Source organism: Henckelia pumila, chromosome 3 (assembly GCF_033568475.1).
Source record: "Henckelia pumila isolate YLH828 chromosome 3, ASM3356847v2, whole genome shotgun sequence".
NCBI lineage: Eukaryota > Viridiplantae > Streptophyta > Magnoliopsida > Lamiales > Gesneriaceae > Henckelia > Henckelia pumila.
Genome location: NC_133122.1, coordinates 202213376 through 202285464, shown reverse-complemented (window position 1 = coordinate 202285464; position 72089 = coordinate 202213376).

Below are 72089 nucleotides of genomic sequence, written 5' to 3'. Positions count from 1 at the left end.
ATTGAATGTCTTCTTAATTTATTGGCCATAAATTGAGTTGTTATATTTACTTAGAATCATTGCTCGGGAGAGGGGATTTTGAGTAGGATCAATAGGAACTACACTGTTAATTGTTTATATAGCTCGGGAGAGTATATAGCTTTAATAGAACCTTTAAGGAACATCATTTTACACATATCACTACATCTAGATTTTTAATAGGGATATTGAAATCGAATTGTAAGTTGATACACTCTATTTGTTGCTCGGGAGAGGAGAATAGAATAATCTAAGTGTTTTTGGTTATTAATCGAAGGAAATTCATAAAATAGATTAATTAGGATTGAATATTGTCGAGACCAAGTGAAATCAAAACCTCTGGACTATTTTTCTCTAATTGATAATTCCTAAAAATTTGCGTGTGTGTGAGCTGAATAATTTCTTTTTATTTATTTTATTTATTCTGCAAAACTCTTGAAGTTTGATTTTCTAGATAAAATTAAGACTATTTTAATTACAAGCATTGAATCTTTTCATTTTACTCCCTGTGGGATCGACACTCTCTCTTTCATTATACTAAAACTTGACACTCGTACGCTTGCGAGGAAATTTCACAACAGAAATGAACGAAAACGTTCGATTAGACGATTTGAGGAAGTATATATGTATGGCCTGGGTGGTTGACTTAGCCTAGCGTCTGATTTAAATATATAGTGGCTTCAAAGTCTAGAGAAGCAAGATAAGTAGCCCCACCTTGATCGGGAGAGTCGGTGGTTAGTTATGATATCTTCTTCTCGGGATCCCAACCGATGAAATGAGAGAATTGTTTGAGATCCTTGTTTTAAAACATGCATTGTAGTTATTTTATATCATGAATTTGATATATGCTTTGTTATGCATGTTTAGTTGCTTTTACTGGGAAATATATTTCTTAACGGAGTTATCCAGCTATTGTTGTGTTGTATGTGTCATGGCAATAGGCGGGAGTGGAACCGGACAGAAGCGAGATTGATGAACAAGGGATGAGAGAATAGAGTGATGATCCGAGTTTAGATGGTTGTGAGCAGTCAATGTTGTATTGAGTTCAAAAACATGATCATGTTGTGGTTACATATGCCAAGACTTATTGGCTATGAGGTTGTTGTCTTAATAATGTACACAAGATGTGAGATGATGTATATTAATTCTTAGGACTTGACTTAATGTTTGTATACAATGTTCCATGTTTGATATATGAGCCTATCTTGAGTTGATTTTAAGGCTTTGATATGATCTATTTCTATCAACTTATATCATGTTAGAATGCATTTAAGCTTATGATTTTGTATAGGTTATGTATGAGTTGATGTTAGATTAGAAATGAATGAAAGAACTTGAGTTGTCAGCAAAATGAACTGTGTTTTTTTTCTGCTGGACAGATGCCCGCTCGATCGGGTGATTCCTACCGATCGAGCGAGGCCTTCATATTTGAGGCAGAGAAATGAAAAAATTTGGCTCGCTCGATCGGTGAAGATTGACCGATCGAGCGAGGCCAAAACTTGTCCAACCCGAGAATTTGAGTTCCAGGGCTCGCTCGATCGGTAGCTTTTAACCGATCGAGCGAGGTGCTACCCTTTTAAAAAAAAATTTATTTTATTTTATTTTATTTAGTCTTTGATTCTTTGACTATTATTTATGATAATTTGTTTAATGAGAGATTAGAACTCGGATCGTCACAGTAACTAAATTTACACTACAATAACACTATTGTATAACTAAAATAACACTAGAATTACACTATAGTATAACTAAAATTACACTAGAATTACACTATAGTATAACTAAATTTACACTACAATAACACTATAGTATAACAAAAATAACACTAGCATTACACTACAGTATAACTAAAATTTCACTAGGTTTACACTATAGTATAACTAAATTTACACTACAATAACACTATAGTATAACTAAAATAATACTAAAATTACACTATAGTATATAACTAAAATTACACTAGGTTTACATTATAGTGTAACTAAATTTACACTACAATAACACTATAATATAGCTAAAATAACACTAGAATTATACTATAGTATAACTAAAATTACACTAGGATTACACTATAGTATAACTAAATTTACACTACAATAACACTATAGTATAACTAAAATAACACTAGCATGACACTATATTATAACTAAAATTACACTAGGTTTACACTATAGTATAACTAAATTTACACTACAATAACACTATAGTATAACTAAAATAACACTAGCATTACACTATAGTATAACTAAAATAACACTAGTATTATACTATAGTATAACTAAAATTACACTAGGATTACACTATAGTATAACTAAATTTACACTACAATAACACTAGAATTACACTATAAAAAAACTAAAATTACACTAGGTTTACACTATAGTATAACAAAATTTACACTACAATAACACTATAGTATAACTAAAATAACACTAACATTACACTATAGTATAACTAAAATTACACTATATTTATACTATAGTATAACTAAATTTACACTACAATAACACTATAATATAACTAAAATAACACTAGCATTACATTATAGTATAACTAAAATTACATTTGGATTAACTATAGTATAACTAAATTTACACTACAATAACATTATAGTATAACTGAAATAACACTAGGATTACACTATAGTATAACTAAAATTACATTAGGTTTACACTATAGTGTAACTAAATTTACACTACAATAACACTATAGTATAACTAAAATAGCACTAGAATTACACTATAGTATAACTAAAATTACACTAAGATTACACTATAGTATAACTAAAATAAAACTAGCATTACACTATAGTATAACTAAATTTACACTACAATAACATTATAGTATAACTAAAATAACATTAGAATTACACTATAATATAACTAAAATTACACTAGGATTACACTATAATATAACTAAATTTACACTACAATAACACTATAGTATAACTAAAATAACACTACCAGTACACTATATTATAACTAAAATTACACTAGGTTTACACTATAGTATAACTAAATTTACACTACAATAACACTATAGTATAACTACAATAACACTTTAGTTTAACTAAAATAACACTAGAATTACACTATAGTATATAACTAAAATTACACTAGGTTTACACTATAGTGTACTAAATTTACACTACAATAATACTATAGTATAACTAAAATAACACTATAGTATAACAAAAATTACACTAGGATTACACTATAGTATAACTAAATTTACACTACAATAACACTATAATATAAAAAAAATAACACTAGCATTACACTATAGTATAACTAAAATTACACTAGGTTTACACTATAGTATAACTAAATTTACACTACAATAACACTATATATAACTAAAATTACACTAGGTTTACACTATAGTATAACTAAATTTACACTACAATAACACTATAGTATAACTAAAATAACACAAGCATTAGCCTATAGTATAACTAAAATAACACTTGCATTAGACTATAGTATAACTAAAATTACACTAGGATTACACTATAGTATAACTTAATTTAAACTACAATAACACTATAATATAACTGAAATAACACTAGAATTACACTATAATAAAACTAAAATTACACTAGGATTACACTATAATATAACTAAAATAACACTAGCATTACATTATAGTATAACTAAAATTACACTTGGATTAACTATAGTATAACTAAATTTACAATACAATAACATTATAGTATAACTGAATTAACACTAGCATTACATTATAGTATAACTAAAATTACACTTGGATTAACTATAGTATAACTAAATTTACAATACAATACACTATATTATAACTTAAATAACACTAGCATTACACTATAGTATAACTAAAATTACACTAGGATTACACTATAGTATAACTAAATTTACACTACAATAACACTATAGTATAACTAAAATAACACTAGTATTACACAATAATATAACTAAAATTACACTAGGTTTACGCTATAGTATAACTAAATTTACACTAGGATTAACTATAGTATAACTAAATTTACACTACAATAACACTATATTATAACGGAAATAACACTAGCATTACACTATAGCATAACTAAAATTACACTAGGATTACACTATAGTATAACTAAATTTACACTACAATAACACTATAGTATAACTAAAATAACACTAGAATTGCACTATAGTATAACTAAAATTACACTAGATTTACACTATAGTATAACTAAATTTACACTACAATAACAATATAGTATAACTAAAATAACACTAAAATTACACTATAGTATAACTAAAATTACACTAGGATTACAATATAGTATAACTAAATTTACACTCTAAAATAACACTAGCATTACACTATAGTATAACAAAAATTACACTAGGATTAACTGTAGTATAAATAAATTTACACTACAATAACACTATAGTATAAATAAAATAACACTAGCTTTACACTATATTATAACTAAAAATACACTAAGATTACACTATAGTATAACTAAATTTACACTACAATAACACTATAGTATAACTAAAATAAGACTAGCATTACACTATAGTATAACTAAAATTACACTTGGATTGCAATATAGTATAACTAAATTTACACTACAATAACACTATAGTATAACTTAAACAACACTAGCATTACACTATAGTATAACTAAAATTACACTAGGTTTAAACTCTAGTATAATTAAATTTACACTACAATAACACTATAGTATAACTAAAACAACACTAAAATTACAATATAGTATAACTAAAATTACACTAGGTTTACACTATAGTGTAACTAAATTTACACTACAATAACACTATAGTATAACTAAAATAACACTAGAATTACACTATAGTATAACTAAAATAACACTAGCATTACACTATAGTATAACTAAATTTACAGTACAATAACACTATAGTATAACTAAAATAACACTAGCATTACACTATAGTATAACTAAAATTACACTAGGTTTACACTATAGTATAAATAAATTTACACTACAATAACACTATAGTATAACTAAAATAACACTAGAATTACACTATAATATAACTAAAATTACACTAGGATTACACTATATTATAACTAAATTTACACTACAATAACACTATTGTATAACTAAAATAACACTAGAATTACACTATAGTATAACTAAAATTACACTAGGATTACACTGTAGTATAACTAAATTTACACTACAATAACACTATAGTATAACTAAAATAACACTAGCATTACACTATAGTATAACTAAAATTACACTAGGATTACACTATAGTGTAACTAAATTTACACTACAATAACACTATAGTATAACTAAAACAACACTAGCATTACACTATAGTATAACTAAAATTACACTAGGTTTAAAGTATAGTATAACTAAATTTACACTACAATAACACTATAGTATAACTAAAACAACACTAGAATTACAATATAGTATAACAAAAATTACACTAGGTCGCATATCTGTTTCAAATATTAATCCAAAAATACAACAATCTTCCACCAATTGAGATATTCCTATCGTAGACAAGGATAAAAAACATACTTTTCTACTTAAGGCGTCTGCAGCTGCATTAGATTTTCCTGGATAATATTTAATCTCGCAATCGAAATCTTTCAATAAATCAAGCCATCTACGCTGTGTCATATTCAATTCATATTGCAAAAAATGATATTTCAAACTTTTGTGATCCGAAAAGATGTAAAACTTCTCACCATAAAGATAATGTCGCCATATCTTCAATGCAAAGACAATAGCGGCAAGTTCCAAATCATGGATAGGATATCGAGTCTCGTGTGGCTTTAACTGTCTCGAAGCATAAGCAATAACATGACCTCTCTGCATAAGCACACAACCCAGACCCTTGTGAGAAGCATCACAATATACAACAAAATCACCCGTACCTGATGAAATTGTCAAGACAGGTGCACTTGTAAGCCTCTTCTTTAACTCCAAGAAACTAGTTTCACACGCTTCAGTCCAGACATACGGCTTATTTTTCTGTGTCAATTGCGTAATAGGCTTTGCAATGCTGGAGAAATCTCTGATAAAGCGTCGATAATAACCTGCCAAGCCCATAAAACTCCATATTTCTGGCACTGAGGTAGGTCTAGGCCAATTCATTATACTAAAACTTGACACTCGTACGCTTGCGAGGAAATTTCACAACAGAAATGAACGAAAACGTTCGATTAGACGATTTGAGGAAGTATATATGTATGGCCTGGGTGGTTGACTTAGCCTAGCGTCTGATTTACATATATAGTGGCTTCAAAGTCTAGAGAAGCAAGATAAGTAGCCCCACCTTGATCGGGAGAGTCGGTGGTTAGTTATGATATCTTCTTCTCGGGATCCCAACCGATGAAATGAGAGAATTGTTTGAGAAACTTGTTTTAAAACATGCATTGTAGTTATTTTATATCATGAATTTGATATATGCTTTGTTATGAATGTTTAGTTGCTTTTACTGGGAAATATATTTCTTAACGGAGTTATCCAGCTATTGTTGTGTTGTATGTGTCATGGCAATAGGCGGGAGTGGAACCGGACAGAAGCGAGCTTGATGAACAAGGGATGAGAGAATAAAGTGATGATCCGAGTTTAGATGGTTGTGAGCAGTCAATGTTGTATTGAGTTCAAAAACATGATCATGTTGTGGTTACATATGCCAAGACTTATTGGCTATGAGGTTGTTGTCTTAAGAATGTACACAAGATGTGAGATGATGTATATTAATTCTTAGGACTTGACTTAATGTTTGTATACAATGTTCCATGTTTGATATATGAGCCTATCTTGAGTTGATTTTAAGGCTTTGATATGATCTATTTCTATCAACTTATATCATGTTAGAATGCATTTAAGCTTATGATTTTGTATAGGTTATGTATGAGTTGATGTTAGATTAGAAATGAATGAAAGAACTTGAGTTGTCAGCAAAATGATCTGTGTTTTTTTTTTGCTGGACAGATGCCCGCTCGATCGGGTGATTCCTACCGATCGAGCGAGGCCTTCATATTTGAGGCAGAGAAATGAAAAAATTTGGCTCGCTCGATCGGTGAAGATTGACCGATCGAGCGAGGCCAAAACTTGTCCAACCCGAGAATTTGAGTTCCAGGGCTCGCTCGATCGGTAGCTTTTAACCGATCGAGCGAGGTGCTACCCTTTTAAAAAAAAAATTATTTTATTTTATTTTATTTAGTCTTTGATTCTTTGACTATTATTTATGATAATTTGTTTAATGAGAGATTATAACTCGGATCGTCACAGTAACTAAATTTACACTACAATAACACTATTGTATAACTAAAATAACACTAGAATTACACTATAGTATAACTAAAATTACACTAGAATTACACTATAGTATAACTAAATTTACACTACAATAACACTATAGTATAACTAAAATAACACTAGCATTACACTACAGTATAACTAAAATTTCACTAGGTTTACACTATAGTATAACTAAATTTACACTACAATAACACTATAGTATAACTAAAATAACACTAGAATTACACTATAGTATATAACTAAAATTACACTAGGTTTACACTATAGTGTAACTAAATTTACACTACAATAACACTATAATATAGCTAAAATAACACTAGAATTATATTATAGTATAACTAAAATTACACTAGGATTACACTATAGTATAACTAAATTTACACTACAATAACACTATAGTATAACTAAAATAACACTAGCATTACACTATATTATAACTAAAATTATACTAGGTTTACACTATAGTATAACTAAATTTACACTACAATAACACTATAGTATAACTAAAATAACACTAGCATTACACTATAGTATAACTAAAATAACACTAGCATTATACTATAGTATAACTAAAATTACACTAGGATTACACTATAGTATAACTAAATTTACACTACAATAACACTAGAATTATACTATAATAAAACTAAAATTACACTAGGTTTACACTATAGTGTAACAAAATTTACACTACAATAACACTATAGTATAACTAAAATAACACTAACATTACACTATAGTATAACTAAAATTACACTATATTTATACTATAGTATAACTAAATTTACACTACAATAACACTATAATATAACTAAAATAACACTAGCATTACATTATAGTATAACTAAAATTACATTTGGATTAACTATAGTATAACTAAATTTACACTACAATAACATTATAGTATAACTGAAATAACACTAGGATTACACTATAGTATAACTAAAATTACATTAGGTTTACACTATAGTGTAACTAAATTTACACTACAATAACACTATAGTATAACTAAAATAGCACTAGAATTACACTATAGTATAACTAAAATTACACTAAGATTACACTATAGTATAACTAAAATAAAAACTAGCATTACACTATAGTATAACTAAATTTACACTACAATAACATTATAGTATAACTAAAATAACATTAGAATTACACTATAATATAACTAAAATTAGACTAGGATTACACTATAATATAACTAAATTTACACTACAATAACACTATAGTATAACTATAATAACACTACCATTACACTATATTATAACTAAAATTACACTAGGTTTACACTATAGTATAACTAAATTTACACTACAATAACACTATAGTATAACTACAATAACACTTTAGTATAACTAAAATAACACTAGAATTACACTATAGTATATAACTAAAATTACACTAGGTTTACACTATAGTGTACTAAATTTACACTACAATAATACTATAGTATAACTAAAATAACACTATAGTATAACAAAAATTACACTAGGATTACACTATAGTATAACTAAATTTACACTACAATAACACTATAATATAAAAAAAATAACACTAGCATTACACTATAGTATAACTAAAATTACACTAGGTTTACACTATAGTATAACTAAATTTACACTACAATAACACTATAGTATAACTAAAATAACACTAGCATTAGACTATAGTATAACTAAAATTACACTAGGATTACACTATAGTATAACTTAATTTAAACTACAATAACACTATAATATAACTGAAATAACACTAGAATTACACTATAATAAAACTAAAATTACACTAGGATTACACTATAATATAACTAAAATAACACTAGCATTACATTATAGTATAACTAAAATTACACTTGGATTAACTATAGTATAACTAAATTTACAATACAATAACATTATAGTATAACTGAATTAACACTAGCATTACATTATAGTATAACTAAAATTACACTTGGATTAACTATAGTATAACTAAATTTACAATACAATACACTATAGTATAACTTAAATAACACTAGCATTACACTATAGTATAACTAAAATTACACTAGGATTACACTATAGTATAACTAAATTTACACTACAATAACACTATAGTATAACTAAAATAACACTAGTATTACACAATAATATAACTAAAATTACACTAGGTTTACGCTATAGTATAACTAAATTTACACTAGGATTAACTATAGTATAACTAAATTTACACTACAATAACACTATATTATAACGAAAATAACACTAGCATTACACTATAGCATAACTAAAATTACACTAGGATTACACTATAGTATAACTAAATTTACACTACAATAACACTATAGTATAACTAAAATAACACTAGAATTGCACTATAGTATAACAAAAATTACACTAGATTTACACTATAGTATAACTAAATTTACACTACAATAACAATATAGTATAACTAAAATAACACTAAAATTACACTATAGTATAACAAAAATTACACTAGAATTACAATATAGTATAACTAAATTTACATTCTAAAATAACACTAGCATTACACTATAGTATAACAAAAATTACACTAGGATTAACTATAGTATAAATAAATTTACACTACAATAACACTATAGTATAAATAAAATAACACTAGCTTTACACTATATTATAACTAAAAATACACTAAGATTACACTATAGTATAACTAAATTTACACTACAATAAGACTATAGTATAACTAAAATAACACTAGCATTACACTATAGTATAACTAAAATTACACTTGGATTGCAATATAGTATAACTAAATTTACACTACAATAACACTATAGTATAACTAAAACAACACTAGCATTACACTATAGTATAACTAAAATTACACTAGGTTTAAACTCTAGTATAATTAAATTTACACTACAATAACACTATAGTATAACTAAAACAACACTAAAATTACAATATAGTATTACTAAAATTACACTAGGTTTACACTATAGTGTAACTAAATTTACACTACAATAACACTATAGTATAACTAAAATAACACTAGCATTACACTATAGTATAACTAAATTTACAGTACAATAACACTATAGTATAACTAAAATAACACTAGCATTACACTATAGTATAACTAAAATTACACTAGGTTTACACTATAGTATAACTAAATTTACACTACAATAACACTATAGTATAACTAAAATAACACTAGAATTACACTATAATATAACTAAAATTACACTAGGATTACACTATATTATAACTAAATTTACACTACAATAACAGTATTGTATAACTAAAATAACACTAGAATTACACTATAGTATAACTAAAATTACACTAGGACTGTAGTATAACTAAATTTACACTACAATAACACTATAGTATAACTAAAATAACACTAGCATTACACTATAGTATAACTAAAATTACACTAGGATTACACTATAGTGTAACTAAATTTACACTACAATAACACTATAGTATAACTAAAACAACACTAGCATTACACTATAGTATAACTAAAATTACACTAGGTTTAAAGTATAGTATAACTAAATTTACACTACAATAACACTATAGTATAACTAAAACAACACTAGAATTACAATATAGTATAACTAAAATTACACTAGGTCGCATATCTGTTTCAAATATTAATCTAGAAATACAACAATCTTCCACCAATTGAGATATTCCTATCGTAGACAAGGATAAAAAACATACCTTTCTACTTAAGGCGTCTGCAGCTGCATTAGATTTTCCTGGATAATATTTAATCTCGCAATCGAAATCTTTCAATAAATCAAGCCATCTACGCTGTGTCATATTCAATTCATATTGCAAAAATAGATATTTCAAACTTTTGTGATCCGAAAAGATGTAAAACTTCTCACCATAAAGATAATGTCGCCATATCTTCAATGCAAAGACAATAGCGGCAAGTTCCAAATCATGGATAGGATATCGAGTCTCGTGTGGCTTTAACTGTCTCGAAGCATAAGCAATAACATGACCTCTCTGCATAAGCACACAACCCAGACCCTTGTGAGAAGCATCACAATATACAACAAAATCACCCGTACCTGATGAAATTGTCAAGACAGGTGCACTTGTAAGCCTCTTCTTTAACTCCAAGAAACTAGTTTCACACGCTTCAGTCCAGACATACGGCTTATTTTTTTGTGTCAATTGCGTAATAGGCTTTGCAATGCTGGAGAAATCTCTGATAAAGCGTCGATAATAACCTGCCAAGCCCATAAAACTCCTATTTCTGGCACTGAGGTAGGTCTAGGCCAATTCAATACAGCCTCGACCTTGCTTGGATCTACTGAAATTCCATCACCTGAAATAATATGCCCAAGAAACACAACTTTCTGCAGCCAAAATTCACATTTCGATAACTTGGCATATAATTTCTCATTTCTCAATGTATGTAAAATGATTCTGAGATGTTCAGCATGCTTATGTACATTCTTGGAATAGATCAAGATATCATCGATAAAAATAATGACAAAGTCATCCAAGTATTTCTGAAATACCCTATTCATCAATCCCATAAATACTGCAGGAGCATTGGTTAAACCAAAAGGCATGACGATGAATTCATAATGTCCATACCTTGTTCTGAAAGAAGTTTTAGAAATATCTTCATCTCATACTCTCAGCTGATGATATCCAGATCGCAAATCAATCTTGGAATAGATAGCTGAACCCTGTAGCTGGTCAAACAAATCATCTATTCTAGGAAGTGGATATTTATTCTTGATTGTTACCTTGTTCAATTGATGATAATCGATGCATAATCGCATTGAACCATCTTTATTTCGTACAAATAGTACCCGAGCGCCCCAAGGTGAAACGCTCAGTCTAATGTACCCTTTGGCCAATAAATCTTCCAATTGATCCTTTAACCCCCTCAATTCAATAGGCGCCATTCTGTAAGGAGCTTTGGATATTGGTTGCGTACCTAGCATTAAATCAATGCTGAAATCTATCTCTCGGACTGGAGGTAAACCAGGAATTTCATCAGGAAATACATCAGCAAATTCATGTACAACTGGAATATCTGTTACTACTGGACTGGATTTCAATACATCGACTGCATAAATCAGAAATCCTTCCGCCCCTTTCTGCAATAAACGGGTCATAGATAACATAGATATCAAAGGGATCTTGGCTCGAGAACCCTTACCGTAGAATTTCCATTCAGATGCCATTTTTGGTCTAAATCGAACCACTTTTTGGAAACAATCTACAGTTGCCCTGTACTTGGTTAACATGTCTATACCAACAATACAATCAAAATTTGATAATCCAAGTATTATACAATCTATATCAATCACATTCCCGTCATATTGCAACGCACAATTTCGAATCATTCGAACAGAGATAATACCTTCACCCAAAGGTGAAGAAATAAAAACAACAGTAGGCAATGGCTCAGACGATAAAGATTGCATCATAACAAATTGTTCAGGGATGAAGGTATGTGATGCACCTATATCTATCAAAACATAGGCAGGATAACCATAAATAAAGCAGTTACCTGCTATGACATCGTCAGGTGCTGCCTGAGCCTGTTCCTTATTAAGTGCAAAGACTCGAGCCTGTTGTCTAGGAGGTTGAGTCACAGTCTGGCTTCCTCCTGCTCTGGGTTGTTGCTGAGGTTGCTGAAGCTGGAATGAATGCACTGATTTCCTTTCTGCCTGCGGTGTTGGTCGAGAAGAACTTTCAACCATAGCTCGTTGGGGACATACTTTGGCATAGTGACCTTGTTGGCGACAAATATTGCAATTACCTGACACACATTTGCACTGATTGATAGCATGTCGTACACCACACTTACCACAAAACATTCCTGATTCACCAGTCCTCTGACCTGTAGCAAACTGTCTCTGTCCACTAGAACTGGAAGAACTACTACCTGCCCGCTTAAACTGTTTCCCTTTAGGCTTGAAACGAGAATCCTTTCTGCTACTGCTTCCTCCCTCAAATCTGAGAGATGGTTGCTGAAACTGTGGCGGATTATGTGGAAGTGATGCTGATACAGGCTGTGGAAATGGCTGGGGAATGACGGTGCTCCTCTTTGTCGCAATAACCCCGCTTCTGCTCCCTTAGCTTTATTCAAGGCGTCAGCAAAAGTATTAGGTCATCCACTATTCACCAAAGTAAATACATCGGGATTAAGACCATTTTTAAACTGATCTGCCATTGCTTCATCAGTAGCTGCTATATGTGGAGCAAACTTCAAAAGACTTTAAAATTTGGCCACATATTCTTCGATATTCAAATTGCCTTGCCTCAAATTGGAAAATTCAGCACCCTTATCCTTCATGTAGGAGACTGGAAAGAAACATTGATAGAACTCAGTTTTAAATACAGTCCAGGTGATAATCGTACCTCGTTGTTCCAATGCCCGTTTTGTAGTAATCCACCAACTTTTGGCAACTTCATGAAGTTGATGTATTACCAGTCGGATACGACGATCATCGGTATAGTCGAGTGATTCAAACAGCTGTTCTATATCTTCCAGCCAATTTTCACAATCCACTGAGTTTTCTGTTCCTTTCAATTTTGGCGGTTTGAATGACTAAATCGCTTTAACAAAGTCTCCATTGGAGTAGCAGTAGGATCCATAGGGTCAGCAGATGTACTACCCTGTGCATTCTGGGGTTCAACAGCTGGCGGTGGTACTGGTGATGGTTCAGCTGGAGGAACCACTAATGGCTGTCTAATGGCCGGTGCTTTACGAGGAGGCATATCTGATTGTCAAACAGATTAGTGCATAAACAATATCATATGCAGCAATTTATTCCATCCTTCTCTGATAAGCATTCTCATGCATTCTCATGAGAATTCAGGTTCTGACTGAGGATAATCTGGAATACAATTACATATATAGCATGCAGTAGAAATAAAAGCACATAATCATGCAATCACATAATTATTGCTATATATAAGCATGCTAGCATATAATGCACATAATCAGATACAACATGTAATCTCATGCAATATCAAACAATCATACAGACTCAATCTACCACGCTCATCAACTTCTATCTAAATCCAGAAACTTAGGCTTTGATACCACCTGTGGGGACCCGGGTTGCTAATCTTATCTTAGGTCAATTTATTATCATTAACAATTAATCAAGTACTTAAAAGAATTAAAGGACCAAGAGCTAATTTTTTTTTTTAAATTACACTGTCTCGCTCGATCGGCGAAAGTTGCTCGATCGAGCGAGCTCAAACTAAAAATCTCGGGTCCAGGGATTCTTGGCCTCGCTCGATCGGTGAATTTCTACCGATCGAGCGGGCACAAGAATTGATTTCTCCGCCTTGCACAAAAAGGGCCTTGCTCGATCGATGACTTTCTACCGATCGAGCGGGCTACAATTTCCAGAAAATGCAGGGAAGTTTTTTGCTGTCCAAACCTGAAACATACATTCACATACTTTGATACAAGCTCCAAAATAATAAACATGCAATCTAATAACATCTGATAAGCTTTCCTACACAAGTTACACATGTAGTTAACAACTTATACAACATTCTTGTATTCTTTTCTAACATGTTTATCAACTCAAAGTACATGTCTTGCTGCTACAACCCGTATCCTCACATGCTAAGACTCTATCTCGAGCTACCCTTGTCTTTTCTGACCAGCTCCTGCCCCACCTATTGCCATGCATACATACAAAACAAAGCAATAGCCGGATACCTCTGGTGAGAATAAAATCCTAGTATAAATAACAAAACATGCAATAACAATAGCATCTCATCTAATGCTATATAATAAATGCAATGCATGTTTGAAGAATAGGCTATCAAAGCTGGTATCAATAAATCTTGGTTCTTTGGGATCCCGAGGAATAAAATAACTATCAAACCGCCGACACTCCCAATCGAGGCGGCATCAAGTATTTTAATCCTCTGACTTTGGTGCAATTCTAGAGAGTATTCTGGCTCTGAAAGTGAAAGCTGCAATCCATGCCACTCAACTATAATTCTCCAAACGTCATTTCGCACTCTAGGCTAATCTGCCCTTAGGCTTTACAGGCTGGAGTTCAAGATGAATGCAACATAAGCTGTATGCATTAAAGACTGTAAAACATCTTGAACATATAATCACATAATCAAACAAAGCATCAAAACTCATATATATCACATAGAAGCACATAACAAAACAATAGCAAGAACGTATGTGATTTACTCGAGAATAATAGCTATCTCGAGGGTTATATCCCATCTGGATAGCTGTCATTTATACCTTTCTATGTCGAGTCTGAAAGTACTTCAAATTTGTAAATACAATCAACAACAACATGTCAAAATCTGCTCAGCTTCTCAACTTCATTTCAAATACAATTCTAGCAAACCTTGCTTTAACTCCTTCTCGGTATGAATCGGGATTCTCGATTTTTCAATCTTCGAATGAAAGCTGAGAAATAACATATAACTCAAACCATGCTCCTTTTAATCAATAATATCAAAGTCTTGACATTTTGCGAATCGACGGCGTAACGGCTACAAACCGGCAATCCAAACAATATCCAAACCAATCCAACAATCAAGCTCACTTATAATCTCATATCAATATCATCAAAAACATCATAATCAGATAGGGTAGGGTTCGAATTTTTGCTTCATAAAATCATATAAAATCCGAACGATAGTCTTTTTCCGAACCGTCTGCGAATACGTAATCGGTACAGCTCATAAATGCTTATATCTTAACATCATAAATTTCCATCTTCAACATAAAAATAAAGTCTGATAAAGATGAATGAAACTTGTACCAAAACGAAGGTCTCGGAGCGGTGATCGCAGATATATATTTATCTGTAATTTCTGACAACCGGAGCGCGAGTTATCGAAGCTTTTTCGGATCAAAAATGGAGTTTGGAGGTTTCAGCCGATTTTCTGCCTTCTTGTCTGATGATTCACGTAAGAATGGATGAATATAAGTGTAAGTTTAGATAAATATTAGCCAAATTGTAGTTTAGTCCCTGAACTTTTGGCTATTTGCAATTCAGTCCCCGGAAAAGCGATTTAATTCAATTTCAATCCTTATTCATTTAAGAATATTATAATTTAATTCTAAACTCTAAATATTCCCAAATTAAATATTCTCGGATTAAAATTAAATAATCCCGGGCCTTACATTTCTCCCTCACTAAGACATGAGTTCGTCCTCGAAATCATAAGCAAACTGTATAGACCATCTGTATACACAATAGATAAAGAAATAATATAAAGCAGAATAAGAACTCACATCAATGAAACAACTCTGGAAATCTCTTTCTCATGTCTGACTCGGTCTCCCAAGTCGCTTCTTCAATGCCATGTCGACTCCACTGAACTTTGACTAGCTGAATTGTCTTATTTCTGAGCTATTTGTCTTTGCGATCAAGAATCTGAATCGGCTGATCAAAATAACTGAGAGTCTCATCAAGTTCAGCTTCATCAGGCTGAAGAATATAGGAAGGATCAGGTTAATACTTCCGCAGCATAGAGACATGGAATACATCATGAATACCAGACAAAGATGGAGGAAGAGCGAGTCGATAAGAAAGATCGCCTATCTTCTCGATAATCTCATACGGACCAATAAAACGCGGAGATAAATTTCCTCTCTTGCCAAATCTGACTGTACCTCTAAACGGAGAAATCTTCAAGAAAACTCTGTCTCCCTGATCAAAAGATAGAGGTCGTCATCTGATATTTGCATACTTTGCTTGTCTGTCTTGAGCTGTTTTCATTCTTTTCTGTATAAGCTTTACTTTTTCTGTCATTTCTCGGATCATATCTGGCCCAACATCTGGTAAGTCTGAGATATCATCCCAATACAATGGTGATATGCATTTCTTTCCGTACAATGCTTCAAAAGGAGCCATCTCAATGCTCGTCTGATAGCTATTATTATAAGATAATTCTGCAAGTGGTAATGAATCTTGCCAACTAGTACCAAAATCTAGTACTACAGCTCTCAACATATCCTCAAGTGTCTGGATAGTCCGCTTTGACTGTCCGTCTGTTTGAGGATGATAAGTTGTACTCAGATGCAATTGAGTACCAAGAGCTTGTTGCAAGCTATGCCAAAAGTGTGATGTAAATCTAGGGTCTCGGTCTAAAACAATAGATTTAGGCACACCATGTAATCTTACCATTTCTTTGACGTAGATTTCTGCCATCTGATCATGTCTGTACGTCATTCTGTACGGAATAAAACATGCTGATTTCGTCAAACGATCAATAATCATCCAAATGGCATCGCACCCTCTGGATGAACGTGGTAGCTGTGTAACGAAATCCATGGAAATGTGATCCCATTTTCATTCTGGAACTGATAGACTCTGCAATATACCACCTATTTTCTTTCTTTCTGCTTTTACCTGTTGGCAATCCAAGCATTTAGACACAAAATCTGTGACATTTGCTTTCATCTGTTTCCACCAATACTGTGTCATCAGATCATTATACATTTTCCTGCCACTAGGATGAATACTGAATCGACTGCTATGAGCCTCTTTCAATATCTGCTGTTTCAAGTCTGAAACATCTGGAACAACAAGTCTGTTATTCACATATAATACATTATTAGCACTGACTTGATATTCAGATTGATGACCAGATCTGACCATAGCAATAGAATTCTGAATATTCTGATCCTCTTTCTGTGCTTCTTTGATTCTCATTAACAGTTCTGGCTCAGCTCTTATAGCACAAACACGAATAGGTCGCATATCTGTTTCAAATATTAATCCAGAAATACAACAATCTTCCACCAATTGAGATACACCTATCGTAGACAAGGATAAAGAACATACCTTTCTACTTAAGGCGTCTGCAGCTGCATTAGATTTTCCTGGATAATATTTAATCTCGCAATCGAAATCTTTCAATAAATCAAGACATCTACGATGTCTCATATTCAATTTTGATTGCGAAAACAGATATTTCAAACTTTTGTGATCCGAAAAGATGTCAAACTTCTCACCATAAAGATAATGTCGCCATATCTTCAATGCAAAGACAATAGCGGCAAGTTCCAAATCATGGATAGGATATCGAGTCTCGTGTGGCTTTAACTGTCTCGAAGCATAAGCAATAACATGACCTCTCTGCATAATCACACAACCCAGACCCTTGTGAGAAGCATCACAATATACAACAAAATCACCCATACCTGATGGAATTGTCAAGATAGGTGCACTTGTAAGCCTCTTCTTTAACTCCAAGAAACTAGTTTCACACACTTCAGTCCAGACATACGGCTTATTTTTCTGTGTCAATTGCGTAATAGGCTTTGCAATGCTGGAGAAATCTCTGATAAAGCATCGATAATAACCTGCCAAGCCCATAAAACTCTGTATTTCTGGCACTGAGGTAGGTCTAGGCCAATTCAATACAGCCTCGACCTTGCTTGGATCCACTGAAATTCCATCACCTGAAATAATATGCCCAAGAAACACAACTTTCTGCAGCCAAAATTCACATTTCGATAACTTGGCATATAATTTCTCATTTCTCAATGTCTGTAAAATGATTCTGAGATGTTCAGCATGCTCATGTACATTCTTGGAATAGATCAAGATATCATCGATAAAAATAATGACAAAGTCATCCAAGTATTTCTGAAATACCCTATTCATCAATCCCATAAATACTGCAGGAGCATTGGTTAAACCAAAAGGCATGACGATGAATTCATAATGTCCATACCTTGTTCTGAAAGCAGTTTTAGAAATATCTTCATATCGTACTCTCAGCTGATGATATCCAGATCGCAAATCAATCTTAGAATAGATAGCTGAACCCTGTAGCTGGTCAAACAAATCATCTATTCTAGGCAGTGGATATTTATTATTGATTGTTACCTTGTTCAATTGACGATAATCGATGCATAATCGCATTGAACCATCTTTCTTTCGTACATATAGTACCGGAGCGCCCCAAGGTGAAACGCTCGGTCTAATGTACCCTTTGGCCAATAAATCTTCAAGTTGATCCTTTAACTCCCTCAATTCAATAGGCGCCATTCTGTAAGGAGCTTTGGATATTGGTTGCGTACCTGGCATTAAATCAATGCTGAAATCTATCTCTCGGACTGGAGGTAAACCAGGAATTTCATCAGGAAATACATCAGCAAATTCATGTACAACTGGAATATCTGTTACTACTGGACTGGATTTCAATACATGACTGCATAAATCAGAAATCCTTCCACCCCTTTCTGCAATAAACGGGTCATAGATAACATAGATATCAAAGGGATCTTGGCTCGAGAACCATTACCGTAGAATTTCCATTCAGATGCCATTTCTGGTCTAAATCGAACCACTTTCTGGAAACAATCTACAGTTGCCCTGTACTTGGTTAACATGTCTATACCAACAATACAATCAAAATCTGATAATCCAAGTATTATACAATCTATATTAATCACATTCCCGTCATATTGCAACGCACAATTTCGAATCATTCGAACAGAGATAATACCTTCACCCAAAGGTGAAGAAATAGAAACAACAGTAGGCAATGGCTCAGACGATAAAGAATGCATCATAACAAATTGTTCAGAGATGAAGGTATGTGATGCACCTGTATCTATCTGTTGTGAAAATTCCTCGCAAGTGTACAAGTGTCATGTTTTAATATAGTGATTAATTCAGATATCGATCCCACAGGGAGTAAAATGAAAATATTTAGTACTTGTAATTAAAATAGTCTAAACTTTATCTGGAAAATCAAACTTTGAGAATTTTGCAATAAAATAAATAATCAGATGATTTAAAAGCACGCACACAACTTTCAGATTAAAAATCAATCAGAGAAAAATGGTCTAGAGGTATAGATTTCACCTGGTTTCAACAACAATCAATACTAATTAATTAATCTTCATGAATTCCAATCAATTAATAACCAAGAACACTTACGTTTATTATTTCCCTCTCCCGAGCAACAAATAATGTTTATCAACTACAACTAAATTCCAATATCCCTATTAAGAATTTATCGTAGTGATCTATCACAAACCAATGTTCTTTTTAAAAGCTCTGTTAAAATCATACACTCTCCCGAGCTGTATAAATAATTAACAGTGTAGTTTCTAATGTCCTATTCAAAATCACCTCTCCCGAGCAATGATTTCAATTAAATATAACAAATCAATTATTGATCAAATAATTGAAAAGACAATCAATTCTAGAAAAAACAATTAATCTAGAAGAAATTCAATTCAATAAAATCAAAAATTCATGAAAGCGTCTACACCAGGTTCCATCCGACCTCTAGACTATAAAAATTAGTTCATAATAAAATTCTGAAAACAATAAATAATAAATCCAAACATGTTCAGAATTAAATAAAAGATAAGAAACAAATCCGTTGTCGACGCCGTGTCCGGACTATCAAACTCCGTCTTCGTTATTCAGTTAAGCTCCAGATAAATCCTCAGGAAAATCTCTCGATCAAACCTTCTGATATTCTAATGTGTGTGTGGCGGCCCTTCCAAGTTGTCTAACAAAGAATCTCTTTTATATCGCTCAGCAAAAGCCCACAAAAAGCCCAAGAATTCATTGCCCGAAATAATAAAACTTTCCAAACAGCTACAGGGCGGGCGCTCAATAGACGGCGCGGGCGCGCCTTCAACTCTAAATCTCAATTCTCTCAGAAACATAGCATTGCGCGTTAGCTCTTCTCACTTCTCTGTTTAGCGCTCAATCAAGCGCTAACTTTTAAAGCCCAATAAAAAACCCAACACTGTTCATTCTTTCTCTTCTTCTCCTCTTCTGTACGTTTCTTCTCTTTTCTTCAATTTTCTCTTCTTTTCTTTTTTCCTTTCTTTTATTCTTCTTTTCTCCTTTTTCCTCTCATTTCCACATAAAATCAATAATTTCCTACACTCACAAAAACAACAAAACACCCACATAAATCTGCTCGAAACAAACAATTAATAATTAAAATCATATATAAATTAAGTGTATAAAATAAACTTATCAAATACCCCCAAACTTAGACTTTTGCTAGTCCCGAGCAAAACTATTAAATTCCAAAAACTCCTTCTCTCAAAAACCAACAAGAATAGTCAAGAAATATTATGGAGCAATGGCATCATCAATGATTTCAAAAATATCAAATCCAATCTCATCCAACCTACTAACACTTGAAAGTTTTAGTCATAACAAAATAACCGCATAACTCACAATCTCCGCAACTCACATTTCAAAACACCTTCATCCGAATTTAATTCAAACATTCATAGATCATGAGGACTTTTCAAGGATAGCATAGGATCAAATATAGGATATAAATCAAAAACACTCACAAATAGGTAAATGCAACGAATAATAGTGTGTGTGTGTTTCGATCACAATTCATAATCATTAAAAGTATCAATCAACAGTCCATAGGCTAAATTCTCGCAACTCTTCTCCACTAGTATATTAGGCAACTGAGACTCGGTCAATAGGACTTATTCAGCTTATAATGTAAGGCCTGGCTCATGGCTACAAATGAAGGATAAGAATTCAAAAATAAGGAATAATTCATATTTTTATGCTCAATTACGACTCCTTTTTCATTCACAATTCCACTTCTATTTCTTTTCATTTCATTTCTCAACTTTTTCACAAATTTTTTTCTTTCTTTCACAACTTTTTCAACCACATTTTTCAACTCTTTTTTCTACTACCTCTTTTCATCTTTTCAATTCATCCACCACACCAATCCTTTTTCTCACAAATAAAACTAGGAGCATAAAACATTTTAGCATTCAAATTACTCCCTTAAAGGTAGGAAATAGTGTATAAGCTATTCAGGTAGTAAATGTAGGACCTTGAAATAATGACGAATGGGGGTTTAATCACACGTTTACACGCATGCCATTCAATTTTTAATAGAGTTCAACAAGGTACTAGGGATAACATATTAATAGGTAGTTTGAAAGGCTCAAACGAATTCAGAAAAATTGCCTAAATCATTCCTAATCTCAGTTTTGCCCGTATTTCACCTCGAAGAGTATTCGAACTAGTTCTAGACAAGTCTCAATCCACAATTAAATCATACAAATCTCAATCAGTGCAGAAAAAATAATCATCAGCAGTTAAAGATGATTTTCACAAAAATATTCAGATTTTCTCGTACCTCAATGTACTAATATACAAGTGTAGCTCAAATGGGCAACTAAGGATAAATTCAATGAAAATTAGGCCCAAAAATTTCAAACAATGCCTCAATCATATCTATGTCTGTATGTCTCAAAAATCAGATTCAAGTATTAATCACAGAGTATATAGGAAATTGTTCATCTAATTGGTTCCATTTTTTCAAAAATATTTGTCACATAGGTAGACAATTATGGATTTCAGTTATAGCACAAAAATATTTTTCATCAGCCATGCATCCAATATTTCTCAACTTCTTTTAAATTCAACTCAACTCAACCAAAAACAATTAAACTCAACAAAAATTTTATCTATGAAATTCAAAACTCAACTTTCAACCAAACAACTAAATCAAACATTGATTCACCCCCCCAAACTTAATGTAATCATTGTCCCTAATGATTAAAAACAATAAAAAGAACAAGGGCCTCATACCTTCGACACCGAGCATCAGGACTCGACGTCATTATCATCATCTCCATGGAAAGAAGGTGCAGCAGCAGCAGCAGTATCATCAGAAGACCACTGTGGAGGAGCTGGATAAGGCACAACAGTGGGCGGATAATTCTGGGCGAGAGCGGCAGTGAAGTCATGCATATATGTCATATGTGCTCACATCATCTTCCACTGCTTCTTCATCTGAGTAAGCACGGCCGTAGAATCTGTTGGAAAACGCGGCTCTCAGATCAATCACGATTGATACCCGGTGCAGCGGAAGTTTAAAAATTTTATTATGGAACAATTCCATAGTGTAGGTATCAACCGTTTAACGATTAAATTATTTGTGTGTGTAAAATTAAATAACTATTATTAAATTTTACCTTCAATCTCGAAGCGAGATTATTGGACACCACACAGATTTCTCTGCGCTTCTTGTATCTCCCTGGAACTGATGAACAAGCTTTCCTTCAATCAGGTCCACGAATAGAGGTTTAATCCCTCTGATAGATTGCACTAGAAAATCTATCAGAAGTTTTCTACGAAGAGAATAAACGAATTTGATTCGCTATTCCAGACTGCAATTCAAAATCACAGACCGGAATTTCTCACGCAGAGAAGGGAGGGGCCGGCCGAATTTGAGAGAGAGGAGGCTAGGGTTTTCGAAAAATTGCTCTCAAAATTATGACCAGTTGTGTCTAATTTCTGTACTGCAATAACTTATTTATAATGCAGGCCACTAACACCTTAGGGCCCATTAGTCATAAGTTGAGGCCCGACAAGCAAAGCCCGCATGTTCAGAAATTAATATAAAATTCATCGTGACTCCGATTGATAAACCGATTTTACCAATGTGCACAGAAACCATTTCTGCACATTTTAAATTCAAGATAAATTTTCCTGAATCCGAATTCAGTGGTTTCCAAAAATGTACATCCCTATGTCATTTTAGGAAATCCTACTCCCTTACTCTTATTTAAGAAGTCCAACTTCTTTATTCATTAAATTTAACTCTTTAAATTTAACTATCTCAACGGGGATTAAAACTCCATTACACTGTGTGACCCTCAATGGTTCAGGGATACAGCTAGCCGTGGGCTCACAACTCCTTGTGACTCGGAACAACGATTTCCGACTTGCCCAACGAATCATGGTAAAGCGCCTAGCAACATCGCCCCATGATTCCCTAGGTATCACTGATAGTGCCTACAAGAACCAGTAGATTTTGGTTCGCGTACAGTACGGTCCCTTCATCCATATATCCCGATCGAATCAACAACCATTGGTATATCGAGAGTCGCTCAAGATTCGATAACTATGCAATACATCTTGAAGATCAAATTAGTGACATCGCATGTGCTACTAAGAAACCATTTCTTAAATCACATCAAGTACTCTGGCCAGAGATTCGTCACACTAATATCTCCTCAGATCGCATAGGATATCCACACTCGCAAGTATGTGGTGAATCCTTGACAACAATGCATCGACTCCTATATGTGTTGTAACTGTACCCAATCCCGACACCTGATGACCCCCATAGAGTCGGTAAACGAGTCAAAGTACAGTACTAGCATATAGAGTCTCCATGATGTTTCAAGTAGTAAGGACTAATGGTGTACAACCAAAACCGCGGACTTTATCCACTCGATAAGTGATAACCACTTGGAAAGTCCGGATAGGGTAGTTCGATTATTCATCCTATGAATATCCATTTGCATGCTTCGAACATCTCCATGTTCCCTACCAATGAAACGTGGTACTCCGCATCGCAAATGCTAGTCTCACACTCGAGCGATCCTTATCCTTATTCTCGGACGGCTCAATCGACTAGGAACAGTTTAGAATATACAGTGACTATAAGATGTATTTCATGATAGACATCCCCATGTTCTACCACATCTTACATACACTATAGTATATTCAAGGTCTTTATCAAAACAACAATAGTATATCACAATATAACAATATGAAGAAAGATAAAGTCATTGCCATTAATAAAAGTGTAAATTACATTAAACAAAAGATCGTTTGTACAAAGAGTCATCAAAGCCCATAGCCACAAGTTGGCTCACTGGGCACCCACTCTTTCAATCTCCCACTTGCCCTATAGCCAACTAGTCATACTACGTAGACCCATTGCTTCGCGATGTTTGTCAAACAATGGTCCTGGCAAGGGCTTAGTAAGCGGATCAGCGATATTGTCTGCAGAGGCCACTCGTTCGACAGTGATATCTCCTCTTTCCACAATCTCCCGGATGATGTGGTATTTCCTCAGTACGTGTTTGGATCTTTGATGAGACCTTGGTTCCTTTGCTTGAGCAATGGCACCCGTGTTGTCACAGTACACCGGGACTGGACCAACAAATTCAGGAATGACGCCCAACTCTTGGACGAACTTCCTCATCCAAACGGCCTCTTTAGCAGCAGCTGATGCTGCAATATATTCAGCCTCAGTGGTGGAATCCGCTGTGGTGTCCTGCTTGGAACTCTTCCAAGAGACAGCACCGCCATTGAGCATGAACACAAATCCAGAGGTTGACTTCGAGTCATCCACGTCATTTTGGAAGCTAGAGTCGGTATAGCCTTCCAATTTCAGATCTCGTCCTCCATATACCATGAACATATTCTTAGTCCTTCGTAAGTACTTAAGAATGTCCTTCACGGCTTTCCAATGCATTTGACCAGGATTAGCCTGATATCTGCTCGTGACACTCAGAGCAAATGCTACATCCGGTCTGGTAGATATCATCCCATACATGATACTACCTATAGCTGACGCATATGGTACATGTGTCATATTCTCTATCTCTTCATCAGTCTTGGGACACATAGACTTGGATAGAGAAACTCCATGACACATGGGTAGATGTCCTCTCTTGGACCCATCCATTGAAAACCGTTTCAATATGGTGTCGATGTAGGTTGATTGAGTGAGTCCTATCATTCTCTTAGATCTATCTCTATAGATCTGTATCCCAAGAATGTAGGATGCCTCACCCAAATCCTTCATCGAGAATCTACCTGATAACCATATCTTTGTTGACTGCAACATCCCTACATCATTCCCAATGAGTAGGATGTCATCAACATAAAGTACTAAGAATGTCACAGCATCCTTAACTACTTTCTTGTACACGCACGGTTCCTCCGGGTTCTTGATGAAACCAAAATCTTTTATTGTTTCATCAAATTTCTGGTTCCAACTTCTTGATGCTTGTTTTAGACCATAAATTGATCTCTGAAGCTTGCATACCTTATGCTCGCTTCCCATGGATGTGAACCCCTCTGGCTGCTTCATATAGATTTCTTCCTTAATGTCTCCATTAAGAAAAGCAGTCTTCACATCCATTTGCCATATCTCATAGTCATACCATGCAGCTATGGCAATAAGGATTCTTATGGACTTGAACATTGCAACTGGTGAAAAGGTTTCATCATAGTCAACTCCTTGTCTTTGAGTGTAACCTTTCGCCACCAATCGCGCCTTGTAGGTCAATACCTTACCATCAGGCCCAAGCTTTCTCTTGTAGATCCATTTACACCCTATTGGAACAATTCCATCAGGAGGATCTACTAAAGACCAAACTTGGTTTGTATGCATTGAATCCAATTCAGACTGCATAGCTTCAAGCCATAAATTTGAATCCGCATCAGAAATTGCTTCCTTGAAGTTTCTTGGATCACATCCAATGTCGGGTTCATCTTGATCCCCTTCAAGAAGAAGACCATATCGAACAGGAGGTCTAGAAGTCCTCTCGGATCTTCTAGGTTCAGGCGTGTCCAGTAATGGTTCCTGAGGCGTAGGATCGTTATTTTGTATTTCGGGTTCTTCTCGAACTTCTTCGAGTTCCATCATCTCGCCTTTCTTATCCAATAAGAACTCCTTCTCCAAGAAGGTGGCATTCCTAGAAACAAACACATTTGTTTCAGCAAGATAATAGAAATAATATCCGATTGAATTCTTCGGATACCCTACAAAATAACATAAGCTGGATCGACTATCCAACTTATCTCCCACTGTCTGCTTCACGTAAGCAGGACATCCCCAAATCCTTAAGTACGAATACTTAGGAGCTTTGCCATTCCATAACTCGTATGGTGTTTTGTCCACTGCTTTAGTGTGGACGTTGTTCAACAAAAATACCGCCGTTTCAAGCGCATAGCCCCAAAACGAAGGTGGAAGCTCAGTGAAGCTCATCATGGATCGAACCATGTCCAACAAAGTTCGATTACGACGCTCCGATACACCATTAAGCTGTGGTGTCATAGGAGGAGTCCACTGAGAGAGAATCCCATTCTCTTTTAGATAGTCCAAAAAATCGGTACTTAAGTATTCTCCACCTCGATCCGATCGAAGTGCTTTAATACTTTTACCTAGCTTATTTTCTACTTCAGCCTTGAATTCTTTGAACTTTTCAAATGCTTCATATTTATATTTCATTAAATATAAATACCCATACCTTGAATAATCATCAGTAAAGGTAATGAAGTAGGTGTGGCCATGTTGAGTCCCAACTCTAAATGGACCACAAACATCTGTATGGATCAAATCCAACAGATTTTGACTACGCTCAGGTTTCCCCTTAAAAGGAGATTTAGTCATTTTCCCTTTTAGGCAGGATTCACAAGTAGGTAGAGAGTTAATATCAGACATATCAAACATGCCCTCTCCCACTAGCTTGTTCATCCTCCTTGAGGAAATATGACCTAGTCTAGCGTGCCAAAGGTTTGCCGGGTTTTTGCTATCGATTTTCCTTTTGTTTGTTGTTGCCGGTTTATCAGCATAATTTATTGGAACGTCTTTTAGTTTTAATTTGTATAGATCGTTTTCAAGTTGTCCATTTCCAATCAAACATTCATTCTTGTAAATATTGCAAATCCCATTCACAAAATTGCAAGAATAACTATCTCTATCAAGCATAGAAACAGAAATAATGTTTTTAATCAAATTTGGAACAAATAAAACATCTCTAAAAAAAAAAAAAAAAAACTTAACATTGTTCTGCAAAAATGTCTCCTATAGCTTTGGATTTATCTCTGGAACCATTCCCGAGCCTTGACTGGGTCTCACCCATCCTTAGCCTATTACTTCTTGTCATCATTTGCAACTCATTGCAAATATGAGATCTACATCTGGTATCCAATACCCAAGAAGTAGTATTAAGAAAAACATTTTAATGTAAAACATACCCTTTGTAGTTCGCAACTGCTTGAGGTATTCCTTGCAGTTACGTTTCCAATGACCGGGTTTCTTGCAGTGATGGCAAACTTGTTTAGACTTGTCCAATTTTGCATGTAACATTTGGCCTTGAGATCATGGTCCAACCATTTCTCTAGTTCGGCCAACCTTTCGGCAGTTACATCAGCCGGGGCTGTTTTCGGAGAAGCCTTTTCTAACACTTTAGAAAATCTTTTCTGAACTTAGGACAATCTTAACTTATGGAATCATTCTGTATTGTTTGCGCCAATAAGTTTGTTTTGTTGGAGAATAGAAACATGTGGATTACTGAGATGAAACAGACAATTATCGATGATTGTTTAAGCAATTTACTAAGACATAAAATAGGCGAATTTAATTTTATGAATCTCACTCCCACTATTTTAACGATTTCACTACCCTCTAGTTAAAACGGGAAACTTTTTCCTTAGTGAGAACATGGAGTCCAATTGACAAACTTATGGTCCCGAATAATATCAGCCAACCATAATTCTCAAAATGTAGAGCCCAATTGCTTCCAAAGCAACCCCCATGTATTTACCTCATGTCCAATAAGGGCCCAATAATATGACGCCGTTTAAAGTGACATGTCAAGATGACCCATCAATATTAAGTTGTGATGGACGGTCGCCATGTGGATCCCCCAATAATATGAGCCGATCCCATGGGAGTTCCACCCAACTTACAACATGTGTCGATCCAATGTACAGCTTTCCGACGGACGGGCCCCCCCAATAATATGAGCCGGACCGTATCCGCGGGTAGCATCACATACATTGACCGTTGATGGAAGGTAGGAATATTTAAACAAATTTAAATTTCCTTTATTTATCTTGATATCAATTTTAAATCATATTTAAAATGAGGGATTTTTAATTATAAAAATTTGTCTCATCAATTTCAAATTATTGCATGCTTGCCGGATTCACGCAATTATGTCTAAAACAAGCATACAATCATAATATATATTATATAGGATGATCGATTCCATTTCTAATTGACCCGTGGTTGCCAATCACGAGTCTTAGTCCAATCCTAGGTAATATGCAGTATGCAATGCAATCCTATTACATGTGCTTCCAATTTACATTTCTTCTGTCTTTATTGTCTGCTGGGCCCACCATCTTCAAATCTTGATCTCCCACTAAATCTAATGTATTTACAATAAATAACAATGACAAGTAGGGGATACATTTTTAGGGGTGGGAACGGGCCATAAACCAAGCCCACTTTTATTACATATGACATTCATACTGGGCCATAAACCAGGCCCATTAATAAAACCAACAACAATAAAAACAAATGTAAATTCCTAACATACACCTACAAAATTGGTCATGGCAATCGATCATCCTTATCCAATAACATTTAATTAAAAATTAATTTATTAGATAACATGCAGTGGCAATTCAAATTTAAACAGGATAAAATCATATTTTATATATAAAATCTCATTTTACATATAAAATCATATTTTATCTCTTTATCAAATAAAATCATATTTTATCTACAAAATCCAATTTTATGGATAAAATCATATTTTACTCAATATATTCATAAGATCAAATCTTATCATCAATTGTACCAAAAATAATTGATTTCAAAATTCAATTTAAGGATAAAATATTAAAATTTTCCAAAAATTCAAATTTATCCAAAAATCAATTTTAAAGTTTACGGACTCGAACAATTCGATCCGAAATCTCGTGAACCAATCAAAAACAATTTTTGACCGGACCAAAAATAAAATTTTAACACATTAAAATTAATTTTAAATAAAAATTTAATTTTTCCCGCGGGCCGCCCGGGACACTCCCGGGCCGGCCCGCACCCGTGGGCGCGGGCCGGGGCAGCCCGGCTGCCCCTTTAGGGCAGCAACAGTTGCTGCCCTGGCGGCGCCTGGCGCCGCCCTGGGCAGCGCCCAGCGCCGCCCTGCGCAGCGCCCAGCGCTGCGCTGGGCAGCGCTCGGGGCGACGCCGTGCGCCCCCTTTGGGCGGAGCCGTGCGCCGCCCGGGGCAGCAACAATTGCTGCCCCACCGGGCAGCGATCCAATCGCTGCCTGGGTTTTGCCCCGAAATTTTTTTTTTATTTTTATTTAAAAATATTTATTTTGTTTCAAAAACCGAGACTCAAAAATTTTTGTACAATCGATTAATTTAATCGTTTGATCTGAGCAACCTGGCTCTGATACCACTGTTGGAAAACGCGGCTCTCAGATCAATCACGATTGATACCCGGTGCAGCGGAAGTTTAAAAATTTTATTATGGAACAATTCCATAGTGTAGGTATCAACCGTTTAACGATTAAATTATTTGTGTGTGTAAAATTAAATAACTATTATTAAATTTTACCTTCAATCTCGAAGCGAGATTATTGGACACCACACAGATTTCTCTGCGCTTCTTGTATCTCCCTGGAACTGATGAACAAGATTTCCTTCAATCAGGTCCACGAATAGAGGTTTAATCCCTCTGATAGATTGCACTAGAAAATCTATCAGAAGTTTTCTACGAAGAGAATAAACGAATTTGATTCGCTATTCCAGACTGCAATTCAAAATCACAGACCGGAATTTCTCACGCAGAGAAGGGAGGGGCCGGCCGAATTTGAGAGAGAGGAGGCTAGGGTTTTCGAAAAATTGCTCTCAAAATTATGACCAGTTGTGTCTAATTTCTGTACTGCAATAACTTATTTATAATGCAGGCCACTAACACCTTAGGGCCCATTAGTCATAAGTTGAGGCCCGACAAGCAAAGCCCGCATGTTCAGAAATTAATATAAAATTCATCGTGACTCCGATTGATAAACCGATTTTACCAATGTGCACAGAAACCATTTCTGCACATTTTAAAGTCAAGATAAATTTTCCTGAATCCGAATTCAGTGGTTTCCAAAAATGTACATCCCTATGTCATTTTAGGAAATCCTACTCCCTTACTCTTATTTAAGAAGTCCAACTTCTTTATTCATTAAATTTAACTCTTTAAATTTAACTATCTCAACGGGGATTAAAACTCCATTACACTGTGTGACCCTCAATGGTTCAGGGATACAGCTAGCTGTGGGCTCACAACTCCTTGTGACTCGGAACAACGATTTCCGACTTGCCCAACGAATCATGGTAAAGCGCCTAGCAACATCGCCCCATGATTCCCTAGGTATCACTGATAGTGCCTACAAGAACCAGTAGATTTTGGTTCGCGTACAGTACGGTCCCTTCATCCATATATCCCGATCGAATCAACAACCATTGGTATATCGAGAGTCGCTCAAGATTCGATAACTATGCAATACATCTTGAAGATCAAATTAGTGACATCGCATGTGCTACTAAGAAACCATTTCTTAAATCACATCAAGTACTCTGGCCAGAGATTCGTCACACTAATATCTCCTCAGATCGCATAGGATATCCACACTCGCAAGTATGTGGTGAATCCTTGACAAAAATGCATCGACTCCTATATGTGTTGTAACTGTACCCAATCCCGACACCTGATGACCCCCATAGAGTCGGTAAACGAGTCAAAGCACAGTACTAGCATATAGAGTCTCCATGATGTTTCAAGTAGTAAGGACTAATGGTGTACAACCAAAACCGCGGACTTTATCCACTCGATAAGTGATAACCACTTGGAAAGTCCGGATAGGGTAGTTCGATTATTCATCCTATGAATATCCATTTGCATGCTTCGAACATCTCCATGTTCCCTACCAATGAAACATGGTACTCCGCATCGCAAATGCTAGTCTCACACTCGAGCGATCCTTATCCTTATTCTCGGACGGCTCAATCGACTAGGAACAGTTTAGAATATACAGTGACTATAAGATGTATTTCATGATAGACATCCCCATGTTCTACCACATCTTACATACACTATAGTATATTCAAGGTCTTTATCAAAACAACAATAGTATATCACAATATAACAATATGAAGAAAGATAAAGTCATTGCCATTAATAAAAGTGTAAATTACATTAAACAAAAGATCGTTTGTACAAAGAGTCATCAAAGCCCATAGCCACACGTTGGCTCACTGGGCACCCACTCTTTCAGAATCATCACGAGTAGAATACTCAGTGGCCGGATACGTCGGTAGTGACATAGGTCCTTCCAAATGGGAAGGTGCTGGCTCAAAGTGTGGTAGTGGCTCAGAGGGCTGCGGTGGTTCAGCTGCCTGTTCAGAAGTACTGGTTGCTTTCTTCTTCTTGTCCCATCTCAGTGTACCAGTAATTCTTATAGGACCTCGAATTGGAAGAATCTGCTCCGTATCATCCCACACAACACCAGCTAACCGGCAAAGTTGAGTAATCAAAGACGAGTGGGGTAAACTGATAGTCGAGGAACCCCTAACTGCAGCAATAATAGACTCCTGAATCACCCTCCCAGCATCAACAGATTTTCCAGTGACAATGCAGTACAGAAGACCAGCTCTAACCTTAGTCACATCAGATGTATGCCCAGATGGAAAAATTCTGGCAGCCACAAACTCATGCCAATTATTCGCTTCTCTTCTAAGAAAGATGGATGGAAATGTAACAGCTTCATCCTTTGCATTCCTCTTCCATTCCGCCCCATCATGACACAAAGTCTGAATTACAATATTCTCTGGATATGACTCATTCTTAAATACCTCATACTCATCATCTGAAATGTCCAAATCCGGCATTTCATAGAGACTGTTAATTGTACTCTTATCAAAAGGCACATATTTCCCTCGAACTCGAACTTTCAGATTCACGTCTTTGACCATCAAATTTGCATAAAACTCATGAATCAATGATATAACAGCATCTGGTGGACTCCTAACAAATGTCTCCCAACCTCTTCTCTTAGTTTCAATTAACGCCGGCGCACTATGCTCTCTCAAACTCATTCCTCTTTCTTTGTGCATCCCTTGCTCCATTACATCAAAACAATACTCCTCTGCTGTGGCATTCCAAAATCTGTGTCTATCATATGAAGCAGCAGAGGACGAAGAAATTGCTCCTTTCCATTTGGTTTTCGGTGGCATTGTAACTCAATAATTCAACTCAAATCAAATCAAATGCCTCAAACAATGCACTAAACTCCAAACAATTCCAGCAACCAACGTTCAAATACAACCCAAGCAATTCAACAAACACTTTGTAGGCACGAATAAAATGATATAGAATTTCACTGCATCAAATGTACTCAACACCACAGCTCAGACAACCCAATAGCCTCAAATCACAACATTTATCACGAATCAAATGTAATAGATAAAATTTCAGCTTTTGTACCGTTCAAGAATAACATTTTCCAAATTCTCCAAATTCCCCTTTCTCGACAAGCGTAGATGAAGCAAGACCAATTCTGAGAATCTCTGCCTTGTAATCAAGATCAAAATCCTTGAGATGATGATATTTTGTTGAGTGGAAGATTTACGATGATCGTGCCAGTGTGTGAGATTTAAAGATGGACTCGAACGAGGGATCGTGATTTCTAAAGTCTGGAAGGAGTAGACTCTGGAGTGGGCTTTTAAATTTCTGAAGTAATGCTTGCGCGATAGTGCCTAATCATGCGCTGTTCAGAAGCGCGATAGCACCTAATGTTGCGCTAGTAAGGAGCGCGATAGCGCTTGATGGAGAGCGCTATTGAAGAGCGCGATAGCGCTGATAAGGATGCGCGTTAGCGCTGTCTTAGGCGCAATTGAGAGAGCGTGTTAGCGCTAGGATGCAGCGCTGATGAAACCTGTAAGGGCGCGATTGCGCTGGTGGAAGAGCTATCGCACTTGGTGATCTTGTTGGCGCAAGTTAGGCAGGTGTCATGCGCTGTTCGTGTATCAGTGCAGCGAAGGGGAGGCACGGGCGCTCGAATAGAGTGGCGCGGGCGCGCCTTTAAGTCGCAAAACAACTCCAATTTCGTTCAGGTAAGGCACGGGCGCTTCGATAAATGGAGCGGGCGCGCCGCTTGCTCGAATTTGAGATTTCTGGAGCCTACAAATTTTTGAAAATTAAGAAAAATTAAGCTCAAAAATTGAAAATAAAATTAAAAAATAAAATACTTAAAACAATTAAATAACAAAAATTAAATAAACTAAAAATAAAAACAAATAAATTAAAATAAAAGAAAATGCTTGGGTTGCCTCCCAAGTAGCATTTGGTTTAAAGTCGTCAGCCCGACTTTCACGGGATTAATTCTTCCCCTTCTCTTTCACTCGCCAAATAAATTTCACGAACCGCCTTTTAAATTTTGCTTTTTTTGTGGCCTTCTTTGGTGGTTTTGGCGCTCTCTCGTTCGATGATTCAACCGCAATGTCGGCTTTTGAACGACCCTCCAACTTCATAACCGGCTCTATCAAGCATAATTTTTCAATAGGGGTATTAGATGACTTCATGAATATATTAAAAATTACACTCTCACCGTCCACACCCATTGACAATGCACCTCTCTTCACCTCTATCTTGGCATCGGCAGTGGCCAAGAAAGGTCTCCCCAATATCAGGGTCATGTTTGCATCCTCCTCCATATCTAACACAACAAAATCCGCTGGAAAAATAAATTTATCTACTTTTACCAAAACATCTTCAATGATTCCAAGCGGATATGTGATAGATCGATCAGCCAACTGCAACGCGATCATGGTGGTCTTCACCTCAACAAGTCCTAAGCTCCTGAAAACAGACAAAGGCATGAGATTAATGCTAGCTCCTAAATCGCAAAGTGTATTATTAAAATAAGAAGAGCCAATAGTGCAAGGAATAGTAAAACTCCCTGGATCCTTAAGCTTTTGTGGCATCTTCTTTTGGAGCACTGCACTGCACTCTTCCGTTAAATTCACTACCTCGTTCTCTTGAAGTCTCCTTTTCTTGGACATCGCCTCTTTGATGAATTTTGCGTAGTTCGGCATTTGCTCCAAAGCTTCAGCAAAGGGGATGTTGATTTCTTGAAAATCTCCAAGAACTTGGAGAACTGCTCGTCCAATGCTTTCTTCTTGAACCTTTGCGGGTATGGAAGTGAAGGCTTGTACATCGGTTGTGGCTCAGATTCAAGCTCCTTCTTTTTCTCCTCAACTTTTTCCTCAAGTTTCTTATCCGCAACAGTAGGAATTTGGACTCCAACGTCTTTGGCACTCTGCACTTCGATGGCATTGCACTGCTCCTTGGGATTCACCTCAGTATTGATAGGGAACTGGCCGCGATTGTTGTCCTCCAGTGCGTTCGCCAACTGCCCAATACTAGTCTCCATGGATTGCAACACTGCGCCCATGTTGGCCATGTGCGTCTCCAAACTGTCAAGTCGAGACTCAGTTCTCGCCATCCTCTTACCTGATTCCTGCACAAAAGTACTAACCACATCCTCCAAAGATGGCTTACCATCACCCTTATTAGTATTGTTAGTATATGAAAAATTTTCATTATTTCGCAAATTAGGGTGAAAAGTATTGGGAATAGGATTACCTCTGTACGCTCCATAACCTCGGTAGCCATTAGGATGAATATAATTAACTTCCTCTGGGTTATGTGATCCTTCAACTCCAATGGAATCTGCAACATTAATTTTATTCAAAGAAGCTACCTGTGTAGTCAGTGCAGATAATTGAGCAGTGATGGACGTGAGAGGATCCACTGCATACACTCCAGCTGGCTTCTTGACTCCCACACGCTCAGATGGCCATTGAAAGCTGTTGACCGTCATCTGCTCTAACATATCATAAGCCTGAACATGATCCTTCGCAAATATAGTACCTCCAGCAGCAGAATCAACATTCATCCTTGTAGGCGCATTCAGTCCGTTGTAAAACCACTCGATCTGTTCCCAATCTGCAAAATTGTGGTTAGGACAACGTCTTAATAATTCTTTATACCTTTCCCATGCCTCGTATAACTGTTCAGTGTCCATCTGCCGGAAGGTGCTGATCTCGATCTTCAGTTGGGTGGTTTTGGCAGAAGGAAAATATTTTGCAAGAAATTTTTCTACCATCACCTCCCAAGTAGTGATTCTTCCAAGCGGCAGTGATTGCAACCAACTTCTGGCTTGATCCCTGAGAGAAAACGGAAACAAGCGTAAACGTATAATATCCTCAGATACACCATTAATTTTTACCGTATCGGTTATCTCCAAAAAGGTGCGTAGGTGTAGATAAGGATCGGCAGTGGCGCTCCCATTAAATTGGTTCTGTTGAACCATGTTGATCAATGCAGGCTTCAGCTCAAAATTGTTTGCATTGATAGTTCCTCGAGCGATTCCAGAATAGTGAGCCTGGATCGTCGGTCTGAAGTGATCTCTAATAGGCACTAGGGGAGCTTGATTTGCTTCTTGTTCAGCCATTCTTTCAATTTCTTCTCTCCTAGCTCGTCTTAAAGCACGTGCAGTGCGCTCGATCTCTGGATCAAACAGTAGAGAATTAGCACTTTGAGATCGTCGCATAGACTGCAATTAAAAGATAAGAAAAAATTAATTAGTAACTTTAAAAAAAATAAAATAAAAACTCTAAATTAAAATCTAGACTAATTGGTAACAAGACTAAAAAATAATCAAAATTTACTCCCCGGCAACGGCGCCAAAAACTTGTTGTGAAATTTCCTCGCAAGCGTACGAGTGTGAAGTTTTAATATAGTGATTAATTTAGATATCGATCCCACAAGGAGTAAAATGAAAATATTTAATACTTGTAATTAAAATAGTCTAAACTTTATCTAGAAAATCAAACTTTGAGAATTTTTCATTAAAATAAATAATCAGATGATTTAAAAGCACGCACACAACTTTCAGATTAAAAATCAATCAGAGAAAAATGGTCTAGAGGTATAGATTTTACCTGGTTTCAACAACAATCAATCCTAATTAATTAATCTTCATGAATTCCAATCAATTAATAACCAAGAACACTTACGTTTATTATTTCCCTCTCCCGAGCAACAAATAATGTTTATCAACTACAACTAAATTCCAATATCCCTATTAAGAATTTATCGTAGTGATCTATCACAAACCAATGTTCTTTTTAAAAGCTCTGTTAAAATCATACACTCTCCCGAGCTGTATAAATAATTAACAGTGTAGTTTCTAATGTCCTATTCAAAATCCCCTCTCCCGAGCAATGTTTTCAATTAAATATAACAAATCAATTATTGATCAGATAATTGAAAAGACAATCAATTCTAGAAAAAACAATTAATCTAGAAGAAATTCAATTCAATAAAATCAAAAATTCATGAAAGCGTCTACACCAGGTTCCATCCGACCTCTAGACTATAAAAATTAGTTCATAATAAAATTATGAAAACAATAAATAATAAATCCAAACATGTTCAGAATTAAATAAAAGATAAGAAACAAATCCGTCGTCGACGCCGTGTCCGGACTATCAAACTCCGTCTTCGTTCTTCAGTTAAGCTCCAGATAAATCCTCATGAAAATCTCTCGATCAAACCTTCTGATATTCTAATGTGTTTGTGGCGGCCCTTCCAAGTTTTCTGACAAAGAATCTCTTTTATATCGCTCAGCAAAAGCCCACAAAAAGCCCAAGAATTTATTGCCCGAAATAATAAAACTTTCCAAACAGCTACAGGGCGGGCGCTCAATAGACGGCGCGGGCGCGCTTTCAACTCGAAATCTCAATTCTCTCAGAAACATAGCATTGCGCGTTAGCTCTTCTCACTTCTCTGTTTAGCGCTCAATCAAGCGCTAACTTTTAAAGCCCAATAAAAAAACCCAACACTGTTCATTCTTTCTCTTCTTCTCCTCTTCTGTACGTTTCTTCTCTTTTCTTCAATTTTCTCTTCTTTTCTTTTTTCCTTTCTTTTATTCTTCTTTTCTCCTTTTTCCTCTCATTTCCACATAAAATCAATAATTTCCTACACTCACAAAAACAACAAAACACCCACATAAATCTGCTCGAAACAAACAATTAATAATTAAAATCATATATAAATTAAGTGTATAAAATACACTTATCACTATCAAAACATAGGCAGGATAACCATAAATAGAGCAGTTACCTGCTATAACATCGTCAGGTGCTGCCTGAGCCTGTTCCTCAATAAGTGCAAAGACTCGAGCCTGTTTTCTAGGAGGTTGAGTCACAGTCTGGCTTCCTCCTTCTCTGGGCTGTTGCTGAGGATGCTGAGGCTGGAATGAATGCACTGATTGCCTTTCTGCCTGCGGTGTTGGTCGAGAAGAACTTTCACCCATAGCTCCTTGGGGACATACTTTGGCATAGTGACCTGGTTGGCGACAAATATTGCAATTACCTGACACACCTTTGCACTGATCGATAGCATGTCGTCTACCACACTTACCACAAAACATTCCTGATTCACCAGTTCTCTGACCTGTAGCAAACTGTCTCTGTCCACTAGAACTGGAAGAACAACTACCTGCCCGCTTAAACTGTTTCCCTTTAGGCTTGAAACGAGAATCCTTTCTGCCACTGCTTCCTACCTCAAATCTGAGAGATGGTTGCTGAAACTGTGGCGGATTATGTGGAAGTGATGCTGATACAGGCTGTGGAAATGGCTGGGGAATGAACAGTGCTCCTCTTTGTCGCAATAACCCCGCTTCTGCTCCCTTAGCTTTATTCAAGGCGTCAGCAAAAGTATTAGGTCGTCCACTATTCACCAAAGTAAATACATCGGGATTAAGACCATTGATAAACTGATCTGCCATTGCTTCATCAGTAGCTGCTATATGTGGAGCAAACTTCAAAAGACTTGAAAATTTGGCCACATATTCTTCGATATTCAAATTGCCTTGCCTCAAATTGGCAAATTCAGCACCCTTATCCTTCCTGTAGGAGACTGGAAAGAAACGTTGATAGAACTCAGTTTTAAATACAGTCCAGGTGATAATCACTTCAAATCAAGAGTTCGACGGCATATCGGTACAAACTCGGCGATTCCCAATTGCAACTAAACAAGTCTATAATCATATACATCTTTTCATCAGCTGAATATGACTCAAAACCAGCATAACATAAGGTATAGATTTCGACATAAGTGCTGGAGATTCATAAGAACATGATATACAACTCAATCCTCAACCCAACTTTAATAAAACAAGTTATAAAAGCTCTTCAACACCAATTCAACCATAATTCTGATATCTGTCATTTTTGAAATCCCAACCCTGAAGAACAAAAAGGAAACTTACATCAAATCGAAGGTCTCATTTCAAGGATTCCAAAACATCTTTTGGAATCGAAATCGGATACTCGAGTCAAAAGATATGGCAATCGCAAGATGAAGAAATAAATTGGAGAGATCTTTGTTCTTGCCTCTCGGTTCCTTCCTCTGATTTTCTGAACAATCTGATGAATTGAAAGAGAATCACACGTGCACAAGTTTAAGAATCACAAGTGTCCCACTAAAATTCAAGATTTTGCACTTTGGCCCCTCAAGACTTCCAAAATTGCAATTCAGTCCTCCATTTCTCTTTTCATTCAATTTCAATCCTAATCAATTTAAGAATATTAGAATTTAAATCAAAACTCCAAATATTTCCAAATTAAAGATTCTCGGATCAAAATTAAATAATTCTGGGCGTTACAATTCTCCCCCACTAAGACACGATTTCGTCCTCGAAATCGGAAGTAATATCAACAGATCATATATCAAATATCAGATAACAGAAAATTAAAGAAGACTCACATCAATGAAACATCTCAGGAAGTCTTTGCTTCATATCAGATTCAGTCTCCCAAGTTGCTTCTTCAATACCATGACGACTCCACTGGACTTTCACAAGTGGAATAGTCTTCGTTCGTAGTTGCTTCTCTTTTCGATCAAGAATCTGAATTGGCTTTTCGAAATAACTCAAGGTCTCGTCGAGTTCAGCCTCATCAGATTGAAGCACATGAGATTCATCAGCAAGATATTTTCGAAGCATCGATACATGAAAGACATCATGTATTCCAGATAACGATGGAGGAAGAGCTAATCGATAGGCAAGATTGCCTATTTTCTCCAAAATTTCATAAGGACCGATGTAGCATGGAGACAACTTTCCTCGTTTGCCAAATCTGACAGTGCCTCTGAATGGAAAAATCTTCAAAAATACACGATCCCCCTGTTCAAAAGACAAAGGTCGACGTCGAATGTTGGCATATTTCGTCTGTCTATCTTGAGCTGTCTTTATTCGATTCTGAATAAGCTTCACCTGGTCATTCATATCACGTATCATATCAGGACCAATATCAGGTACTTCAGAAATATCATCCCAGTACAAAGGAGATCGACATTTTCTTCCGTATAAAGCTTCAAAAGGAGCCATTCCTATACTCGATTGATAGCTGTTGTTGTACGAGAATTCACAAAGAGGTAGTGATTCTTGCCAACTAATGCCAAAATCAAGCACTACAACTCTCAACATGTCCTCCAATGTCTGAATAGTATGCTCTGACTGTCCGTCAGTCTGTGGATGATAAGCTGTGCTCAAGTGTAACTGAGTACCCAAAGCACTCTGTAAGCTATGCCAAAAATGTGATGTGAATCGAGGATCACAATTTGATACAATAGATTTCGGCACTCCATGCAATCTGACAACTTCACGGACATAAATCTCTGCCATCTGGTCATGTCTATATGTCATACGATAAGGAATAAAACACGCTGATTTCGTCAATCTGTCAATAATCACCCAGATAGCATCATAACATCTAGAAGATCGAGGTAATCTAGTCACAAAATCCATGGAAATATGATCTCATTTCCATTCAGGTATAGACAAACTCTTTAACAAACCAGGCGGTCTCTTCCTCTCAGCCTTCACCTGTTGGCAACTCAAATACCGAGCTACAAAATCAGTGATATCAGTCTTCATTTGCTTCCACCAATAATGAGCTTTCAGATCATTATACATCTTCCTACCACCAGGATGAATACTGTAACGACTACAATGCGCCTCTTTCAGTAGTTGTTGACGTACATCAGAAATATCAGGCACTACTAGGCGATTGTGAACGTAAAGAAGATCATCTCGAACCCGGTATTCCGATACATGCCCTGATCTAACTTTCTCAATCGAGTTCCGCACATTCTGATCAAGTTTCTGAGCATCTCGAATTCTTACCAATAAAGCTGGTTCAACTTGAATTTGATAGAGTCGTAATGGCTGATAGTTTGTATCAAATACTAATCCAGATAAACAACAGTTTTCAATCAAATTCGATACACCAATCGTCGATAAGGATAAAGAACATACCTTTCGACTCAATGCATCTGCTGCTGCATTCGATTTTCCTGGATAATATTTAATCTCGCAGTCAAAGTCTTTCAGCAAATCCAGCCATCTCCGCTCTCATATTCAGTTCTGACTGAGAAAACAGATATTTCAGACTCTTGTGATCAGAATAGATTTCAAACTGTTCCCCGTACAGATAATGTCGCCAAATCTTCAAAGCAAATACAATGGCGGCCAATTCAAGATCATGAATCGGATATCTGGTCTCATGAGGCTTCAATTGTCTCGAGGCATAAGCAATCACATGACCTCATTGCATTAAAACACAACCTAAACCTCGGTGAGATGCATCACAGTAAACAGTGAAACCAACAGTACCTGAAGGAATCGTCAAGACTGGTGCACTGGTCAATCGTTTCTTCAACTCCAGAAAACTGGATTCACAAGCATCAGACCAGACAAATTGAGTATTCTTCTGTGTCAACTGAGTAATCGGCTTCGCAATACTGGAAAAATATTTAATGAATCGACGATAATACCCAGCCAAACCCATAAAACTACGAATCTCAGGAACAGATGTCGGTCTCGACCAACTGATCACTGCTTCAACTTTACTTGGATCCACAGAAATACCATTTCCAGATATAATATGTCCAAGAAAGACAACCTGTTTCAGCCAAAACTCACATTTCGATAGTTTAGCATACAGTTTCTCGGCTCTTAAAGTCTTCAATACTGTTCTCAGATGTTCAGAATGATCAATCAAATTCTTTGAATATATCAAAATATCATCAATAAAGATAATCACAAAATCATCGAGATACTTCTGAAATACACGGTTCATCAAAGCCATAAACACAGCTGGAGCATTCGTCAAACCAAACGGCATAACTATGAACTCATAATGGCCATAACTGGTTCTGAACGCAGTCTTAGGAATATCAGAATCCCTAACTCTCAGCTGATGGTATCCAGATCTCATATCGATCTTGGAATACACAGAAGAACCCTGCAACTGATCAAATAAATCATCAATACGAGGCAAAGGGTATTTGTTCTTTACCGTAGCCTTGTTCAGTTGCCGGTAGTTGATACATAATCTCATTGAACCGTCTTTCTTTCTAACAAACAGTACTGGAGCTCCCCAAGGAGAAACACTGGGTCGAATGTATCCCTTGGCCAATAAATCTTCTAACTGTTCCTTCAATTCTTTCAGTTCAACTGGTGCCATTCGATAAGGTGCTTTCGAAATCGGTGCAGTTCTTGGCATCAAATCTATGCTAAAATCAATCTCTCGATACGGAGGTAATCCTGGAATGTCATCAGGGAAAACGTCCGCAAACTCACTAACCACTGGCAAATCAGCCAGGTTCGGGCTAGTTTTCAACACATCAACTGCATAAACAAGAAATCCCTCTGCTCCTTTCTGCAAAAGTCGGGTCATAGATAATACAGAAATAAGAGGAATCTTGGAACGTGAACCCTTACCATAGAACTTCCATTCTCCAGCCACTTCAGGTCTGAATCTCACTATCTTCTGGAAACAGTCTACGGTAGCTCTGTACTTATTCAGCATATCAATCCCCATAATACAATCGAAATCAGACATACCAAGTACGAAGCAATCTATCTCAATTTCATTACCCTCATACTGTAGTAAACAATTCTTAATTATCTGAATCGAGATAAGACCCCTCCCCAAAGGAGAAGAAACAGATACTACAATAGGTAAGGTTTCAACAGGCAAAGCATGCAATGCAACAAATTTGGCAGATATAAACGTATGGGATGCACCTGTATCAATCAAGACATATGCGGAATAACCATAAAGAGAACAGTTACCTGCAATCACGTCATCTGGTGCTCCCTGTGCCTGTTCCTCTGTCAGTGCATAGACATGAGCCTGCTGTCTCTGTGGCTGACTGCCTGCCTGACTTCCTCCTGGCCTCGACTGTTGCTGAGGTGGTGATGGTTGAAAGGAATGGACAGAGGAGGCTTGCCTCACGGGTTGAGCCACTGATCGTGATGACTCTGCACCTCGTGCCTGTCCAGCACCTCTCTGAGGACATACTCTCGCAAAATGGCCAGTCTGATGGCATATATGGCATCTCCCAGATACACCTTGACATTGATCAGTTGGATGTACTCCACCACAAGTGTTACAAAATACCCCAGACTTCTGTTTCGTACCACTGGAACTTGAAGAACTGCTTCCAGATTTCTTAAATTGTTTTCCTCTAGCTTGCAAATATCCCTTCTTGCCACTGCTACTGCCACCACTGTCAAATCGAGACGACTGTTGCTGAGTTGAATCTGAAGGTTGTGACTGTCTCGGAGGCTGTGCAATATACGAAGCTCCTCGCTGCTGTATCAAGCCAGCTTCTGCACCTTTGGCACTGTTCAAGGCATCAGCAAAATTATTCGGTCGCCTTGTATTCACCAGTGTAAAAACATCAGGATTCAGTCCATTAATGAGCTGATCAGCCATAGCCTCGTCACTATCTGCAACATGTGGAGCAAAACGTAGCAATGTAGTGAATTTTGCAACATAGTCTTCAATATTCAAGTTTCCCTGCCTCATGTTAGCAAATTCGGCACCCTTGTCTTTACGATAAGATACCGAAAAGAAACGTTGATAAAACTCTGTCTTGAAGACATTCTAGGTAAAAACAGTTCCTCTACGCTCCAAAGATTTCTTTGTTGTGAACCACCAGCTTTTAGCAACCTCATGCAACTGATGACCAACAAGTCTGACTCTTCGTTCATCACCGTACTCTAGTGAATCGAATAACATCTCCATATCATCAAGCCATCCTTCACATTCAACTGCATTCTCAGTACCTTTCAGAGTTGGCGGCTTGTAGGATTGAAAACGCTTCAACAATGTTTCCATTGGAGTTGCAGTCATATCTGTCATATCACATGATGTACTGCCCTGTTCATTACTCGGGACTGCAGTTGCAGGCACTATCGGTGTGACAACTGTCGGTGGAGTATGAACTGTCTGTTCTGGTAGAGAAATAGGAACATGGGGTCTCAGAGGAGGTCGTCCTGGTCTTCGAGACATATCTGATTATCAAAATGGTTAGGATACCAAATCATCAAATTATCTCAGTCCTCCTCTGATCATCTTACCTTTGATCAAGACTCGGTTCTGATTCAATCTTAAATAAATAATCACAATCTTCAAATAAAACATGCTTCCAATCAATTCAGATATTCAGGTAGCATGTCATAATGCCTCAGGATACATGCCTCTATCAGTTCAGATATTCCAATAAGCATGCATCTTTAATCATCGTAATCATACTTTCAAATAAAATAAATACAACATCTTGTAATAAAATACTTGAAAGTAAATCATGCTAGCATTTAAAACATGTAATTCAATCACGTAATTAAATCATAGCATGATAAAAAAAAAACATAAATACGTAAGGCAGAAGACTCAATCTACCCCACTCACTGTCTATCTAAATCCAGAATTGTCTTGGCTCTGATACCACCTGTTGTGACGACCCGAGTTCTAATCTCTCAATAAACATTAATCAACAATAATAGACAAAAATCAATGTCTAACAAAAGAATAAAATTTTTTTTTTTTTAAAAATGGATTTCCCTGCGCACGCGCGGGCATCACCCCTCGCGCGCGCGCAAGCCAATAGGACCGAGGCCCCCTGGCTTGGCCCGCGCGCGCGCGAGCAGTAGCTCGCCCGTGCGCAGGTCAATCGGCCAGAAACTTGGCTGCACTCTGCTGCTGTTCAAAAATTGTTCTTCATGCATTTTCATCCAAGCATCAACTCCTAATGTTTTCATACATGATCTAAATCATATCAACATCTATCATGCTATACAATGGATACAAATAGATCAATACAAGGCCTTAAAACATAAACAAGGTTATCACAACAAGCAAGAAGCATTGTTATACCATTCAAGATCATGATACCCAAGTTGATTCAAAGGATTTTACATAGCATTTCAAATCCTATAAAAATCAACCAAACCACAACTAGATCATCTATAAGTTGTGAATTAAGTAGCTATAACAAGATCATGTTTAAGGCTCAATTCTACAACATGACAGCTCATTCAACTTCTAACTCGGATCATCACGCTATATTCTCTCCTCCCTTGTTCTTCAATTCCGCTTTTGTCCGGCTCCACTCCCTCCTATTGCAATGACACATACAACAAAATAATAGCCGGATAACTCCGGTGAGAAATAGATTTCCCAGTAAAAGCGAATAAACATGCATAACAAACATATATCAAGATCATGATATAAAGGTAAATACAATGCATGTTTTAAAAACAAGGTTCATCTCTTCATTCGTCGGTTGGGATCCCGAGAAGTAGATATCATAACTAATCCACCGACTCTCCCGCTCGAGGTGGGGTTACTTATCTTTCTTCTCTAGACTTTGAAGCAATCATATATGGAAATCAGACGCTAGGCTAAAACAACCACCCAGGCCATACATATACGATTCCTCAAATCGTCTATTCGAACGTTTCCGTTCATTTCAAAATCAAGGAATAAGTCTTCAAGATGAATGCAACATATATCATCATCAAGGCATTCATAACATCAAAAACTTATTCAACAACTCAAATGAAAGCACATAAGAGCAATTAAGCAAACAAGTATGTGATTTAGGGGAACTCGATACAAACCATCTCGAGTTGTATTCCCAATCAAGTAGTAGTCCACTTTTACCTTTCAAATATGGTGTTTAGGATGTCTTCGAACTTGTCAAAGTCTGTACAAGATCAATCACCAAAAACTCATCTCAAATTCTGCTCACTATCAACCCAAACTTCAACAAGAACTTCAAGGCAAACTGTACCAACCTTGTTCTATCTTCTATCGGTTCCGGAGTCGACTTCTTGAGTTTATATACTCTGTTTATGCACTGAAACAATAGCATAACAATCAAGGAATCATCAGCAAATATTTCAGCAACTTCTAAGTTCAAGAATAATAACAAATCACTTCAAATCAAGAGTTCGACGGCATATCGGTACAAACTCGGCGATTCCCAATTGCAACTAAACAAGTCTATAATCATATACATCTTTTCATCAGCTGAATATGACTCAAAACCAGCATAACATAAGGTATAGATTTCGACATAAGTGCTGGAGATTCATAAGAACATGATATACAACTCAATCCTCAACCCAACTTTGATAAAACAAGTTATAAAAGCTCTTCAACACCAATTCAACCATAATTCTGATATCTGTAATTTTCGAAATCTCAAACCCTGAAGAACAAAAAGGAAACTTACATCAAATCGAAGGTCTCATTTCAAGGATTCCAAAACATCTTTTGGAATCGAAATCGGATACTCGAGTCAAAAGATATGGCAATCGCAAGATGAAGAAATAAATTGGAGAGATCTTTGTTCTTGCCTCTCGGTTCCTTCCTCTGATTTTCTGAATAATCTGATGAATTGAAAGAGAATCACACGTGCACAAGTTTAAGAATCACAAGTGTCCCACTAAAATTCAAGATTTTGCACTTTGGCCCCTCAAGACTTCCAAAATTGCAATTCAGTCCTTCATTTCTCTTTTCATTCAATTTCAATCCTAATCAATTTAAGAATATTAGAATTTAAATCAAAACTCCAAATATTCCCAAATTAAAGATTCTCGGATCAAAATTAAATAATTATGGGCGTTACATAAAATAACATTAACATTACACTATATTATAACTAAAATTACACTAAGTTTACACTATAGTGTAACTAAATTTACACTACAATAACACTATAGTATAACTAAAATAACACTAGAATTACACTATAGAATAACTAAAATTACACTAGGATTACACTATAGTATAACTAAAATAACACTAGCATTACACTATAGTAAAACTAAATTTACACTTCAATAACACTATAGTATAACTAAAATAACACTAGCATTATACTATAGTATAACTAAAATTACACTAGGTTTACACTATAGTGTAACTAAATTTACACTACAATAACACTATAGTATAACTAAAATAACACTAGAATTACACTATATTATAACTAAAATTACACTAGGTTTACACTATAGTGTAATTAAATTTACACTACAATAACACTATAGTATAACTAAAATAACACTAGAATTACACTATAGTATAACTAAATTACACTAGGATTACACTAGTTTAAATTTAGTTATACTATAGTATAACTAAAATTAAACTAGGATTACACTATAGTATAACTAAATTTACACTACAATAATACTATAGTATAACTAAAATAACACTAGCATTACAATATAGTATAACTAAAATTACAATAGGTTTACACTATAGTATAACTAAATTTACACTACAATAACACTATAGTATAACTAAAATAACACTAGCATTACACTATAGTATAACTAAAATTACAATAGGTTTACACTATTGTATAACTAAATTTACACTACAATAACACTATAGTATAACTAAAATAACACTAGCATTCGACTATAGTATAAAGTATAACTAAAATTACACTAGGATTACACTACAGTATAACTAAATTTACACTACAATAACACTATAGTATAACTAAAATAACACTAGAATTACACTATAATAAAATTAAAATTACACTAAGATTACACTATAGTATATAACTAAAATAACACTATCATTACATTATAGTATAACTAAAATTACACTAGGTTTACACTATAGTATAACTAAATTTATACTACAATAACACTATAGTATAACTAAAATAAGACTAGCATTTCACTATAGTATAACTAAAATTACACTAGGTTTACACTATAGTATAACTAAATTTTCACTACAATAACACTATAATATAAGTAAAATAACACTGGCATTACATTATAGTATAACTAAAATTACACTTGGATTAACTATAGTATATCTGAAATAATACTAGCATTACACTATAGTATACCTAAAATTACACTAGGATTACACTATAGTTTTACTAAATTTACACTACAATAACACTATAGTATAACTAAAATAACACTAGCATTAAACTATAGTATAACTAAAATTATACTAGGTTTACACTATAGTATAACTAAATTTACACTACAATAACACTATAGTATAACTAAAATAACACTATCATTACATTATAGTATAACTAAAATTACACTTGGATTAACTATAATATAACTAAATTTACACTACAATAACACTATAGTATAATTGAAATAACACTAGCATTACACTATAGTTGTAATGCCCGGAATTATTTAATTTTAATCCGAGAATATTTAATTTGGGAATATTTTGAGTTTTGATTTAAATTCTAATATTCTTAAATTATTTAGGATTGAAATTGAATTAAATGAGAAATTGAGGACTGAATTGAAGAGAAGCAAGAATTGGAGGACCAAAGTGCAAAATCCTTATTTTGAATGGGACACTTGTTAATTGGTTTAGCATTCACGTGTAATATTAAATTTTATCAGAATTTTTGAGACAAGAACAGAGCAAACCGATTCCTTTGCTTTTCTTTGCCATCTTCATCTTCAAATTGAGATATCTTGAGATCCGGATATCCGATTTTGATTCCGAAAAATGTTCTGGAATCCTTGAAATGAGACCTTCGATTTGATTTAAGTTTTATTTCAGTTCATCAGGGTTTGAGAATTCTAAAATGGTAGTTATCATTATTGTGTTGTGAATTGAGGTTGATGAGCTTCTATACTTTGTTATATTGATGTTGGGTTGAGGAATGATTGTTGTATCATGTTCTTATGATTTCTCAGCCACTATTAGATGTATATGTTGCTGATATGTTGAGGATTATGCTGGTTTTTTAATCCTATACAGCTGATATGAATGTTAGAATGGTTACGGTTGAGTTTTGATTGCCGAGTTTATACCGATATGCCGTCGAACTTTTGATTTGAAGTGTTTTGCTATCTTGTGCTTGAATTGTTATTGAGCTGAGTCTTAGCTGATGATTCCTTGGTTGTATGCTATGATTTCAGTGTATAAACAGGACACATCGAGCTTGATAACATCGACTTCAAACCGGTAGAGAATTGAAGCAAGGTTTGAAGATATTCTACAATAGAGTTGTATGGTTTTGATCAGATTTTGGGTCAAGGCTTATAATAGTTTATTGTACAGCTTTGGACAGTTTGAAGACATCATACACATAACATTTGAAAGGTAAAAGTGGACTACTACTTGAATGGGACTATAACTCGAGATGGTTTGTATCGAGTTCCCTAAATCACATACTTATTTGCTTAATTGCTTTTCTATGCTCTTTTATGATTTACTGAATGAGTATTAGATGTTAATGAATGCTCTTGTGATGATATATATTGCATTCATCTTGAAAGACTTATTCTCTGATTTTGAAATAAACGGAAACGTTTGAATAGACGATTTGAGGGATTATATATGTATGGTCTAGGTGGTTGACGTAGCCTAGCGTCTGAAATGCATATGTAGTGGCTTCAAATTCTAGAGAAGTAAGATAAGTAGCCCCACCTCGATTGGGAGAGTCGGTGGTTAGCTATGATATCTTCTTCTCGGGATCCCAACCGACGAGATAAGAGATGAACCTTGTTTTAAAACATGCATTGTCTTTATTTATATCATGAGTTTGATATATGTTTTATATGCATGTTTAGTTGCTTTTACTGGGAAATCTATTTCTCACCGGAGTTATACGGCTATTGTTGTGTTGTATGTGTCATGGTAATAGGCGGGAGTGGAACCGGGCAAAAGCGAACTTGAAGAACAAGGGATAAGAAGAATAGCGTGATGATCCAAGTTTAGATGGTTTGAGTGAGCTGTCAAAGAAAGTGTTGAATGTCATAAACATGATTATGTTATAGCTACTTGTACCAAGATTTGCTGATAATAAGTTGTTGTCTTGTTTATGTATATAGGATTTGGAAAGATGTGTAAATCCTTGAGACAACATGTTGTTGTAGCTTAATGTTTTTACTATCATAATGAATCTTCTATGGTTCATGTGTTTATATTGAGATGATTTTAAGGCATTGTGATGATTCAATTCTATCAACTTTATCATGTGAGAATGCATGTTGGCTTATGATATTTGAATAGGTTTTGTATGAGTTGATATTGGATGAAAAATGCATGAAGGTACTCGTTTTTGACAGAAAAAGCTATTCTGTTCTTTTTCTGGAAAATGCTCTTGCTCGATCGGTGAATTATCACGGATCGAGCGAGGCCATTATTGCAGGGACAGAAAACTTGAAGATTGTGGCTCGCTCGATCGCTGAATTGTTGCAGATCGAGCGAGGCCACCATTTTGTTGCACTCGAGGTGCTCTGTTTTTTTTAAAAAAAAAAAAAAAATTTTCTTTGTTTAGTCTTTGATTCCTTGACTATTAATTATGATGATTTGATTAAATGAGAGATTAGAACTCGGGTCGTCATAACAGGTAGTATCAGAGCAAAAAAGTTCTGGACTAAGATAGATAGCGAGTGGGGTAGATCGATTCTTCTTCCTTACTTGTTTATTATGCTATGATTTATTACATGCTTGACTTACATGGTATAAATGCTAGCATGTTTTACTTTCAAGTATTTTATTACATGATGTTTTATTTATTTTATTTGAAAGTATGATTGATAATGATTAAAGATGCATGCTTATTGCACTATCTGACATGATACAAGCATGTGATCTGTTGTTTACGACATGCTACCTGATTATCTGAGTCGATTGGAAGCATGTGCTATCTGAATACCTCGATTATTTATTTACGATTGAATCAGAACCGAGTCTTGATCAGAGGTAAGATGATCAGAGGAGGACTGAAATAAATTTGATGATTCTGGTATCCTAACCCTTTTGATAATCAGATATGTCTCGACGACCAGGCCGACCTCCTCTCAGACCACAAGTTTCTACTCCTTGGCCAGAGCAGACAGTGCATCCTCTGCCTAAACAAACAGTAGTACCTCCGACAGTGCCTCAAGCTACTGCAATTCCGAGTAATGAACAGGGAAGTACTTCTCGAGATATGACTGATATGTCAGCTACTCCGATGGAAACACTGCTCAAACGTTTTCAATCATACCATCCGCCTACACTGAAGGGTACTGAGAATGCAGTCGAATGTGAAGGATGGCTTGATGATATGGAGATGTTGTTTGATTCACACGACTATGGTGATGAGCGGAGAGTCAGACTGATTGGGCACCAATTGCATGAGGTTGCGAAGAGCTGGTGGTTCACGACTAAGAAGGCACTGGAGCGTAGAGGAACAGTACTCACCTGGACAGTCTTCAAAATTGAATTCTATCAACGATTCTTTTCGGTGTCTTACCGCAAATATAAGGGTGCAGAGTTTGCTAATTTGAAGCAGGGAAATTTGAATATTGAAGACTATGTTGCAAAATTCTCTACATTGCTACGTTTTGCTCCACACGTTGCTGACAGTGATGAGGCTATGGCTGATCAGTTCATTAATGGACTGAATCCAGAGGTATTTACTTTGGTGAACACAAGGCGACCAAATACATTTGCTGATGCCTTGAACAGTGCCAAAGGAGCAGAAGCTGGTTTGATACAACAGCGAGGAGCTTTGTATTCTGTTCAACCTCCGAGACAGCCACAATATTCAGCTTCAATCTCACAACAACCTCCTCGGTTTGAAAGTGGTGGCAGTAGCAGTAGCAAGAAGAAATTTTGGCAAGCTCGAGGAAAGCAGTTTAAGAGATCTGGGAGCAGTTCTTCGAGTTCGAGTGGGTCAAAACCGAAGTCTGGCATGGTTTGTAACAGTTGTGGTGGAAGTCATCCGACTAATCAGTGCCGAGGCTTATTTGGGAGTTGCCATATATGCCATCAGCCAGGACATTTTGCGAGAGTGTGTCCTCAGAGAGGTTCCGGACAGTCACGAGGTACAGAGTCATCATGATCAGTGGCTCAACCTGGGAGGCAAGCCTCATCTGTCCATTCCTTCCAACCACCACACCCACAGCAACAACCAAGGCCAGGAGGAAGTCAGACAGGTAGCCAGCCTTCGAGACAACAGACTCATGTCTTTGCATTGACAGAGGAATAGGCACAGGGAGCATCGGATGATGTTATTGCAGGTAACTGTTCTCTTTATGGTTATCCTGCCTATGTATTGATAGATACAGGTGCATCCCATACATTTATCTCTGAACGATTTGTGTCATTACATGCTTTGCCTGCTGAATCTTTACCTGTTGTTGTATCTGTCTCTTCTCCTTTGGGGAGAGGTCTTATATCAATTCAGGCAGTTAAGGATTGTTTATTACAGTACAATGGTAATGAAATAGAGATAGATTGTATTGTGCTTGGTTTGTCTGATTTTGACTGCATTATCGGAATTGATATGCTAACCAAGTACAGAGCTACCGTGGACTGTTTTCAGAAAGTGGTGAGGTTCAGACCTGAGATGGCTGGAGAATGGAAGTTTTATGGTAAGGGTTCTCGTGCTAAGATTCCTCTGATTTCTTTATTATCCATGACCCGACTTTTGCAGAAAGGAGCGGAGGGATTTATTGTTTATGCAGTTGATGTTTTGAAAGCTAGCCCAAACCTGGCTGACTTTCCAGTGGTTAGTGAATTTGCGGATGTTTTTCCTGATGAGATTCCAGGACTACCTCCGTACCGTGAGATTGATTTAAACATAGAACTGATGCCAGGTACAGCACCGATTTCGGAAGCACATTATCGAATGTCACCAGTTGAATTGAAAGAGTTGAAAGAGCAGTTGGAAGATTTACTGGCCAAGGGATACATTCGACCCAGTGTTTCTCCTTGGGGTACTCCAGTGTTGTTTGTCAGAAAGAAAGAAGGTTCAATGAGATTGTGCATTGACTACCGGCAACTGAACAAGGCAACGGTAAAGAACAAATACCCTTTGCCTCGTATTGATGATTTATTTGACAAGTTGCAGGGTTCTTCTATGTATTCCAAGATCGATCTGAGATCTGGATACAATCAGCTGAGAGTTGGGGATTCTGATATTCCAAAAACCGCTTTCAGAACCAGGTATGGCCATTATGAGTTTATAGTTATGCCGTTTGGTCTGACGAATGCTCCATCTGTGTTTATGGCTTTAATGAACCGTGTGTTTCAGAAATATCTTGATGACTTCGTGATTATTTTTATTGATGATATTATGATATATTCGAAGAATTTGATTGATCATTCTGAGCATTTGAGAACTGTGTTGAAGACTCTGAGATCTGAGAAACTGTATGCTAAATGTCAAAATGTGAGTTTTGGCTGAAACAGGTTGTTTTTCTTGGACATATTATATCCGGAAATGGTATAGCTGTTGATCCAAGTAAAGTCGAGGCAGTGATCAGTTGATCGAGACCAACATTTGTTCCTGAGATACGTAGTTTTATGAGTTTGGCTGGGTATTATCGTCGATTCATTAAAGATTTTTCCAGTATTGCGAAGGAAATTACTCAGTTGACTCAGAAGAATGCTCCTTTTTTCTGGTCTGAAGCTTGTGAATCCAGTTTTCTTGAGTTGAAGAAACGACTGACCAGTGCACCAGTCTTGACGATTCCTTCTGCTACTGGTGGTTTCACTGTTTATTATGATGCATCTCATCGAGGTTTGGGATGTGTATTGATGCAGCGAGGGCATGTGATTGCTTATGCCTCACGATAGTTGAAGCCTCACGAGACCAGATATCTGATTCATGATCTTGAATTGGCCGCCATTGTATTTGCTTTGAAGATTTGGCGACATTATCTGTACGGGGAACAGTTTGAAATCTATTCTGATCACAAGAGTCTGAAATATTTGTTTTCACAGTCAAAATTGAATATGAGACAACGGAGATGGCTTGATTTGCTGAAAGATTTTGATTGTCAGATTAGATACTATCTGGGGAAATCGAATGCAGTAGCTGATGCATTGAGTCGAAAGGTATATTCTTTATCTCTATCGACGATTGGTGTATCTCATTTGATTGAAGACTGTTGTTGTTCTGGATTAGTATTTAATACGAATTATCAGCCTCTGCGACTTTATCAAATTCAAGTTGAACCAGAGTTACTTTTGAGAATTAGAGAAGCTCAGAAACTTGATCAGAGTGTGCAGAATTCAATTGAGAAAGTCCGGTCAGGGCATGTGTCTGAATATCAGGTTCAAGATGATCTTCTTTATGTTCATAATCGCCTTATAGTGCCTGATATATCTGATGTGAGACAACAACTACTGAAAGAGGCGCATTGTAGTCGATATAGCATTCATCCTGGAGGTAGGAAGATGTATAAAGATTTGAAGACTCGATATTGGTGGAAATCAATGAAGTCTGATATTACTGATTTTGTGTCTCGATGCCTTAATTGCCAACTAGTGAAGGCTGAAAGGAAGAAATCGCCTGGTTTGTTACAGAGTTTATCAGTGCCAGAATGGAAATGGGATCATATTTCCATGAACTTCGTGACGAAGTTACCTCGATCTTCTAGAGGTTGCGATGCTATCTGGGTGATTATCGACAGATTAACGAAGTCAGCGTGTTTTATTCCTTATCATATGACATATCGACACGATCAGATGACAGAACTTTATGTCCGAGAAGTTGTCAGATTACATGGAGTGCCGAAGTCTATGGTATCAGATCGTGATCCTCGATTTACATCTCATTTTTGGTACAGCTTACAGAATTCTTTGGGTACTCAGCTACACTTGAGCACAGCGTATCATCCACAAACAGACGGACAGTCTGAGCATACCATTCAGACATTGGAGGACATGTTGAGAGCTGTAGTGCTTGATTTTGGCACTAGTTGGCAAGAATCACTACCACTTTGTGAATTCTCGTACAACAACAGCTATCAATTGAGTATTGAGATGGCTCCATTTGAAGCTCTGTATGGTAGAAAATGTCGATCTGCTCTTTATTGGGATGATATCTCTGAAGTACCTGACATTGGGCCTGATATGATTCGAGATATGACAGAACAGGTAAAGCTTATTCAGAAAAGAATGAAGACAGCTCAGGACAGACAAGCGAAGTATGCCAATATTTGACGTCGACCTTTGTCTTTTGAACAGGGGGATCGTGTATTTCTGAAGATTTCTCCGTTCAGAGGCACCGTACGATTTGGCAAGCAAGGGAAGTTGTCTCCATGCTACATTGGTCCGTATGAAATTCTGGAGAAAATAAGCAATCTTGCCTATCGATTAGCTCTTCCTCCGGCTTTATCTGGAATACATGATGTCTTTCATGTATCGATGCTTCAAAATATCTTGCTGATGAATCTCATGTGCTTCAATCTGATGAGGCTGAACACGACGAGACTTTGAGTTATTTCGAAAAACCAATTCAGATTCTTGATCGAAAAGAGAAGCAACTACGAACAAAGATTATTCCACTTGTGAAAGTTCAGTGGAATCGTCATGGTATTGAAGAAGCAACTTGGGAGACAGAATCAGATATGAGGAAACGTTTTCCAGAGATATTTCAATAATGTGAGTCTCCTTTAGTTTTCTGTTATCTGATATATCTTATGTGTTGTTCGTACTTGAGATTTCGAGGACGAAATCGTGTCTTAGTGGGAGAGAATTGTAATGCCCGAAATTATTTAATTTTAATTCGAGAATATTTAATTTGTAAATATTTGGAGTTTTTATTTAAATTCTAATATTCTTAAATTATTTAGGATTGAAATTGAATGAAATGAGAAATTGAGGACTGAATTGAAGAGAAGCAAGAATTGGAGGACCAAAGTGCAAAATCCTTATTTTGAATGGGACACTTGTTAATTGGTTTAGCATTCACGTGTAATATTAAATTTTATCAGAGTTGTTGAGACAAGAACAGAGCAAACCGATTCCTTTGCTTTTCTTTGCCATCTTCATCTTCAAATTGAGATATCTTGAGATCCGGATATCCGATTTTGATTCCGAAAAATGTTCTGGAATCCTTGCAACGAGATCTTCGATTTGTTGTAAGTTTTATTTCAGTTCATCAGGGTTTGAGAATTCGAAAATGGTAGTTATCAAAATTGTGTTGTGAATTGAGGTTGATGAGCTTCTATACTTTGTTATATTGAAGTTGGGTTGAGGAATGATTGTTGTATCATGTTCTTATGATTTCTCAGCCACTATTTGATGTATATGTTGCTGATATATTGAGGATTATGCTGGTTTTTGAATCCTATACAGCTGATATGAATGTTAGAATGGTTACGGTTGAGTTTTGATTGCCGAGTTTATACCGATATGCCGTCGAACTTTTGATTTGAAGTGTTTTGCTATCTTGTTCTTGAACTGTTATTGAGCTGAGTCTTAGCTGATGATTCCTTGGTTGTATGCTATGATTTCAGTGTATAAACAGGACACATCGAGCTTGAGAACGTTGACTTCAAACCGGTAGAGAATTGAAGCAAGGTTTGAAGCTATTCTACAATAGAGTTGTATGGTTTTGAGCAGATTTTGGGTCAAGGCTTATAATAGTTTATTGTACAGCTTTGGACAGTTTGAAGACATCATACACATCACATTTGAAAGGTAAAAGTGGACTACTACTTGAATGAGACTATAACTCGAGATGGTTTGTATCGAGTTACCTAAATCACATACTTATTTACTTAATTGCTTTTCTATGCTCTTCTATGATTTATTGAATGAGTATTAGATGTTAATGAATGATCTTGTGATGATATATATTGCATTCATCTTTAAATACTTATTCTTTGATTTTGAAATAAACGGAAACGTTCAAATAGACGATTTGAGGGATTATATATGTATGGCCTGGGTGGTTGACATAGCCTAGCGTCTGAAATGCATATGTAGTGGCTTCAAAGTCTAGAGAAGTAAGATAAGTAGCCCCACCTCGATTGGGAGAGTCGGTGGTTAGCTATGATATATTCTTCTCGGGATCCCAACCGACGAGATAAGAGATGAACCTTGTTTTAAAACATGCATTGTCTTTATTTATATCATGAGTTTGATATATGTTTTATATGCATGTTTAGTTTCTTTTACTGGGAAATCTATTTCTCACCGGAGTTATCCGGCTATTGTTGTGTTGTATGTTTCATGGCAATAGGCGGGAGTGGAACCGGGCAAAAGTGAACTTGAAGAACAAGGGATAAGAAGAATAGCGTGATGATCCGAGTTTAGATGGTTTGAGTGAGCTGTCAATGAAAGTGTTGAATGTCATAAAATGATTATGTTATAGCTACTTGTACCAAGATTTGCTGATAATAAGTTGTTGTCTTGTTTATGTATATAGGATTTGGAAAGATGTGTAAATCCTTGAGACAACATGTTGTTGTAGCTTAATGTTTTTACTATCATAATGAATCTTCTATGGTTCATGTGTTTATATTGAGATGATTTTAAGACATTGTGATGATTCAATTCTATCAACTTTATCATGTGAGAATGCATGTTGGCTTATGATATTTGAATAGGTTTTGTATGAGTAGATATTGGATGAAAAATGCATGAAGGAACTCGTTTTTGACAGCAAAAGTTCTTCTGTTCTTTTTCTGGAAAATGCTCTCGCTCGATCGGTGAATTATCACGGATCGAGCGAGGCCATTAGTGCAGGGACAGAAAACTTGAAGATTGTGGCTCGCTCGATCGGTGAATTGTTGCAGATCGAGCGAGGCCACCATTTTGTTGCACCCGAGAGTTGGGCCTTTGTGCTCGCTCAATCGGTAGTTTTTTACCGATCGGGCGAGGTGCTCTGTTTTTAAAAAAAAATAAAAAATTATTTTTACTTTGTTTAGTCTTTGATTCCTTGACTATTAATTATGATTATTTGATTAAATGAGAGATTAGAACTCGGGTCGTCACAATAGTATAACTAAAATTACACTAGGATTACACTATAGTATAACTAAATTTACACTACAATAACACTATAGTATAACTAAAATAACACTAGCATTACACTATAGTATGACTAAAATTACACTAAGTTTACACTATAGTGTAACTAAATTTACACTACAATAACATTATATGATAACTAAAATAACACTGTAATTACGCTATAGTATAACTAAAATTACACTAGGATTACACTATAGTATTACTAAATTTACAATACAATAACACTATAGTATAACTAAAATAACAATAGCATTACACTATAGTATAACTAAAATTCCACTAGTTTTGCACTATAGTATAACTAAATTTACACTACAATAACACTATAGTATAACTAAAATAACACTAGCATTAGACTATATTATAAGTAAAATAACACTAGGATTACACTATAGTATAACTAAATTTACACTACAATAACACTATAGTATAACTAAAATAACACTAGAATTACACTATAATAAAACTAAAATTACACTAGGATTACACTTTAGTATATAACTAAAATAACACTAGCATTACACTATAGTATAACTAAAATTACACTAGGTTTATACTATAGTATAACTAAATTTACACTACAATAACCCTATAGTATAACAAAAATAACACTAGCATTACACTATAGTATAACTAAAATTACACTAGGTTTACACTATAGTATAACTAAATTTACACTACAATAATACTATAACTGAAATAATACTAGCATTACACTATAGTATAACTAAAATTACACTAGGATTACATTATAGTATAACTAAATTTACACTACAATAACTGTGATGACCCAATTATTAATCTCTCAATCTCAAAGTTAATCCATAATACATGAATTAAGTCTATCATTAAGCTATAAAGAAAAGGGAAAGAAAATAAAAAAAAATATTTAAAAATTGAGCTGCGCTCGCGTGGCTAAAAAGTGCCGCGCGAGCGCACCTTGTTTTACTCAAAACACAGGTGCAGCTCGGGGCTGCGCGCGAGCTGCTCTTTTCTGTAGCTCGGGCGCGGTCCTGGGCAGAAAAATTTGCAGCAAATCTCTCCCTTTTCTGAGCCTAGAAAACATTCTCAATCATCTATACCAAGTCTAAAAAAATCTCATACAACATCCAACATGTAATAGACAAGGTAGATGAAGTCATTAACAAGAGCATAAACATATCTCAAATTGGAGTTTACACTATTACTTCAAGCTATAATACAAAGTCAAAGAGTAGAAACTCTAGACAATAACTCAACTCCAAAAGTTCAAACATCCACTCTTGTTCTGATCATAAAGTTGACAACAAACTTGACTTCTAATCCGGATCATCACTCTATTCTCCTCATCCCTTGTTCTTCAAGTTCGCTTTTGCCCGGTTCCTCTCCCGCCTATTGCCATGACACATACAACACAACAATAGCCGGATAACTCCGGTGAGAAATACATTTCCCAGTAAAAGCAACTAAACATGCATATACAACATATATCAAGCTCATGATATAAATAAAAACAATGCATGTTTTAAAAACAAGGTTTATTCAAGAACTCTCTCATTTCGTCAATTGGGATCCCGAGAAGAAGATATCATAGCTAACCACCAACTCTCCCGATCGAGGTAGGACTACTTATCTTACTTCTCTAGACTTTGAAGCCACTATATATGCACTTCAGACGCTAGGCTACGTCAACCACCCAGGCCATACATATATAATCCCTCAAATCGTCTATTCGAACATTTCCGTTCATTTCAAAATCAAGGAATAAGTCTTGCAAAATGAATGCAACATATATCATCATAGAAGCATTCGTTAACATCAAAGACTCATTCACCAAATCATAGAAAAGCATATAAAAGCAATTAAGCAAATAAGTATATGATTTAGAAAACTCGATACAAACCATCTCGAGTTGTAATCCCATTCAAGTAGTAGTCCACGTTTACCTTTCAAATGTGAGGTTTAAGGTGTCTTCTAGCTTGTCAAAATCTAGACAAGTATCAACCATAAACCTATCTCAAAATCTGCTCAATTTTCAACCCAAACTTCAAGGCAAAATGCTACCAACCTTGTGTTTTCTTCTATCGGTTCATAGTCGACGTTCTCAAGCTCGATGGCCCTTGTTTATAAGCTGAAACCAAAACACAATTTCCAAAGAACATCAGCTTAAGCTCATCTCAATAGCAGCTCAAGCATAAGATAGTAAAACACTTCAAATCATAAGTTCGACGGCATATCGGTATAAACTCGGCAATCCCGAACGCAACTATAACATTCTAACATTCATATCAATTGTATATCAGTCCAAACTCAGCATATCAGCAGATATACAGATCGAATCATAAGAACATGATACAACAATCATTCCTCAACCCAACTTCAATAAAACAAGGTATAGAAACTCATCAACACCATTTCATATGATCTCTGTCAATTTCAAATTCCCAAATCATGATGAACTAAGAGAAAACTTACATCAAATCGAAGGTTATGTTGCAAGGATTCCAGAACATCTTTCGGAATCGAAATCGGATAACCGGGTCAAAGGATACGACAATTTGAAAATCAAATTCACAAAGGAAGAAGAAGGAAATCGGTTGCTCTGTTCTCACGGTTCTTATCTCTGAAATTTCTGAGGGAATGACATAACTCACACGTGCATCCTTCTAAAAATAACAAGTATCCAATTAAAATTCAAGATTTTGCACTTTAGCCCCTTAAGACTTCCATAATTGCAATTCAGCCCTCAATTTCTCAATTCATTCAATTTTAATCCTAAATAATTTAAGAATATTAGAATTTAAATCAAAACTCCAAATATTCCCAAATTAAATATTCTCGGATCAAAATTAAATAATTCCGGGCGTTACAATTCTCCCCCACTAAGACACAATTTCGTCCTCGAAATCTCAAATTGTATCAACAGATCATATAACATATATATCAGATAACAGAAAACTAAAGGAGACTCACATCATTGAAATATCTCTGGATATCGTTGCATCATATCTGATTCAGTCTCTCAAGTTGCTTCTTCAATACCATGACGACTCCACTAAACTTTCACAAGTGGAATAATCTTCGTTCGTAGTTGCTTCTCTTTTCGATCAAGAATCTGAATTGGTTTTTCGAAATAACTCAAAGTCTCGTCGAGTTCAGCCTCATCAGATTGAAGCACATGAGATTCATCAGCAAGATATTTCCGAAGCATCGATACATGAAAGGCATCATGTATCCCAGATAAAGCCGGAGGAAGAGCTAATCGATAGGCAAGATTGCCTATTTTCTCCAAAATTTCATACGGACCAATGTAGCGTGGAGACAACTTCCCTTGCTTGCCAAATCGTACGGTGCCTCTGAACGGAGAAATCTTCAGAAATACACGATCCCCCTGTTCAAAAGACAAAGGTCGACGTCGAACATTGGCATACTTCGCTTGTCTGTCTTGAGCTGTCTTCATTCTTTTCTGAATAAGCTTTACTTGTTCGGTTATATCTCGAATCATATCAGGTCCAGTATCAGGTACCTCAGAAATATCATCCCATTAAAGAGGAGATAGACACTTTCTTCCATATAAAGCTTCAAACAGAGCCATTCCAATACTCGATTGATAGCTGTTGTTGTACGAGAATTCACAAAGTGGTAGTGAATCTTGCCAACTAGTGCCAAAATCAAGCACTATAGCTCTCAACATATCCTCCAATGTCTGAATGGTACGCTCAGACTGTCCGTCTATCTGTGGATGACAGGCTGTGCTCAAATGTAACTGAGTACCCAAAGCACTCTTTAAGTTGTGCCAAAAGTGAGATGTAAATCAAGGATCACGATCTGATACGATAGATTTTGGCACTCCGTGCAATCTGACAACTTCTCGGACATAAATCTCTGCCATCTGGTTGTGTCTATACGTCATGCGATATGGAATAAAACACGCTGATTTCGTCAATCTATCAATAATCACCCAGATAGCATCACAACCTCTAGAAGATCGAGGTAATCTCGTCACGAAGTCCATGGAGATATGATCTCATTTCCATTCAGGCACGGACAAACTCTGTAACAAACCAGGTGGTTTCTTTCTTTCAGCTTTCACCTGCTAGCAATTAAGACATCGAGCTACAAAATCAGTGATATCTGTCTTCATTTTTTTCCACCAATAATGAGCTTTCAGATCATTGTACATCTTCCTACCACCAGGATGAATGCAATAACGGCTACAATGCGCCTCTTTCAGTAGTTGTTGACGCACATCAGAAATATCAGGCACTACAAGGCGATTGTGAACATAAAGAAGATCATCTCAAACTTGATATTCAGATACATGCCCTGATCGGACTTTCTCAATCGAATTCTGCACATTCTGATCAAGTTTATGAGAATCTTTAATTCTCAAAAGTAACTCTGGTTCAACTCGAATTTGATAAAGTCGCAGAGGCTGATAATTCGTATCAAATACTAATCCAGAACAACAACAGTCTTCAATCAAATGAGATACACCAATCGTCGATAGAGATAAAGAACATACCTTTCGACTCAATGCATCAGCTGCTGCATTCGATTTCCCCGGATAGTATCTAGTCTCACAATCAAAATCTTTCAGCAAATCAAGCCATCTCCGCTGTCTCATATTCAGTTCTGAATGTGAAAACAAATATTTCAGACTCTTGAGATCAGAATAGATTTCAAACTGTTCTCCATACAGATAATGTCGCCAAATCTTCAAAGCAAATATGATGGCGGCTAATTCAAGATCATGAATCGGATATCTAGTCTCGTGAGGCTTCAACTGTCTCGAGGCATAAGCAATCACATGCCCTCGCTGCATAAAAACACACCCCAATCCTCGATGAGATGCATCACAATAAACAGTGAAACCACCAGTACCTGAAGGAATCGTCAAGACTGGTGCACTGGTCAGTCGTTTCTTCAACTCAAGAAAACTGGATTCACAGGCTTCAGACCAGATAAATGGAGCATTCTTCTGAGTTAACTGAGTAATCGGCTTAACAATACTGGAAAAGTCTTTGATGAAACAACGATAATACCCAGCCAAACCCATAAAACTACGTATCTCAGGAACAGATGTTGGTCTCGACCAATTGATCACTGCCTCGACTTTACTTGGATCAACAGCTATACCATTTCTGTATATTATATGTCCAAGAAATACAACTTGTTTAAGCCAAAACTCTCATTTCGATAGTTTAGCATACAGTTTCTCAGATCTCAGAGTCTTCAACACAGTTCTCAAATGCTCAGAATAATCAATCAGATTCTTCGAATATATCAGAATATCATCAAAAAAAATTATCACAAACTCATCAAGATATTTCTTAAACACACGGTTCATCAAAGCCATAAACACAGCTGGAGCATTTGTCAAACCAAACGACATAACTATAAACTCGTAATGGCCATACCTGGTTCTGAAAGCAGTTTTTGGAATATCAGAATCCCTAACTCTCAGCTGATGGTATCCAGATCTCAGATCGATCTTGGAATACACAAAAGAACCCTGCAACTGATCAAATAAATCATCAATACGAGGCAAAGGGTATTTGTTCTTTACCGTTGCCTTATTCAGTTGCCGGTAATCGATACACAATCTCATTGAACCGTTTTTCTTTCTGACAAACAATACTGGAGCACCCCAAGGAGAAACATTGGGTCGAATGTATCCCTTGGCCAGTAAATCTTCCAACTGATTCTTAAACTCTTTCAGTTCAACTGGTGCCATTCGAAAAGGTTCTTTCGAAATCGGTGCAGTACCTGACATCAGTTCTATGTTTAAATCAATCTCACGATACGGAGGTAGTCCTGGAATCTCATCAGGGAAAACATCCACAAATTCACTAACCACTGGCAAATCAGCCAGATTCGGGCTAGCTTTTAAAACATCTACTGTATAAACAATAAATCCCTCCGCTCCTTTCTGCAAAATTCGGGTCATAGATAATACAGAAATTAGGAATCTTAGCACGAGAACCCTTACCATAAAACTTCCATTCTCTAGCTATCTCAGTTCTGAACCTCACCACTTTCTGAAAACATTCTACGGTAGCTCTGTACTTGGTTAGCATATAAATTCCAATAATGCAGTCAAAATCAGACAAACCAAGCACAATACAATCTATCTCTATTTTATTACCGTCATACTATAATAAACAATTCTTAACTATCTGAATTGATATAAGACCTCTCCCCAAAGGAGAAGAGACAGATACAACAACATGTAAAGATTCAGCAGGCAAAGCATGTAATGACACAAACCGTTCAGAGATAAATGTATGGGATGCACCTGTATCTATCAATACATAGGCAGGATAACCATAAAGAGAATAGTTACCTGCAATAACATCATCCGGTGCTCCCTGTGCCTGTTCCTCTATCAGTGCAAAGACATGAGCCTGTTGTCTCGAAGGCTGGCTACCTGTCTGACTCCCTTTTGGCCTTGGTTGTTGCTGTGGGTGTGGTGGTTGGAAGAAATGGATAGATGAGGCTTGCCTCGCAGGTTGAGCCACTGATCGTGATGACTCTGTACCTCGTGACTGTCCTGAACCCCTTTGAGGGCACACTCTCGCAAAATGTCCCGGCTGATGGCATATATGGCAACTCCCAAATACGCCTCGGCACTGATCAGTCGGATGACTTCCACCACAACTGTTACAAACCATGCCAGACTTCGGTTTTGACCCACTCGAACTCAAAGAACTTCTCCCAGACCTCTTAAACTGCTTTTCTCGAGCTTGCCAAAATTTATTCTTGCCACTGCTACTGCCACCGCTTTCAAACCGAGGAGGTTGTTGTGAAATTGGAGCTGAATATTGTGGCTATCTCGGAGGTTGAACATAATACAAAGCTCCTCGTTGTTGTATCAAACCAGCTTCTGCTCCTTTGGCAATGGTCAAGGCATCAGCAAATGTATTTGGTCGCCTTGTGTTCACCAAAGTAAATACCTCTGGATTCAGTCCATTAATGAACTGATCAGCCATAGCCTCATCACTGTTGGCAACTTGTGGGGCAAAACGTAGCAATGTAGAGAATTTTGCAACATAGTCTTCAATATTCAAATTTCTCTACTTCAGATTAGCAAACTCTGCACCATTATCTTTGCGGTAAGACACCGAAAAGAATCGTTGATAGAATTCAGTTTTGAAGACTGTCCAGGTAAGTACTATTCCTCTACGCTCCAGAGCCTTCTTAGTCGTGAACCACCAGCTCTTCACAACCTCATGCAGTTGGTGCCCAATCAGTCTGACTCTCCGCTCATCACCATAGTCAAGTGAATCAAACAACATTTCCATATCATCAAGCCATCCTTCACATTCGACTGCATTCTCAGTACGTTTTAAGGTTGGCGGCTTCAACAACGTTTCCATTGGTGTAGCAGACATATCCATCATATCTCGAGAGGTACTTCCCTGTTCATTACTTGGAATTGCAGTAACTTGAGGCACTGTCGAAGGTACCACTGTTTGTTCAGGAAAAGGATGCACTGTCTGCTCTGGCCTAGGAGTAGGAACCTGTGGTCTGAGAGGAGGTCGGCCTGGTCGTCGAGACATATCTGATTATCAAAAGGTTTAGAATACCATAATCATCAAATCTATTTCAGTCCTCCTCTGATCATCTTACCTCTGATCAAGACTCGGTTCTGATTCACTCGTAAATAAATAATCAAGGTATTTAGATAGCACATGCTTCCAATCAACTCAGATAATCAGGTAGCATGTCGTAAACAACAGATCACATGCTTTTATCATGTCAGATAGTGCAATAAGCATGCGTCTTTAATCATCATAAATCATATTTTCAAATAAAATAAATACAACATCCTATAATAAAATACTTGAAAGTAAAACATGCTAGCATTTATAACATGTAATTCAATCATGTAATTAAATCATAGTCATAATAAATAAGTAAGCAAGGAAGAAGAATCGATCTACCCCACTCGCTATCTATCTTAGTCCAGAATTTTCTCGCTCTGATACAACCTGTTGTGATGACCCAATTCATAATCTCTCAATCTCAAAGTTAATCCATAATACATGAATTAAATCTATCATTAAGCTATAAAGAAAAGGGAAAGAAAATTAAAAAAAAAATTAAAATTGAGCTGCGCTCGCGCGGCTAAAAAGTGCCGCGCGAGCGCACCCTATTTTACTCAAAACAGAGGTGCAGCTCGAGGCTGCACGCGAGCTGCACTTTTCTACAGCTCGGGCGCGGTCCTGGGCAAAAAAATTTGCAGCAAATCTCACCCTTTTCTGAGCCTAGAAAACATTCTCAATCATCTATACCAATTCTAAAAAAATCTCATACAACATCCAACATGTAATAGACAAGGTAGATGAAGTCATTAACAAGAGCATAAACATATCTCAAATTGGAGTTTACACTATTAGTTCAAGCTATAATACAAAGCCAAAGAGTAGAAACTCTAGACAATAACTCAACTCCAAAAGTTCATACATCCACTCTTGTTCTGAACATAAAGTTGACAACAAACTTGACTTATAATCCGGATCATCACTCTATTCTCCTCATCCCTTGTTCTTCAAGTTCACTTTTGCCTGGTTTCACTCCCGCCTATTGCCATGACACATACAACACAACAATAGCCGGATAACTCCGGTGAGAAATACATTTCCCAGTAAAAGCAACTAAACACGCATATACAGCATATATCAAGCTCATGATATAAATAAAAACAATGCATGTTTTAAAAACAAGGTTTATTCAAGAACTCTCTCATTTCGTCAATTGGGATCCCGAGAAGAAGATATCATAGCTAACCACCGACTCTCCCGATCGAGGTGGGACTACTTATCTTACTTCTCTAGACTTTGAAGCCACTATATATGCACTTCAGACGCTAGGCTACGTCAACCACCCATGCCATAGATATATAATCCCTCAAATCGTCTATTCGAACGTTTTCGTTCATTTCAAAATCAAGGAATAAGTCTTGCAAAATGAATGCAATGTATATCATCATAGAAGCATTCGTTAACATCAAAGACTCATTCACCAAATAATAGAAAAGCATATAAAAGCAATTAAGCAAATAAGTATGTGATTTAGGGAACTCGATACAAACCATCTCGAGTTTTAATCTCATTCAAGTAGTAGTCCACTTTTACCTTTCAAATGTGAGGTTTAAGGTGTCTTCTAGCTTGTCAAAATCTGTACAAGTATCAACCATAAACCTATCTCAAAATCTGCTCAATTTTCAACCCAAACTTCAAGGCAAAACGCTACCAACCTTGTGTTTTCTTCTATCGGTTCAAAGTCGACGTTCTCAAGCTCGATGGCCCTTGTTTATAAGCTGAAACCACAACACAATTGCCAAAGAACATCAGCTTAAGCTCATCTCAATAGCAGCTCAAGCATAAGATAGTAAAACACTTCAAATCATAAGTTCGACGGCATATCGGTATAAACTCGGCAATCCCGAACGCAACTATAACATTCTAACATTCATATCAACTGTATATCAGTCCAAACTCAGCATATCAGCAGATATATAGATCGAATCATAGCTGGGAAATCATAAGAACATGATACAACAATCATTCCTCAACCCAACTTCAATAAAACAAGGTATAGAAACTCATCAACACCATTCCATACAAACTTCTGATCTCTGTCAATTTCAAATTCCCAAATCATGATGAACTAAGATAAAACTTACATCAAATCGAAGGTCTTGTTGCAAGGATTCCAGAACATCTTTCGGAATCAAAATCGGATAACCGGATCAAAAGATACGGCAATTTGAAAATCAAATTCACAAAGGAAGAAGAAGGAAATCGGTTGCTCTGTTCTCACGGTTCTTATCTCTGAAAATTCTGAGGGAATGGCATAACTCACACGTGCATCCTTCTAAAAATAACAAGTATCCAATTAAAATTCAAGATTTTGCACTTTAGCCCCTCAAGACTTCCATAATTGCAATTCACCCCTCAATTTCTCAATTCATTCAATTTTAATCCTAAATAATTTAAGAATATTAGAATTTAAATCAAAACCCCAAATATTCCCAAATTAAATATTCTCGGATCAAAATTAAATAATTTCGGGCGTTACAATTCTCCCCCACTAAGACACGATTTCGTCCTCGAAATCTCAAATAGTATCAACAGATCATATAACATATATATCAGATAACAGAAAACTAAAGAAGACTCACATCATTGAAATATCTCTGGAAATCGTTGCATCATATCTGATTCAGTCTCCCAAGTTGCTTCTTCAATACCATGACGACTCCACTAAACTTTCACAAGTGGAATAATCTTCGTTCGTAGTTGCTTCTCTTTTCGATCAAGAATCTGAATTGGTTTTTCGAAATAACTCAAAGTTTCGTCGAGTTCAGCCTCATCAGATTGAAGCACATGAGATTCATCAGCAAGATATTTCCGAAGCATCGATACATGAAAGACATCATGTATCCCAGATAAAGCCGGAGGAAGAGCTAATCGATAGGCAAGATTGCCTATTTTCTCCAGAATTTCATACGGACCAATGTAGCGTGGAGACAACTTCCCTCGCTTGCCAAATCGTACGGTGCCTCTGAACGGAGAAATATTCAAAAATACACGATCCCCTGTTCAAAAGACAAAGGTCGACGTCGAACATTGGCATACTTCGCTTGTCTGTCTTGAGCTGTCTTCATTCTTTTCTGAATAAGCTTTACTTGTTCGGTCATATCTCGAATCATATCAGGTCCAGTATCAGGTACCTCAGAAATATCATCCCAGTACAGAGGAGATTGACACTTTCTTCCATATAAAGCTTCAAACAGAGCCATTCCAATACTCGATTGATAGCTGTTGTTGTACGAGAATTCACAAAGTGGTAGTGAATCTTGCCAACTATTGCCAAAATCAAGCACTACAGCTCTCAACATATCCTCCAATGTCTGAATGGTATGCTCAGACTGTCCGTCTGTCTGTGGATGATAGGTTGTGCTCAAGTGTAACTGAGTACCCAAAGCACTCTGTAAGCTGTGCCAAAAGTGAGATGTAAATTGAGGATCACGATCTGATACGATAGATTTTGGCACTCCGTGCAATCTGACAACTTCTCGGACATAAATCTTTGCCATCTGGTTGTGTCTATACGTCATGCGATACGGAATAAAACACGCTGATTTCGTCAATCTATCAATAATCACCCAGATAGCATCACAACCTCTAGAAGATCGAGGTAATCTCGTCACAAAGTCCATGGAGATATGATCTCATTTCCATTCAGGCACGGACAAACTCTGTAACAAACCAGGCGGTTTCTTTCTTTCAGCTTTCACCTACTGGCAATTAAGACATCGAGCTACAAAATCAGTGATATCTGTCTTCATTTGTTTCCACCAATAATGAGCCTTCAGATCATTGTACATCTTCCTACCACCAGGATGAATGCTATAACGGCTACAATGCGCCTCTTTCAGTAGTTGTTGACGCACATCAGAAATATCAGGCACTACAAGGCGATTGTGAACATAAAGAAGATCATCTCGAACTTGATATTCAGATACATGCCCTGATCGGACTTTCTCAATCGAATTATGCACATTCTGATCAAGTTTCTGAGCATCTTTAATTCTCAAAAGTAACTCTAGTTCAACTCGAATTTGATAAAGTCGCAGGGGCTGATAATTCGTATCAAATACTAATCCAGAACAACAACAGTCTTCAATCAAATGAGATACACCAATCGTCGATAGAGATAAAGAACATACCTTTCGACTCAATGCATCAGCTGCTGCATTCGATTTCCCCGGATAGTATCTAATCTCACAATCAAAATCTTTCAGCAAATCAAGCCATCTCCGCTGTCTCATATTCAGTTCTGAATGTGAAAACAAATATTTCAGACTCTTGAGATCAGAATAGATTTCAAACTGTTCTCCATACAGATAATGTCGCCAAATCTTCAAAGCAAATATGATGGCGGCTAATTCAAGATCATGAATCGGATATCTAGTCTCGTGAGGCTTCAACTGTCTCGAGGCATAAGCAATCACATGCCCTCGCTGCATAAAAACACACCCCAATCCTCGATGAGATGCATCACAATAAACAGTGAAACCACCAGTACCTGAAGGAATCGTCAAGACTGGTGCACTGGTCAGTCGTTTCTTCAACTCAAGAAAACTGGATTCACAGGCTTCAGACCAGATAAATGGAGCATTCTTCTGAGTTAACTGAGTAATCGGCTTAACAATACTGGAAAAGTCTTTGATGAAACAACGATAATACCCAGCCAAACCCATAAAACTACGTATCTCAGGAACAGATGTTGGTCTCGACCAATTGATCACTGCCTCGACTTTACTTGGATCAACAGCTATACCATTTCTGTATATTATATGTCCAAGAAATACAACTTGTTTAAGCCAAAACTCTCATTTCGATAGTTTAGCATACAGTTTCTCAGATCTCAGAGTCTTCAACACAGTTCTCAAATGCTCAGAATAATCAATCAGATTCTTCGAATATATCAGAATATCATCAATAAAAATTATCACAAACTCATCAAGATATTTCTTAAACACACGGTTCATCAAAGCCATAAACACAGCTGGAGCATTTGTCAAACCAAACGACATAACTATAAACTCGTAATGGCCATACCTGGTTCTGAAAGCAGTTTTTGGAATATCAGAATCCCTAACTCTCAGCTGATGGTATCCAGATCTCAGATCGATCTTGGAATACACAAAAGAACCCTGCAACTGATCAAATAAATCATCAATACGAGGCAAAGGGTATTTGTTCTTTACCGTTGCCTTATTCAGTTGCCGGTAATCGATACACAATCTCATTGAACCGTTTTTCTTTCTGACAAACAATACTGGAGCACCCCAAGGAGAAACATTGGGTCGAATGTATCCCTTGGCCAGTAAATCTTCCAACTGATTCTTAAACTCTTTCAGTTCAACTGGTGCCATTCGAAAAGGTTCTTTCGAAATCGGTGCAGTACCTGACATCAGTTCTATGTTTAAATCAATCTCACGATACGGAGGTAGTCCTGGAATCTCATCAGGGAAAACATCCACAAATTCACTAACCACTGGCAAATCAGCCAGATTCGGGCTAGCTTTTAAAACATCTACTGTATAAACAATAAATCCCTCCGCTCCTTTCTGCAAAATTCGGGTCATAGATAATACAGAAATCATAGGAATCTTAGCACGAGAACCCTTACCATAAAACTTCCATTCTCTAGCTATCTCAGTTCTGAACCTCACCACTTTCTGAAAACATTCTACGGTAGCTCTGTACTTGGTTAGCATATAAATTCCAATAATGCAGTCAAAATCAGACAAACCAAGCACAATACAATCTATCTCTATTTCATTACCGTCATACTATAATAAACAATTCTTAACTATCTGAATTGATATAAGACCTCTCCCCAAAGGAGAAGAGACAGATACAACAACATGTAAAGATTCAGCAGGCAAAGCATGTAATGACACAAACCGTTCAGAGATAAATGTATGGGATGCACCTGTATCTATCAATACATAGGCAGGATAACCATAAAGAGAATAGTTACCTGCAATAACATCATCCGGTGCTCCCTGTGCCTGTTCCTCTATCAGTGCAAAGACATGAGCCTGTTGTCTCGAAGGCTGGCTACCTGTCTGACTCCCTCTTGGCCTTGGTTGTTGCTGTGGGTGTGGTGGTTGGAAGAAATGGATAGATGAGGCTTGCCTCGCAGGTTGAGCCACTGATCGTGATGACTCTGTACCTCGTGACTGTCCTGAACCCCTTTGAGGGCACACTCTCGCAAAATGTCCCGGCTGATGGCATATATGGCAACTCCCAAATACGCCTCGGCACTGATCAGTCGGATGACTTCCACCACAACTGTTACAAACCATGCCAGACTTCGGTTTTGACCCACTCGAACTCAAAGAACTTCTCCCAGACCTCTTAAACTGCTTTTCTCGAGCTTGCCAAAATTTATTCTTGCCACTGC